Source organism: Phragmites australis, chromosome 17 (genome assembly GCF_958298935.1).
Source record: "Phragmites australis chromosome 17, lpPhrAust1.1, whole genome shotgun sequence".
Classification (NCBI taxonomy): Eukaryota; Viridiplantae; Streptophyta; class Magnoliopsida; order Poales; family Poaceae; genus Phragmites; species Phragmites australis.
Genome location: NC_084937.1, coordinates 11629774 through 11690721, shown reverse-complemented (window position 1 = coordinate 11690721; position 60948 = coordinate 11629774). Strand labels below are relative to the sequence as shown.

Here is a 60948-nt window from a genome sequence, read left to right as displayed (position 1 = left end):
TATGAATACCATGATGCAACTCCATTTGAGAGCTGGATGATGCCAACATCTCATGCAACTCCATGTACCGGTACGAATCCACGATGGCAATGATCGGCCTTTATCACCATATGAAGTGCATAAATGCATATGTATGCATGTGAATTGACGTCAATTCTTAATTTCCTTTTTGAATGACTCGTGATAAAAAACCACAACTGATTCATGAAGACAAAGGTACAATCCAAATCAATAGGAGAAGCATGGATTTAAATAATCAAATGCAACATCATCCATGATTTGAATGAATTAGAAAGAAAACCATATATTTCAATTTTATTTGCAAAAGAAGTAAGACATGAATATAAACATAGCACGGAATCACACCCCCACGTTACTTGCCTTTTACCAAAAGCGACGAAGAAATTTTGATCAAGGACGCCTAGAAGCAGTACCACCTGTACAAGTATATTATTAGCACTACAACACATTTAAAACACATAAAATATGAAGCGTCAACCCTACGTCTGAAAACGTCGTATATACGCATATATTTCGGAAAACTGAATAAAAAAACTGTATCACATGAAATGATACACTATTTTCAGTTCAGAGTCGAATCAAAGTTCTCACTAATCAGACTTTGCTCCAATGAACGAAAAGAATACTTCGACTCGGACTTCGTATCATCGAATCAATAATGATTATCGAAACGAATCAGACTATTGATCACATGAAATGATACGACAGGAACTGATTGATTTGATTTAATTCAACCACAAACGTCCAGGAATTACCGAGAAATCACCTTCGAAGGATTGACGACGAATCCGATGAAATTACGAAATTTCCAACTTTCCCTTTTTTTCTTCTTCTTCTTCTTTTCTTTTTTTTTCCTTCCTTTTTTTCCTTTTCTCCTTTTTTTTCTCCTTTCTTTTCTTTTCTCCTTCTTCCTTTCTCTTTCCTGGCTTCTTCTTCCTGGCTTCTCTCCCGCTCGGCCGGCTCTTGCTGCTGGCTTGCTTCTGTGGTTCCCAGTCTAAACACACAGAGAGAGAGAGCGCGCGGCGGCCGGCGGCGGTGCACGGTAGCCGGCGACGAGCGCACGCAGCAGTGGCGACGGCGGCCGGCGACGTAGCACCCGGCGGCAGCAAGCGGCCGGCGTGGCGGACGGCAGCGCACGACGCGACGGCGGCGCCTGGCTCGCAGGCACACAACGGTGCAGAGGCGACGGGGACGGTGCAGCATGCAGGAGAGAGAGAGAGAGAGAGAGAGAGAGAGAGAGAGAGAGAGAGAGAGAGAGAGAAACACGGGCGCGTGAAGAGTCCGGATGGATCGGGTTGAGGACCGATCCATCCAGTTCTTATCCCTTTTTTTAACAACGAACGGTCTAAATTTATTGGACTTGCTACGGGTCACAAAGTGCCCGGAACGGACATATGAATAGCAAAATGGGTTCGTCTCGACGAGATGAACGCAACTACGGTCTCCGATCGTCCATACGAGCAACGGATCAAAAAGTCAAAATTTTGGTCAAATCTCTCTCTTTTTTTTTCCTCTCCCAAAAATCCGGTATTACAACAGCAGCGATGGAGAGAGAGAAAGAGAGAGAGAGAGAGGCGAATGCGTGAAGAGTCTGGATGGATCGGGTTGAGGACCGATCCATCCAGTACTTATCCCCATTTTTATTTTTTTATTTTTTTTAAACAACGAACGGTCTAAATTTATTGAGCTTGCTACGGGTCACAAAGTACCCGGAACGAACATATGAATAGCAAAATAGGTTCATCTCGACGAGATGAACGCAACCACGGTCTCCGATCGTCCATACGAGCAATGGATCAAAAAAGTCAAATTTTTTGTCAAATCTCTTTTTTTTTTCCTCTCTCAAAAATTTTGTATTACATCTATCCTAACTTAGGCTTTAGACACAAAATGACCACATGACATAATTGCAAACACACACTAAAGAAATTTGTATTGTATGAATGCAAGTGTTACTGTCACATGCTTTGATTTTGATCGTTCCTTCCATCTTCTTCCTAAAACGTCATGCAAATTTATGTAGTATGGTCTACAATGATAAGAGAAAAAAACCATTGAATTTAAAAAGCAAAAACTCTTATGACGTCAGGAAACAGTAATATTACAACTAGGATGCACCGCAAATTTTTGCTAGGTCAAGGTATTGCTACACAAGTATTAAAATATTTTAGGCGTTTGGCAAATTTGTTCAGAATTTATTGTGTTCACAATAAATGAACGATCCATATTACAATGGAACAACGAAATTTAAATATTGAATCTCAACCTCTCAAGCATCAGATTAGGTGCAACTGAGAATTCTACTTGAGATGTAATCTTATATTAGTTAGAATCAGTAGTTGCAGTTTATGAGGGTGTTGTCAATTCATGTTATGCAATCGAATGAATTGTACAAATCATGGATAATGACTATCACTGTTTCATTCAATGTAACCTAAATTGTGTATAGCTTCTTGATGAACATATCTCATGGTTTGACCCTAAGGACATTAACATTATCAATTGTCAACTTTTGACAAAATTGAAATTATTTGCTAATTTAATGTACATTTCAAAATGCCTAATTCACCTTGTAGTCTCAAAAGGTTATGGTTAGCCTTAACACTTAGCCATGTTTGAATATGCGCAATTTACAATGTAATAGTCTTCCTAAAAATCATATGTGTGGTTCAGCTAAAACATTTTCTGAACTATCCATACAATAAATTTGGTAAGGTTTAGACAGCAAATGATAATTCTTTTTGGCTTCCCAAGTCACCTAAATATTACTGTTATAATACAAATTGTAACATATACCAACATTCAAAATTGAATAATTCAAATTCTATGACTCTATTGGATTTGCATGTTTGCAAATAGGACTTGTACATACTGCATTAAGCACTGGCAAAATTTGAAGAAAAATTGAACATAATTACTAATTATTTAGAGGGCGTTTACAAGACTAAATAGTATGAAATAATAAAAATACATATAAATGGAGCATTGCAAAGAACTCACTTTTCATCAAAGTAATCTAGGGCCGGAAATAATTTTAAAAATTATTATGTCACATGAGAAGAATATTAGTGAATTTTCCAACATTTTTGGGAACTTATTTGTGGCCTTAAAAATTGTTAGAAGTTTAAAAGTAACCCTTTTTGGTGTTTTTTATTTTGAAACCTACATGGGGTATTGAGGTAAATTCTGTTAAAATGGACTCATCATGAGTTATAGAACCTACAAAAATCATGAATTTTTGGAGCAGGGCAACTCTACTCTCCAAATAAAGAAAGAGAGAAGAAGAAAAATTAGAATCTACCTGGTACTCTTCATCCAATGGTACGTCGGCTATACGTGTAAAGGCGTCAGGGCAGATGCTAGCGTGATCAAATTGTTCACGCCATATATATTGACATGATGGCGTTGAAGAGTCACGCCAAGGACTTTGATGTGATAAAAGATGCTAGTTTTTGAAAATTTAGTTCCCCGCGTGCTGTTAATAAAATATTAGTTAAAAAGACTAAAATTAAAAAAAAATCCCACAGCACTATTGGTCAGATTCATGCTCCTATAACCAATGGAACCAGCAGCTTGGAAGTAGGAGCACTAATGCTAGAACATGAAGATGGGTTGGGAGTTACATCAAACCCTCAAAAGTCAATGACCATTCACGGCCAAACAAAAAGAATAGGAGAATGGATAGATTGTAAGTTACCGCGACGACATATGTCATGAAGACTTTGGGTTTGTTTACAGTATATAAACTCCAGGTCTACATTAGGAGCAGTACTTTGAGCTGATCATTGCGATAATAAGATCAAAGGATGGCAATAACGTGGAAATAAAGAAAAAGTATTCATATGGAGAGATCAAGTTAAGTGCTGGATCCTGCAAATACTAAGCCAAGAAGAATATGGAAATATTCAAATTAAAATAATTTTTCATCCAAACAAAATCAAAATGACCTCTACTTTAGCTAAAGTTCATTTAGTTCTACAGCTAAATGAAAGTAAATCATTAGCTCCAATAAAAAATAGAATAGAACTGCATACCTTTGGATCAATTCAATCCAACAAGAAAGCCTAATTTCCTCTCAACTGGAGCAGCCTCAAGTGAAGGCGTCAATGAGGATTCAGTCCCAAATGTGCTAGTCTACTGAACTGAACCCCTCTGAAATGAAGGTGTATGCTTACTATTAGTGCTAGGTGTCACATGTATAGTAGTGGGATAAGCATTAGCTAAACGGCGGAGAGATAGGATAATTTTAGTCTAATAAACTATCAGTAAGTTGTGTAGATTAAAATGGAATTAGTTGACCGATTAGGTTTCCAGAATAAATCAGTGGGGGAGTGCAGTTTGATATCTGGACGGACAGATGCTAAAAATATCGAGTAAATTCCTTATTTGCCACTAGAACTTAACCAAGGAATTTACTTAAAAAAAATGTTACTTCAAGTCCAAACCAGGAGACGTCCAGCCAAGGAAGGGCGCAACAGAATCTGCATACCTAAGTTGGGAATCTCGATGGCAGATGATAAAATGGCTCACATCACATGGCTGTGACCTTGCAGCTGAACAGTACGGAATCCAGTACAATTTTGAACCCTAGGCAAGCCTACCTATGGGTCATATATATATATATATATATATATAGGAAAAACTAGTATGTACTCCTGGGTGTATGTACTCCCACCTCTCATATACCACTTTTACACGTGTGTTATACTTTTTTATCACTTTAAATATACTTCATTAGTAATTACAAGATACTACAATACAAATCCCACGAAATTTTTTATGAAATTCCATGATTTTTATCATAATTTGCGTATATACTTCTTTTATATATAAAAAAGAGTATATAGCAAAAATAAAAGGTTAACATTGAATTTTTTTTCATACAACTCATATTAGAGTATCTTAGAATTAGTATTAGAGTATACTAAAAATGATAAAAGAGTATAAAGTGTTTGTTTAGGTGGTATATATATATATATAGTCATGACAGGACATTAGGTACCTCACACTGACTAAACCTTGGCCACTAAAGTTCCAATACCAAACACACACACGAGACTCCAAAGATACCATGTCATTAGGTACAACCACCACGCACCTTCAAAATTTGACATCGGAAAAGCAAGAAACCATGTCATATTTTGAAATAAGTAAACAGTTCCTAAGATACTCAATACTATCTTTATTTTAATTTACTTGTCACCAATTTTTACTGTAGCAATTTTAACCTTAATTTTTTTAAAAAAATTACGAATACTTAAAAATATCTAATACTAATAAAGTATATTTTATGATGAATCTAATGATACGAAAGTTTTAGTTATTTATAAATCTTTTATAAAAAAACGTAAGATCAAAATTACTACAGTAAAAATTAGATATCAAGTAAAAAAACAGAGGTAGTACCAATTTGCTAGACAAGAACACCCAGTCAAAAGCGTCCTACTTTCAAACGGATGCAGAGAAACGAAGAACAATGCCAGAAGTGGCCTCGCCGCTTGTGCCGTCACTATTGCTCGCACAAGCCTGCGCAGCGGACACAGGACCGGACACGCACGCGCGGAGCCAATGCGGCCAAGCACTGCTGGTCTCGACTGGCTAGCTCCTGTTTGGTTGGTATGCTAGGCATTCTCATTCTACTAACCTGTAGATGCCGGAATTATGAGTACAGTATCTCAGAACTCAGCATTGGTTAAAATACAGCACCGTGTCCCAAAAAAATATGATACATGTAAAAATGTTGCGCTTCTGAGAGTATGCCAACTCTATGAGCGCCTTTCAGTCGGCTCCTGTTCCCACTTGAGCGATTACCATATAAATGAAAACTAGAATCTCTGGCATCAATAGATTGATTCCTTGTCAACAGCAGGAAATGTAAAACTAGTCAGCCCACCTCTGCCAAGCATGATACCACGGTTCCGAGCCACACTGAAACATAAACAAAAACAGCGATTGAACCCTTGGATATTATTATGCAGATTTCCATGCCAAACATTGAAGTATGTTCACCAATGCCATTGCCTGTTTAAGCCATAATGGAACATCACTCACGCTTCAATGTGTTGTAAAACTGTAAAAGATATGGATGGTTTGTTGCTGCGCATCTAGTGAAAAAAAGATGAAAAAAGAATTGAACATTTGTGGGCTTGTGATAATATTTTTGGAAAATTGAACTGTGGTCTTTTCAAATATTCACATTTGACATACGCACCACCACCAGACATGAAGGCACCAAAGTTAATATAACTACCTGCAAATTTATTTGACGGCTGTGTCTTGATCTGCTAGAAGGATAAAGAACTGCTACAATTCTATGCTGTTATTGCGACAGTCCATTATATGCAACTGAACAAGCCCAAATATTTACAACATACCCTGGGACCAACATGTCAGCCTCACAACCAGAGTGTCATGTTGTGGATTCTCTTGATTGAATTCATATTAGGCCATGGTAATTGTGATGCATAAATACGGGGCATTTCCTTATATGCCACCGCAAAAACTCACAAATCCCTAATATGCCATCGATGTGTCTATGACGCGTAGGGCCCACCTCAATCACTGACAGTGGCGTGTCATGGATTTAGGTTTTATCCAGTGACATGTGAGGAATTATCCCTAAATACAGCAGCAGCAGTTTAAGGGCCTATACAGGACAGTAATTTTTCACACCAAATAATTAAACACTGCAGTTCATAAGAGGAAAAGGGAGCGCCCAACCTATAGTGATTTATACTCACTCAATGAAAGGAATATAGCAAATTACTATGACAGGCCAATCGACTTACATGTGAATATGAGTGGTCACCAAATCATTTATGCTTGAAACATTCTAATGGATGTTAAAAAATGTCAGTCCATCAAAGTCACCTGTCAGTCTCACATCAAAATTGAAAACTGGTTCCTGATCCATTGGAATCACTTCTTGGCACATGAATATTTTCTTAAAAATAACCTGAATGACAAATGAAGCATAAGATCCCCCACTGCAAAATGACATGATGTAAACTTCTCATATACCTCTTTACTTGTAGCCAACTTCTTTCATTAAATGACGATAGCTTCGCCCACGTATTAGACGTTGCCAAAAGTATGATATTGATTCTTGAAGGTTCAATTGTAATCTCTGTTGAGCAAGCCTAGACGGAACAATGGAAAATAATGACATAAAGGCACAAAACATCTTTTCCATACTACAACATGTAAGGTGTACAAGAACAAACCATCTAGCAAGACAACGCTGAATCCCACGGGTGACTGGTCGCATAAAGGATGGATCTCTTTGTTGATAAAGCAAACCAACCTGGCAAACAGCAACCTTGTAATCATAATATCAATATCATTAAACAAATATTAAATAGTGTTTTATCAAAATACCTCCATCATGGCAACTGCTGCAGGATCATCCAATATTTCCAGGCTGTCATCTGACAGGTAGTTCACCTGTGAAATACACAAAATAGAAGATTCTAAAACTCCAGTTTTCCATAAATAGATTATATAAAATGTGTAATAGATTCTGCAAGGATTTTGAACATATATCATCTTGTCTTTTCTAAGCATGTTTGTAATGAGTGGAAACAAGGGAAGGTTGTCACTTCTCCAGTACTGTTCAATGCTTATTCATTAAACTTTGTGAATGCATGGCTTCTAAAAGAAGATATTATTACCCCAAACTCAGTGTTTACAAAGGATTGGACAAAATCCATTAGCTGAATCTTTGCCCATTTATAGGACAAGTCAGGGTTGCCGTCCCGAGGTGGATGTCTCCAAGGTGCACCAAAAGGTAATCTGTTCTCTGGTACTTTACCCTCACTGACATCAGAGGCAAACTTCTGCAGCATTCCTAATGCTGTCTCCATTGCTGGATTCACAACAGATACCTGGTGAGAAGAAATGAAACAACAGTCATACTTTTGCCTTTCTTATTTCGTCTGAATTCTCCGACTACTGATATTTGAAATAGAAGTACACAATGGTGATCAAAGAACAGGTCTGAAAGGGGAACTGACTAGAGTTTTGAATTTCAGAAGGTGGCATCTCAAATAGCATATATTTCTCAGCTTTCAGCTCTGATTGAAACTTTACTTACTTGCAAGTGTGCCAGGTATGTATCAATAACTTCCTCAATATTTCTGTCATGCAGAACCCTGTAACGCAGTGGAGATTAAATAGCGATAAGAGTGATTGCAGCATGCACAGTAAAGAATTTAAGGAAATGATTTGGTGCCCCTAGCGGAGGCATGTGCACTGGATATCCTGTGCTTCCAACCAGCATGGAGATGCATGCAAGACTTTATTAGGGAAAATATTTTATATGATATACGGTGCCATGAAATTATATGTATATTAGGTTGTTGTGCAGCATATGGGCCCACCACTCCATCATCATCCAATAAAATAATCCCCATTGTCTCCCTGTCTTCTCGTTCTCTCTTTCCTATCTCTATCTCCCTCTCTCTATCTCTCTGTGACAGTTGACGGCTCTGCCGTTCCAACCGAGGACAAACAAGTGGGGCCTTATTCTTATGTTGTTGGCATACGATACAATATGCATCCTTGTGCAAAAATATGTGCATCGTCATGTGTTGAACAATTTTCGAGATATTTTCTTTGCACAAAAATATGGGCACCCTTGTATAGTCGAAATTTTCGTATTTTCTTTTGCTGTTTACAAAAAAATATGCGCACCATCCTGTATTGAACATCTGTGAATATTTTGTGTGCTCAAAAATATGTGCATCCTCATTTATCGAACAATTTCTAGAATTTACTTATGTGCGAAAAAAAATGTGCATATTCATGTTAATTCTTTACCATTGCATCAAATGGCCGCAGCTGCACAGGTCTGTAGGCCTACACTCAAATAGTACCCATACTGTGCATTGACAGGACTGTACCGCATGATGACCCTGCCGATAGTCTGGACACTTCTACTGCTCTCAAGTTGTCACATCGTACAGTTCAAAAAATGTAATGCAAATTTCTATATGCATAAATACAGTATCTGTACCAGCTGGCCCATGAATCTCAGAGTCTTTTGGCCGGCCCAGATATCCGGTGCACATGCTGCTAGGGGCACCAAATCCGCTATCTAACCAAGAGGGATGATATTAACATTTAAGCTTTAAAACCGGGAAATATTATGAAACTGTGCTACCCGAGAGACTTAACAGCAAACCATAAATCCGCTAAAGAATATAGAAAGAATAACAAAGGCTTGAAATAAAGACTTCGAACTTCACAGATAAGGCATAATTAGAAGAGACAAAAAAAAAATCCCTTTGGTAGGTATAATAGAAAAAAGTCACAGAACCTGTTACGATTAAAAATAGTTAAAACTCAAATATCAGAGTATCAGACTGAAACCTTGAACTTATAGAATTTGTTGGAAAGAACAAAAGCATCTAGAATTGATCACTTCATCTTTTTAGTGATTCCAAAAAAACGCATGCAGTCTACAAAGTAAGCACAGAGTATTCCTTCTATTCATTAATAGCAGGAAACCTGAAGAAGACTCTTACCCAAAATACATCAGAGATGATAGTGAAAATATATTTAGGAATAAGATACTGTCAGCCTGGATTAAAACAACCAAAGTTTAATGAGAAACTAAGTGGGCAAGTTACTTACTCTGGGTTATTCACCGTTTGCTTCAGCATATATATCTCAGATAACTGTCGTGGGTTTGGCCCAAGAACCTCGTCTACAACTTTCCACTACAACTTCAATAAAAATCAGAAATAAATTATGCACAGAATTTGCACAAGGGAGAAAACTAAAGAAACAGAATACATTCATATTTTAGAAGAAAAATAAGGCAACATTAGCAGGCCTAAAATCTTACTACCTCTTGTTCACTGAAGAATTCAGAAACCATATGCAGCTTAGCTTCTTGTGGTGTCCAACCAAATGTCTGTCATCCGATTATTACTCTTTAAGTAAAAAAGGCAGATGAAAGAGAGAAGAAAGGCACAGCAGTCCAAATGTAAAATGAGCATACCTCACGAGAAATGAATATGTTAGGAAAACCAAAATCAACAAATGCTTGAGAAGAATAGTAGCTGCAAAGATTTCAAAAGGGAGCAGGAGTTCATCAGTTTCTATGTAGCAACAATGCAGCAAAGTATTTATTTTACAGAAAGAACTCCCTAAGCCCATAACATCACAGGAGGATTGGAGTAACAGATAACCCATAGTATGCCAGGAGGAAACTCCTGGAATTACAGAAAGTAAAAACGGGGACAAAACAACTATATTCAAGTGGTTGTCACTAGCTTACTTTATTCAGGGTGCAACATTTGCTCACGACAAAAAAAAAACAAAAAAAAAACCATGACAATGCAACAGAGTCCAGACTCCAGAGTAAACAAATTCTCTAGAAGACTAGAATGTTATGTGTCGAATTTGAGAAAGGGTGATTCCTTATCCTCATTCCTAGCAAGTATTCAGCAAAAATGGTTATTCACCTAAATCCGTATTTGAATGAACTCACTGTTTCAAGCTAAAATTTTCTACAACAGAAGTTGAATGCAGAAAAAAAAAATCTATTCTTTCCTTGAGTTCTTACAGTTTTTTTCAGAAATCCCTATTTTAACAGTTTGGAGGTAGTGGCACTGGCATCACACATTTCTGCTCCAGCACAGCAGTATGCTCTCGAGCAATTGTCCAATATACAATATTCAATGTGTAAGTTATCACAAAATTCTACAGCAGAACAAACATGGAGGAAGCAGTAAGATATTAATCTATGTACAATCCAATGCACAGGTACAAAATAAGACGTGAACAAAGTACTGAAATGGTTAACACATGGATTGAACAAAGTTGTGCATTGGAATTTAGATCACTTGCATCTGGCACATCTATGCTATATCCACTTTCCAAACGCCTTACTGCTCTTTTAGGCTTTGGCATGCTGCACAAGCCAGATATTGCAGCTTCTGCAGCATACGGTCCCTAACATACAGAGCAAGTATATTTCGGTATCTCGGCTATGAAATCCTTCTGTAACGTCAACCCTGATTTGTTCTTCCAGCATATACACACCTGATTTTGTTCTGATGTAACCAACTTTTCAGCTAATGGCTTGGGTGCTATGGGCATGTGGAAGAAGCACTACACACTGATACTGCAGCCAGTTGTATGACAAGCACCTAAGAGAGCACAACTTGTGTATACTTTTTGCCCCATAATCTCCTTTAACTGCAACCTAACCTAAATGTTCCCCTGCTTCATTAATATAACAGGAAGCTCTAGTGCCAGTTTCACAGCAGTTAAGAAGTGCACAGTGAACCTATCAACAATCGTGTTGCCAGGTCTCTTGGCATTCATCCCAACTTCTATGCTTCAGCGAGGTTAATTATGCAGGCTTCATGTCTTTCTGTTTTTACCCTTTACATGTGAACACAATTATGCCCTGAAGTGCACTAAATTCAGGCTACCCAGGTTATATCACTTAGGCCCTGATTGTTTTTGCTTCTGATTATGGATTCTAGCCCTAAAAGCAAAAGCAAAAACAAACGGTCACAATATAAAAGCTGATTCTTATAATCCACAAGCCAAATTGTACTGCAAAATCTCACAATCCACAATCTGGTGAGAATGAGCTTCTACGGACATGGACGGGCACATATGTACACCTAATTTTTTTTGCAAAAAAAATTTCTATGCATAGTATTATGTATTAGGTATGTATCGGGTGTTCAGCTAACTAGCTAAGCCCATGTTGCTAGATGCAGCTCAGTTGCCCACGACCACACCCCACCCCACCGGCCCACGTCCCATGCGGTCATGCCAACTTCCCACGCCCACTCGACGCACACGGCAGTATGGCACACGCACAAGTCCAGCAGTCAACATCTCAGTTCTACACAAATCGTCAAAACCTAGAAGCAACAATATGGAGGGCAGCGGCACAACCCAGGCGGGGGCGGGCCTGGCAGGGCACGGCGGCGGCGCAGGCGCCAGCAGGGCAGAGCCGGGCCCAGCAGGGGATGACGCGGGAGAGGGCACTACCGGTGTCGAGGCAATTGCGAGTGATCTAGATTTTTCTTTTATTGCTGCAATTGCGAGTTAACACATGGATCTAGGCTTTAATGTTGTAGTTCAACAGCCATTTTATAGATTAGCCAAGTGCGTTGATATGCTACCTTCTCTTGCTAATAGAGTTTATTGAATATGGATGGTGTTTTCGTTGCAACGCATGGACACTTAGCTAGTGTCATGTTTTATATGTGTGTCCGGTGACCGCGGTTCACAACGGCTCAAGCCTATATCGCCACGATATGACCGGCATTGACACGACGATAGATCATGACCCACTACCCACACGACCACGCATAGCGGCCTAGGTGACCTCGAGGCACGAGTGATGACCACGTGTGTGAGTGCCATGTGTGTGACTGCGTGACAACCACGTTCCTGAGATGGAGGGCGGCGGTGGCGCAAGCGCGAACGAGGCAGGGGTTGCGGTGGCGGGGCATGGGCGCGGGCTCGAGCTTGGAGGGATGCGGCAGCAGCACGGGCGCGAGCAAGGTGGGGCACATGTGGCTACACGCGCGGGCACGAGCGCAACAGATATGTACACCCAAGTTGAAAAGCATGGGCCCACCATTGTCTGCGGATTCTACATACTAGATTGGATTCTTACAATCTAAATCTAAAACAAATAGGCCCTTAAGCTCCTTAAAAAACAGAAATGACCAACATAGAGTATGCACTATGCAAGAACAGAATGCACAAACACTCACCCATCTGAGGTTGCCATAATGACAGGCAAGCAATGTTCATTGGCTCCGAGTGCAATCACCCTCCAAATGAAACTATCATGGTACATCGCAGCAGGCACCATTGTCTCATCCTCGCATTTCGCCTTCCTCAGTACATCCACATTGTTAAGCACCAGCTTCGGCTGCACATCAACAACAGAATCACCAACACAATATGTCAAGTTATCAACTCATTTCTAGTAAAATATCACAAAATCGACCAAACCAGCACCAAATCTACCTGGAAGAAATCCTCCTCGACCGCACCGGACAGCACATCAAGCAACAGGCACGGCCAGTCAGTGGCCGAATTGGCCAGTGAGCGCGAGAACCTCCCAGTTCTATTCATCTCCCTCACCGCCTCCTTCCTCCACCCCTCCTGCATCCTGAGCACCTCCTTGGCCACCCGCAGGGCCCCCATAGCCTCCTGCATGTATGCCCTCTCCTCCATGGAGCAGTTGGCCGCCTCCCCCTCACCAATGCGGAACGTGGCGTCGTCCTTGCGGGTCGAGGCGAGTACGGCCCTCCCCCAGAGCGCCGGCACTGAGGTGGTGGAGGAGCGAGCGGCGGGGGCCCCCGCGACGCGAGAGAGCGCGGTGCGGAGGCCGTGGGAACGGGAGAGCGCGGCGAGCACGTCCTTGGATCCCAAGGCACCGCGGAGGACGGCGCCGCGGGCGAGGCCCTCGAGCGCAGACTCGAGGCGGAGCCGGAGGTCGGGCAACGAGGGAGGGGGGTCGGTGGCCAGGAGGGACCACGGCGCGGCGGCGGCGGGAGAACAGGGCGTGGGGTGGAGGAAGTCGACGAAAGCGGCGGAGTGGGGCGGGTCGGACCACCGTGGGAGGAGGCGGAGGAAGAGGAGCGTGGACTTGCCGACGCCGCGGGGCCCATGGAGGAGCAGCGGCTGCGGCACGCGCGGGCGGAGAGCGTGGTTGTGGAGGACGGTCTCGAGGACGGGGCGCGGGATCACGCGCCACGGCCGGCCGCCGGCGGCGGCCATGGCAGAGCGGCGGCAGTCGGAGGTGGTAGGGGTCTGTGGGCTTGGGGGAGACGAGGGAGGGGAGTCGTGAGCAGAGCATGAGTGGAGGTGGGGAAGGCCACACCACATGGGAGTGTGTGGCAGGCCGGACCGTAGTGCGAAGAATTGGGTTGGGCTGAGTCCGGGCCAGGCTAGACCCAATAAATACCTAGGCTTATTCCTTGCTGGGCTTGGCTTGTTGGGCTGCATTCAATTTGTAAGACTGCTGTTTCAGGATTTTTTTTCTATATTTTTAAAAAAGAAAATTACAAATCTATGCAGTCATTTTCGAATTTGATGAAGGGAAGTAAAAATTGCCTGCTGAATGGGTGGGAAGATAAAATTTGTCCTCTAATTTATGAAAACCTGTCATACCCTGATTTTCAGATTTCGCAAATTTCTAAAATTTCAAAAGCTTGGTTGATTTTTTTTCTAAAATTTATAGGCTTGATTTGGTATTTTATTTGGATTTTACTTGCTCTTCGAAATTCCTAAATAATAGAAAAGCCTAACCCTAATCTAACCTAGCCCATCTCCTCACCCCAGCCCAATCATGGCCTGCTCCCTCTATCACCTGCTCTCCCCGAGCCAGCCAATTGTTTTCCTGCCATCGTTCACCAGTCTGGGTCGCCTCGGCCCATCTCATCGGCCTGCCTCCCGAGCGCCAATGCAAGCCAACCTAGCACCTCGGCTGAGCCCGCCGCCTGAATGCACCCACGCCAGCATCCGCCTTCGCCCGCCTCGTCTCCGATCCAATTCGAATGTGCCGTCGCCGCCATGTCCGAAAGGGAAACCGTCGCCTCCTTGAGTCTCAATCCTCCACGAGTCCCTCCTCTTTGCATATATAATTCGGCCGCCCACCCCCCGCCCCCTCAGTTTCCCGACATCCTCAACTCGTTGAAACACAGGCCCTTCTCATCGAGATCGAGCCACCTCGCGCGAATCCCCAGTGCCACCGACGCCATTGACGCCGCCTCGGAGGAGCTCACCGCTGAGCTGCTCCGATCCTATCTAGCCTCATACGAGCCACCCAGCAGATCCACCGCCAGGCCGATGCTTTCCTCGCGGTCGATTTGGTTCCCCGGCCACCGGAACCACCACCCCAACGAGATCTCAAGCTCTTTCGCCGCTTTCGTCATCGCCAAGCCTTTCTAGAGCCACTCCACTCGTGGTAAGCCCCCAAACGGACTCACTCTATTACCCTCTCTTTGCTACGCCACTCATCGTCGCTGTCGGTGAGTCAAAACGTCATCCCCACGCGTCTTCGACGATTGTGCCGCTGTCACCTGGTTTAACGGACAAAACCAGATGCAACTTATGTGTGCCCAAGATGTTCAATACACATAAGGACATCACAGGTGAAGTAACAAAAGCAATAATTTTATTAAATAAACTTTAAACTCTTACATCAATTAACATATATTATCTTCTATAAAGATATCTGCAGCGGAACAAAAAGCATTAGTGCCCAACAACATCACAGGTAACCGACCAGGAGACACGCGCCTAGAACGTCACAACCTCGTCTTGATAATCTTCAATATCTTCACTCACTAAGCAGCACCACACATAGCGCATGGCATAGGAAAAATAACAAGTGTGAGCACATGACGCGCTCAGCAAGTGTGGGAAAGATAATGATATGCAGGCTTATATCAAGAATAGGTTAACACATGGTATATTTGCATAAATGCGAGTTATAAAAACATATTTAGACTCAAAAAATATTAAACAATTATTAAGTAAATGTAACCTATACAGTCCAACACCCAACATACAAGGCTCCTCACCTTACATACCATAACCGTCTAGTACTCCCTATACTATAACCAAAACCACAACCAACTAATTATGTGGGATCCAAGTCTCTCATAACCGTAAGCATGACTGATATATCAGATTTTACACTCTACAGAGGTTGTCCAGCTTTCCCCATAAGTCGTGATTTCCATGTTGTTGTGTTAGCTAGACACTTAACACACGTCAGTGGTGTGTCACCCGGAAAGTCACTTCAAAGCTGTTACAAAGTTTCATCCAATATGTGCATGCCCGCTAGGTTTCACTGCCGTCAAAAGTGGTTTTCGCCACACCCAGAAACCCCCTTTTGTGCCTTGTAGTTTTCAGAATGTTTCCACCCTTCCCTTCTACTACACATCTCATACCATTAACCAAATGATTCTGGCCTTAGCCGTTCCCACACATCCACTCTTCCATTTGGCACGCACAAAAACTGGAATTCACTAATTAATAGGCCAGGCTTGTCCCATACCAGGTCTCGTGGTTGATACGATATTTCTTGGATTGTCGCTCCACGAACTGGTCCTTACTTAGGTTACTTAAGCAAATACTAAGCCAACAACATAACCATGACAACCACCAAAACCACTTTGCTCAAGGCCTAAGATTCAATGTTGCTAGACCATAAACAAGTTAACCATCATTGTTGCATACGTTCATTAGTCAAGATTATGATACTTCCCAACATCCCAAAAGTATGACTAAGAAATCTACCTACCAAAGATACCTAACCATAAACCATCTAGGTTTTAAGGGATGATAAGGGAAAATCTAGGGAAAACCCTAACATAGGTGACTACCCATCATATTGATAGACACTGCATGCAATTTTGTAAAACAAAATAGTTTAAATCATAGGTTCAAGATGATCAAGGATACTTGCCTTTTACACAATACCGCTCAGTGTTGTCGAAATCTTGGTCTTGAAGTCCCTCGAACTGCTTCGGAATGTTATCGACTAATCGCGAGAACTACCGACAAATAACACAAAGGAAAACACTAAGAACAACATATCAAACATTATTAAAACACTTTTAAAACATTATGGTTGGATAGGTAAGATTTTAGAAATATTTAGATACAAGAATCGTGTAAATCGGAGTTAAGATGAAAAGAGAACAGCTTTTGGGGAGATGGATTAGACTGAAAAGGAAATACTGATTTCCCGAAACTATATTTCTGTGGGAAAAGGCTTTATTAAATGATCACTGCATGAGGCTTGAAAATATCATTGCATAAGATTCAATAAGTGTAGGGCAGACTAGACTTCGCTAACTAGGCTAAGGAGAATGATATGGCGCTAACTTGGCATGCTATACAAATACCATCTTGGATTAAAGAAGGGATACGCTGAGGTCTAGTCTCGACCACCTATGATAGATCAAAAAGGCCGAAGGTTGCGCTTCTAGGTTAAGGATACTACAGGTTGCTATATGTAGCGGTGGTGGTTCAAGTTTCGTCGAAGACAGCGATCGGGCGCGTGGCCACTGACATCGATGTCTGGTTTCGATGGTGTTTCAGTGAAACGAGGGAAGCATGGCGTAGAACACGGAAAGACTAACTCAATGGTATGGTTGGTTTTGGAAGGGGTCATCCGAGGTAGCAGCAAAACAGCGATGACTGTTGCTAGATTTGGTGGTGATCACGAACAGACACAACAATGAAGATGCTTGTGTTCCAGGAGATTGGCTATGAAATTTGAGAAATCGTTTGAACATAGATGTTCATATATCCGGGGAACACAATGTTATGGCATGGGTTTTGGTAGATCATCCCCTGAGAGGAAGAATGATCAGTGGAGATGAGATGTGTGAAGGTTGTGACATGCTGTGGTTGGCAATCACGTTCCAGTTGTGTCACTGCACAAACGGGGATGGGCTCCTAGGGTCATGTAGAAGACTCGATGGGACACACCGTGACATGGATGGTGCATCTATACGGCTTTCGGGTTGACGAGGGAATGCGAATGCAAATCCGGTGCGCGCACAAAACGCATTCAGAAACCGGACAGCGGGTATGTCGACCTTGATTCCGATGGTTTTGGCTATTCTACTGGCCGACCTGGTAGGTGAGGGCTATGGGGAACATCATGTTACATACGCTAGTGAAAGAGCATGGCGATCGGTGCATTAGTTGGCCAGGAACGTCGATGCCAATCGGCTACATCATGGCTGTCCGTGACGGTGACGACCGTGGCGGCATAGATCGAGCTTTGGCCAGGGCTAGGGCCTGGCTAAGGACTTAGTATGATACTAAAACAGTACTAAGGGAGGAGAAAAAGGGGTCCTCATCTTGCTTCCATGGTCGAGGAAGGAGGATTCGCAGAGAAGACGACGAGGTAGCGCATCACGGGCGGCGACGGCTTCGGCGAACGGTGGCGCACGGATAGGGCAGCAACGATGTCCAGGGCTTGACGGCGTGGAATAGGGGTAAGAGAGGGCGTGGAACTCATATTTATAGGGCTAGGGGCGGCTGGTTGAGGTGGAGTCTAAGCCAAATACGAATCAGGTTCGAGTTCAAGTCGGTTAGGATTTCTTTTTTCGTATCTCTCTATTCTGAGGACGATATCTCCATCGTTCGGACTCCAAATTGGACGTTTCTTTACTCTAATTTGTACTACTCAAAAAGGTCTACAACTTTGGTATGCATTGGTACTTCTGAAAACACCATCTTGATGTTCAAAAAATGGACCACAAGATAAATTGTTTGAACTCAGACTTATCTGTGCAGCACTAATTTCGGGGGCTATAACTCCTAGCTTCATTATCCAAAAGGGAACTTTCATAGGTTCAAATCAAATCTCTCAACGAGATCTACAACTTTAGTATTGTCAAGATTTGCATTTGAGGCCATTTTGAACTCTGAAACTTCATGGGAAGATGAGACTGTGCAGGACTCCGCGAAAATTTGCAAATTTTGTGGATCCTTTTTTCGGCCATCTAGAAGACTTGGCTAAGGGTTTGGACTTGAGCAAGATTGAGCCTAAATATACTTTAGGTATATCTAGGGTTTAGAAAAGAAACTTTTGCAGACAAATTTGAATAGGGTTTGAATTTGAATTGGGCTTGGAGTGAATTTAAGAGAAACAAAAAATGAGGTTGAATAAGAATAGGAGTAGATAAGAAATTTGAATTTGGATTTGGGTAGAATTTGAGAAAGAGGAGAGATTGACTTTAAACAAGATTTGAATTGAACTAGAAAAGGATCATGTATGATCAAGAATTGAATAGATGATGAATTCTAGGATTTTGAATTCCAACCATTAAGATACTTAACTAGCTTACTACAAAGTTTTGTAAAACCTTTTCAAAATCTTTTTCACTCAAAACACCAAAGAAAAAGAAAAAGAGCTCTAATGCATTTACCTAGCTTCTAACAAAACTCAGCATGCATTGCACATAAAATAATAACCTATATTGATTGATTTATTAAGAAAATAGGTTTTAAATCTATGCTACTGGTGAAGCTATTCAATAATCTTGAAAATTTTAAAAAAGTTATAAATTCTGAAAATCAGGGTGTTACAGCCGCCGTCATCCCCTCGGCGTCATTGTATTCTTCTTCCCCAGTCGCCCAAACCTCTACAAACCGTTAGATCTAAAACAAGATGCCCAGATTAGATCTAGAGAATACCTCTTCAGCGCCCAATTAAAAGTCACCACGTGTCGCCCCTAGACCCAGTCAGTGCCTCAGCCATGTCAGCGAGCCACCTCAGCGCCACATCAGCAATTTAGCCGATGTGTCCTCCTAGTCAGCAGCCCAGTCAATGCTTGCGCAATAAAAGATGTTTTTTAGTATAAAAATAATTTCAGTAATTCCATAACTAATGTAATTTTGTACTTAGGCCCCTTAACTTTTGTTTATTTACCTAAAAGCTTCTATCTTTTTACAGTTTAGTCCCAAACTTTTCTATATTTAAAAAAGTTCACTCTATTTTTTAAAAAGGCTCCTACCTTCCTGTTTTATTTAAAATACATCTTTTCTTTTTTAGTTTTAACCCTAAACTTGTTTCTAGCGTATCTTCTTCGTTTTAGCTCCGATTTGAGTGAGTCTTGCGCTCAAATCTTTCTAAAAACAAGATCTCAAATAGCAATACTCATCTCTTTAGTAGTTTTTCCTTATTAACATCTTGATCCCTACAACATAAAGATATTATTTTTATTAGTAAATTTATGGTTGTCACAGTGACGTATAGGTCCTATTCAAATCTACATGTCATTATATCACAAACATAAGTTTATGATATTAATAATATATTAGTTTGTAGGACACATATGTTAATTCTTCAGTCAATCATTTCATATGATACCTTAGCCCTAGTTCCTGTCTCTTTATCTTTCTTCGAAAGAAGTACAGTCAATTCTATTCTCCTTGTTCAGCCCAACCAAGATCCCAGTCCATCGTTCTACTTCTCTTGTTTTCGTAGTTTAGAGTTTATTTGGTGTTTATTTGATGTTGCTTTTATCAATAGAATTTGCGATTAGTCGATAAAGCTTCAGATTTGTTTGTGGGACTTCAAGACTACGATTTCATCAACACTGAGCAGCATTGGGTAAAAAGTAAGTGTACTTGTTAATCATTTTGAACCTATATTTTTCAATGTTTTGTTTTACAAATTGCATGCAGTGTCAATTTAATGGGTAGTCACCTATGTTAGGGTTTACCTAGTTTTTCCTTTACATTCCTTGAAGCCTAAGTGACACGTATATAAGTCTTTTGGGTAGAATTGCTTAGCCTTGCTATCAGGATGTTGGGAAATGTATTATATATGATTAAAGAACATGTGCAACTTTGATAATCAACATGAGGTAGAAATATGGAACCTTAGGCCTTGAGTATAGTGGTGTTGTGATAGTGATCATGATTATGTTGTTGGTTTAGTATTTGCTCAAGTAATCTATTGTGATAGTGATCATGGTTATGTTGTTAGTTTAGTATTTGCTCAAGTAATCTAAGTAAGGATCGGTTCGTGAAGCGATAATCCAAGAAGTATTGTACCAACCACGAGACTGATATGAGTAAGACGTGACATACTAGTTAGAGTTATATCCGGTGTGTGTCAGGTCAGCACAAAAGGAGGCTTCTAGGTTGGAAGATTCTTCTGTAATCCCTGGTGGTGAAACCTAGTGGACAGATGCATACTGGATTAGGCTCTGGTTAGTGGTAAATATCATACAACGATATCTTGGCAGCACACCATTGGCGTGTGTTAAGTGTCTTACAAACACGGCAACATGAAATTCACTGACTCGTGGGAAAAACTAGACAGCATATGCAGAGTGTAAAATCTGATATATCAGCCGTGCTCACGGCCATGAGAGACTTGGATTCTCACATGATTATATGGTTTGGTGTTGGATATAGTGGTGGAATGGTTATGGTTTACAAGGTGGGTAGCCTCGAGTGATAGTTATTGGGTCATTTGAGTTACACTCACTTAAAAATTGTTTAATATTTTTCAATTACATTATTGTTTACTTTACTCACATTTATGCAAATGTACCATGTGTTAGCTTGTCCTTGTTATATGCCCGCATATCATTATTCTCCTTTACACTTGTTGAATGCTTCATGTTTTCACACTTGCTATTTTCCCTAAACCATGTGACATATGTGGTGCTGCTAAGTGAGTGAAGATGTTGAAGACTATCAAGATGAGCTTGTGACGTTCTAGCCGCGTGTCTCTCAGTCGATTGCCTGCGGTGTTTTTGGGCATCAGTGCTTCTGTTCCGCTGCAGATATCTACATAGAAGACAATATATATCAATTGTTGTAAGAGTTAAATATTCTATAAAAATATTGCTTTTGTTACTTCACCTGTGACATCCTTATGTGTATAAATATTCTGGGCACACATAAATCACATCTGGTTTTGTCTGTTAAAATGTGACAAACTCATTATCGACAAGTACACGGGTCAGATTCTCACTATAATTGGAGTTTATGAAAACAACCAAGTACTACATGTGGCGTTTGCCTTTGTTGAGATTGAGAAAACAAACAGTTGGTATTGATTCTTGGAGCATCTAAGGTTGATCATTGTGAAGGGTCGATCAGATGTATGTCTTATACATGACTGACATACAAGAATTTTGCAGGTAATCCGGCAGAGCACCAAGTGGGAGCAATATGGCCTAACATGAAGAGCGGGTGGTGCATGAGGCATCTGGGTGCTAACTTTTATAATCAGTTTAAGAACAAAAATCTCATGAACATTTTCATGAGGCTGTGTGGTCAAAACCAATAGTGCAAGTTCAACGCTTTGTGGCACAGACTTGATGAGTTGACCACAAAGAAAACTGAAGAGATTGCAAGGATGCAGATGGCGGGAGAGCAGGATGTCCCTGTGGCTCTTGGTGGGATCCTGATAGATCATCCAAACCTAAGGAGGAGGACTAGGTCATCAGTTAGGAACTTCTCCTAATGGATTGAGAATGAGCCAAGAGAGAAGTGGACTATGTTGTTTAACACTGAGGGGGGGGGGGGGGGCAGGTACGATATAATGATGACAAACTTAGCTGAGGTATACAAATGTGTCATGCGTGGTGTGTGAGAACTCTCCCTAGTCGCAACAGTGGAATTTATCCTATATGGGATGTGCAAGTATCTTAAGGACCGGTATGCAGTAGCGTCTTTGGCAATGAATGAAAATCTATTGATATAAGGATATAAGATAACTCAGTACATGGCCGATGCAACGAAGAAGGCACAAGTGCATCGGGGTAAGTCCATGGGCACTGCAGAGCACCAGTATAAAATTCTTCGTATGGACAAAGGTTGCAGAGGGGCAATCATGACAGGATTATCTAGAAGTGTGTCCTTATGAATGATGAATGCATATGTACCTGTAACAAAGCCAAAGTTGCTTCGCAAGGGGTGCACCTATGTGATTGATGCTCTTGCTGAGACTTAGATGGTACCTCGAAGGTATGTGTCCACGTATTTATGAAGGAAGCTGTCATGTCCACATGGAACCATGAGTTCTATGGGTTCGAGATAGTTAGTTCCTTCACAACAAACCCGAACATGAGAGAAGGTTCATCCTAGATGAGGATACGATGAAGCAAAGTGAGGCCGTCGGAAGAGTACACGCATTCAGAATGACATGGACGAGTTTGAAGCCGGGTGTGCGGTGAAATGGTGCAACAAGTGTAATGATACAAGAGACACTTACAAGTATTGTCCCAAATGTCCTTGAGCCGCCAACGATGCCGAAGCTGGTTCTTTAGACGCCCCATCTGATGGGAGATGTCCACTTCCTCATCGTGGACATACTTCTTCCGCGAATGCTAGAGATTTTTTATAAGCAGTTGTGTTGTTGGAATTATTATAAACTAGGTAATTTTTAGTTATAAGCAATGGTGGTTAATAGTATTAGTATCTTAGTGCCTAGATATTATGAACATGTTATTCTACTATGTTAGTAACTTAGTGCCTAGATACTGTGAATATGTTATTCTGCTATGTTATTATTGTGCATGCAGTTCTTTTTCCCAACTTCAGTCCTCCATCAACAATGCGACAAAAGACTCCAAACAGCTGTCCTATCCAAAGAGAAATATAAATGAACGAGGGAGAGAAATCGTGGGCTTGGTTGTTTATTTATTTTGGATGACCTTAAATTAACTCTAATTTTTAATTTAGTACTTTTGTATAATTCTTTAATTAATTTTTTTATTACTTTATTTATTTACTATAAATTACTAATGTCAAAATTTGGCTATTACATCTTACAAGAGTGCCTTAGATTCTGATGCGCGTTTGCCCAATCTTTCGAAGGTAATATGTCGATTGGTGGAGTTTCGACGTTGATGATCTAAAGGCTCCGACTCGAACAGATTAAGTACCCTCGCAACCACTACAACACTACTTTATGGTTATCAACCGTACCAAGATGCAGTTGACCTCGCCATGAAGGCTTTTCCTGCAAGTGATGAGAACACAAGCAAGAACATGTAGATGCAATCTGAATATTGCTAATTACCAATGGAGTACTCGAGTTTGGGGTTCAACAAATCGATAAACGGCGAAACTATCTAAAACAGAATAATCTAAGCTAAACCCGAGCCTAAACTATGACGGCTACTGTGTATTTATAGAGGGACATGAGGGGGTCAACCTAGGGTTGTGTAGCCATGGAAAGAGGCGTGCACAACCTGAACACCGACCTCGACACGATTACAAAACCCAACAGGGTCCAGAACAGTGATGCATCACCTTATTTCTTCGACTCTAACTAAACTATATGGAATATTTGGTCGACCATAGATCCATTAGAAATGGCTCGACATAAGCTTTCGAGCAAGTCCAAGAACGCATAAAACAGACTTCGTATGAGAGAGTTATGCCTGTTTTACTAACGTGCTATCTTGAGACTCGACCACGACCACGACTTCGACTAGAGCTCAGCCTCGAGTCCGAGTAGATTTGGCCTTCGAGGGGTGACATCCGGGTAAGGTTGTAGTACTTTTCCCACGTTTCTAAGCAATAAAATATCACAAAAATTTAGTAGTAATCCATCTAAGAAAACATGAACAACGAGAAACGAGTTCACCTGGTGATCTAATTATCGTGCACGTGCTCTTGTAATTGGACATTGTATGATTTGAGGATTATTGGCGGTATTGATTGTATCTGAAGGAGTCATGGGCTCATCATCCTCCCCCTCTTGAATTGGTGTCGTCCTCGACTCAAGCTCGTCTTTTTCTCCCAAGTAGGGCTTCAAATCTGAAATGTTAAATGTGAGACTAACCCCAAAATCGACAGGTAGGTCCAATTTGTATACATTGTCATTGATTATCTCATTATCTTAAATGATGCATCAGCTCTAGACATCAACTTTGATTTTTTTAGTTCTAGAAACCTATCCTTCCTCAAACGCAACCAAACTAAATCACTCGGTTCAAATTTTATTTTCTTCCTGCATTTATTTCCAGCAATTCTATACTTTTCAGTCATGCTCTCTATATTCTTTTTAGTTGTTTCATGCAACTTAAGAATAAATTCAGCATGTTTCTTAGCATCTAAATTAAGTCTTTCAAAAGTAGGCGAAGATGGTAAATCAATAGGAGCACGGGGATTAAATCCATACACTAATCTAGAATGGACTTACCTTGGTGGTGGAGTGTACCGACCTATTGTAAGCAAATTAAATATGCGGTAAACACTCTTCCCACATCCTCAATTTTTTCTATAAAACAGCCCATAACATGGTCGATAATGTACGGTTGCAACCTCTGTTTGACCGTCTGTTTGGGGATGACACGTAGTAGAAAATAGCAGCTTCGTCCCTAATTTATTCCAAAGTTATCTTCAAAAGTGACTCAAAAACTTTGTGTCATGATCCGAGACGATAGTATTAGGCACTCCATGTAGTTGAACAAGTTACCTGAAAAACAAATCAGCTATGTTTATAGCATCATTGCTCTTGTGACAAGATATAAAATGTGCCATTTTAGAAAATTTATCCACAACTACAAATATGCTATCCCTCCCCCTTATTGTCCTCAGCAGACCTAAAACAAAATCCATAGAAATATTCTCCTATGGTGCACTAGGAACAGGAAGAGACATGTAAAGACCATGTGAATTCAAACGAGACTTAGCTTTATTGCAAGTGGTGCATCGGGATACGTAGCGTTTGATATCTCGTCTCATCTTTGGCAAAAAGAAGTGGACGGCCAGCACATCTTTAGTTTTCTTTGCTCCAAAATGTGCCATCAATCCTCCTCCATGCGCCTCCTGTAACAACAAAAGACGAACGGAGCTAGCTGGAATGCATAGCTTGTTAGCACGATAGAGCAATCCTTCATTCAGCATATATTTATTCCATGTTTTCCTCTCTTTATAATGTTCAAGCACTTTTTAAAATCCAAATCAGCAGCATATAAGTCCTTAATGGTCTCTAAACCAAAAATCCTATGATCAAGTTGAGATAATATAGTATAAAGCCTAGAAAGCATATTAGCAATCACATTGTCCTTTTCTTTCTTATGTTTTATGACATATGCAAAAGACTCAATAAATTCGACCCATTTAGCATGTCATTTATTCAATTTAGCTTGACTCCTAATATGTTTCAGCGATTAATGATCAGAATGTATAACAAATTTTTGGGCCATAGATAATGTTGCCAAGTTTAAAGCACATGCATTAAAGCATACAATTTTTTATCATAGGTAAAATAATTTAGACTTGGTCCACTTAATTTCTAGCTAAAATAAGCAACAGGTTTACCTTCTTGAATTAACACACCTCCAATTTCAATCTTGCTAACATCACATTCTAGTTCAAAGGTCTTACCAAAATCAGCGAGTTGGAGCAATGGAGCATGGGTGAGCCTCTCTTTCAACAACTTGAATGATTATTCTTATGCAGGTCCCCATTTGAAAACCACTCATTTATTCATCAATTCATTCAATGGGGCAGTAATGGTGCTGAAATCCCGCACAAAGCACCGATAGAAACCCGCAAGACCATAGAAGCTTCTCACTTGAGTAACAGTCTCAGGAGTTGGCCAGCTCTTTATGGCCTCAATTTTTGCTTCATCCACCTCTATTCCCTATGGAGTAACAACATAGCCAAGAAAAGAAACTCGATCCATGCAAAAGATGCACTTTTGAGGTTACCAAACAAACGTGCATCTCTCAAAGCATTAAAAACAACACGTAAGTGATCAAAGTGTAGTTCATATGACTTGTTGTAAATCAAGATGTCATCAAAGTAAACCATGACAAATCTTTCAATGAAAGCACGTAAAACTTTGTTCATCAAGTGCATAAAAGTACTAGGTGCATTAGATAACCCAAAATGCATTACTAACCACTCATACAAACCAAACTTAGTTTTAAAAACAGTCTTCCATTTATCTCCAAGTTTATCCTAATTTGGTGGTATCCACTTCGCAAGTCAATTTTAGTAAAAATTATAGAACCACTCAACTCATCAAGCATATCATCTAACCTAGGGATAGGGTGACGATATCATATAGTAATATTATTGATGGCTCTACAATCGATACACATACACCAACTACCAACTTACTTAGGAACCAAAAGAACAAGAATAACACAAGGACTAAAACTTTCTCGTATGTACCAACGATCCAAAAGGTCTTGGACTTGTCGCTGAATTTCCTTAGTCTCTTCCGGGTTGGTCCTATATGCAGCACAATTTGGCAAAGTTGCTCCCGAAATCAAATCAATTTGATGTTCTATCCCTCGAATTCGTGGTAATCCTGAGGGAACTTCAGCCGGAAATACATCCAAAAACTCCTGCAGAAGGTTAGCAACAGCACGAGGCAAAGAGCTAGATATATTCTCTAGTGAAATTAAGGCATCTTTGCATATCAAAGCATAGCATGGCAGCTTATTATCATAAATTTCAGTAAGGTCTGATTTAGTAGTAAGCATAACACACCCTTTTAGTCTAATTCCATCGGACTTAGAAATTGTTGTTGCTTTTTCCTTTTGGGGTGGGAAAACTTTTTTCGCTACTTGTTGATTTTCATATTCATTCTTAAACTCTTTTCTCTTATTTTTAGCTATCTCTTGTTCACATCTCACAATTTCAGCAGGAGTTAAAGGCAGAAAACTTATTTTGGTTTGTATGACCTTAATACTTATGTATGAAGTTTGACTGTGATACTACAACTGTTATATTGTGCGCATCAGATACTTAATCTAGGGACTGATACAGGAGGCACATGAGATCCCGGGATTGAGATCTTACAGGAGTGGTTTCAGAGCTATGCTTAGTTGTAGGACGTAACTTTAGGATAAACTTGCTCGTGTCTACCTATTTTCTGAAAATAATATGTTGTCAAAACATTTTCTGCACTTACCTTCTGTTTCTTTTGCTTTTGAAGCCTTTTTTTGTTGGTTCTAAGCGATTCCTTGTTCCCCGGTAGATGGAAGACGAGGATTGAAACAATGTACGATGTCTGCAAGTGAAGGGCTTTCCCAAGTTACCGTGGGAAGCTTGTTGCCACCTAGGGTACACCCGACGCCTGTAATACACTGGGCGTGAGTACGACGAGAATGGATCTTAGAAGTGCCAGATTTGGTTGCAGATTTTCCACTGTCCAAGGCACCCCAGTTGGCGGTTGAGGAACGTCAACACCATTAGAGTACGATACTCTGACACGTACCAGTTGGTGGCCTATGAAGCACTTCAGACCCTGTGCGGGAGGCGTGTCAGAGAGGTGGCACACACTCCCATGAGGCATTTTTCGGCTGCCACTGGCCAGCGGGCCGCTTGGTGTGAGCATCTAACTGCCATGGAGGATGCATGATAGGAGGAGGACGACGACGACACCACTGTAGCTGCCACGGCACAATACCTCCATGCCTTGGAGCACATGCACGATGTGAACTACCAGCTGTTCCAGGCTAGTCGCCAGAGGGCAGAGGAGTCAGAAACACGGGAGAGATCTCTTTGGGTGATGCTAGACCAGGTCAGGATCCAAGCCACGTCTATTGAGGACGCTGCAGTGAGGAACCGTCGTGGATGGCAGAGAGCAGTACAGGTGCATCTCAGGGATCTTAACAGAGAGAATGCCATGAATGGCTCCCGAGTCAGAATGACTACCAGGAAGAACACCTTCAGGTTACCCGCAAGTCAGACCCGCCACCTAGTCATCTCGGGTGTTCCTCTCCTCCCAGTGCGTATTGCAACAGCCATAGCAGATGGTAGGATTGGCCCCTCGCCAATTTCAGCCGCCAGAGGAGGTTTAGTGCCTGCCGAGTCTATCGAGGATGTAGATATGGTGACACCCACTGACGACTCGGAGGAGGAGGATGACCCTAGCGAGCGTGAGCTCGTTAATGACCACGATGACGATGACAACAACACCAACAGGATCATCGACCCTGCTTCTACCCCGACACCAGTAGGGACTCTCTCACATGTTGAGTCAGCGACCGACAACGCCGCGGATATGCCCATAGATGACGCTTGAGACGGCACGTCGTGGCTAGTTGGTACTAGGAGTAGGTCTCTTAGTGGCTTTTGTTGTAAATAACCATGTGGTCTGATGCTCTACGAGCATGCTTTTATCGTTATTAGATCACAAACTTTAGTATTAGCAACTTAGTTGAGATAGTCCTAGGTTTGTTTAATACACGTTGCTTGTATCCTTGTGTGGTGTTTCTTCTTGTTTGCATCTGTGTTTGCGTGTATGGCAAGGCTGTCCTTGCTCTTATCTTGCTTGTCCTAATCTTGCAAGCTTATTCTCAGCTATTGTATTCTCTCTTATCTTCAGAAAATGGATGGAATCATCAAGGCAATCCTCTCGCCTTCATCAACAACACCAGCTTGTACCTATCAATGTAGCCCCCAAATGTGGATCTGAAACAGGGAGTGAAATAGGATCCTGAGGAAGGGTCGCTATGGGCCAAGGTAGAGGCAGAGGAAGAGATAGGGTCGTCGACTCTCAACCCATCCAGGAAGTCTACCAAAACCACCGCAGCAGTCAAGGAACCCCACTACCCCCACCACTAGAGAATGATCTAGTGGCAGTGATGGCCAATCAAACCCGCCTACTGGAGGCCCTAGCACAAGCAGGAATCAACAGCCGAGGTTACGGACCTCGGAACAAAATGGCACAATTTATGAGAATCAAACCTCCAACCTTCGACAGTACCGACGACCCCTTAGAAGCTGATGACTGGCTTAGGGCAATCACCAGGAAGCTCAAGGTCATCAACTGTGAGGGCCAAGAAAGGGTGAATCTAGCAGCCCATCAGCTCACTGGATCCGCAGCGGAATGGTGGGAGAACTATTGCGAGGCATCAGTGGATGCATATGCCATCACTTGGGAGGAATTATGTGAAGAATTCCGGAAGTACCGTGTACCGGAGGGAACCATGGAGATGAAGGCTGATGAATTCCGTGACCTAAAGCAAGGATCAATGACAGTGAACCAGTACATTTAGAAGTTCATCCGCCTGTTCCACTATGCCCCAGAAGATGTGTCAACTCACAAGAAGAAGCAAGATCGCCTCAAGAAGGGTTTGATTCGTAGCTTATATGTCCAGCTCGTGCCTGTCATCTACCCTGACTTTAATACTATGATGAATAGGACCCTCCTTCTAGAAGAGGCCCATGCACCTATAGAGGCAGAAAGGAAGAGAAAGTTCTCTGACCAGAAGCAGTAGGGTAGTAGGTTCCAAGGGACAAGATGCAACCAGCGCCAATGAAAGTGCATCTAGCCCTTATGTGTGGTTTTGGTAATTAATAACAATACTTATGGACTAACAATGGAGTTAAGTTTGTTAGTAGGTTGTTCCATAGGCAATGCATTGAGAGATATATATGAGCCATAAGTGAATGAGGAGATTAAAAATGCATCAAGATAAATGAGCTCTAGGTTATTCCATAGGAAATGCATAAGTGATGAATCATGGATTTACTGAGAAATACCATGAGAACAAAAGAAATGTATCTTTATCAATGAGCTCTTAGTGATGCTCATAAGGAGAAAGAAAAGCTCAAAAATATTGGCAATAAACTTGAAGACTTGTGGAGATCATGTAACTAAAGGTATGATATTATCAATAGAGTTTTATGGACTAACCCGTATGCTATGTGCTTAAGAATGAGTAGGGTTAGGTTCTATATGAAGATTGACAATATGCACGAAGGATAATAAGTTACGTGTGGAGATCAAGTAACTTAAGGTACAAAAGTTGTCAATTAGGTTTTATGGACTAACCCACGTGTTTTGTGTTTGAGAGTGAGTTGGGGTTAGGATCCATATGAATGTATAAGTTGAATTGAAATCATATATGCCAAGAATAAAGAACAAGAATAGACTCCATATTTGATAAAGTTAATTCCTTGAAGATGTCAAATACAAAGTGATTTTCTATGGCAAGACGGTGAAGGACAAGCAAGACATAGCTGCGATGGACCATCCGGTGGTGAAGGGCAAGCAAATGGCTTGGCGTCGAAGGACCAAGGTGGTGGTGAAGAGTGAGTGAAGGCTTTGCGTCAATGGACCGTGTGAGGCCATGGGAAGCTATGAGTGATTCACATCAATCATATGGAGAATCAAAAAAAGATGGAGTGAAGAATATATGGAAGTTGGCAACCCTCAAGGTTTGAATGAAAGAAGTGGTACTTGAAAGTTATTCAAAAGCTCAAAGTGGTTTAAACGAGTTTTATCTTTGAATTTGAGTATAGGTATGCTGCACTATTAAGAGAGATGCAATGTAGAGCTAATTGTCGTGTCTCACTGCTCAAGAGTTTCTAACCAAACCTAAGTGAGAGTTGCTTTTAGAAATCCCGGTGTGGAAAGTGTGGAAGTGTTTGAATTGGGTTTCAGAGTGTTCCTAATTTGATCTAATATGTTTGAGATCATGAATTCAGTTGGGATGTGTAGCCCTCTGAATAAACTTTCCATGAGTCCAAAATCATCGAAATCGGACTTCAAGATCAAAAGTTATCGCCGTTTTTTGAAGGTCTCCTGTGCTGAATCCGGATATTCCAGGTTAACCCGGATTATCCGGGTTGTCCGGTGTCTCCGGGTGAGGTTCCGGGGTGAGGTCTCGGTTTGAGCTTTTTTAGTTAACCCGGATACTCCGGGTGAGGTTCCGAGTCTGGGTGCTCGGTTTTGCCTTTTTTTAGCTTACCCGGATACTCTGGGTTGACCCGGAGACTCCGGGTCAGTACAAAAAATGCTATAACATCTAGTTTTTTGGGGGTTGGGTATTTATACCCCCTCACCCCCATATTTTTGGGCTGCTGCAAGGGCATGAAAGAGAACATTTTTAGAGCCAAAAGAACTCATTCCCACTCCATTTTAGTGAGAGATTTGAGAAGAAAAGTGATTTTAGTTGAGAGATTGGAAGATTGAATGAAATTGAGCCAAAATCCATTGTTTAGCTCTCGAGTTCATCAGCAATAAGTTCATCGTCGCATCTGTTACTCTTGGAGGTTTGAGCTCCTAGGCGGCTAGGTGTTACCGGAGAGCACCCAAGGTTGTGATGTGCCGCGGGAAGTGTGCGAAGGCTTTAATTCCACCTCCGCAAGGGAAGAAATCAAGAGTGGAAGCCAAGCTCAAGTGTGATCGAGCTTGGAGAGGAAAAGGGCTGAGAGAGAGACCTGGTTCAATTGTGACCGAGCCCCTCAACAGAGATGTAGGAACCTCTAAAGGAGGTGTTCGAACTTTGGAAAACAAACATTGTGTCTCCTCTTTTGTTTCCTTGTTCTTGTGTTCTTTCTCAATATTTATACATATTCCTCGATCTATTTGCTCGTGTGAATTTGATTGTAGGTTCTCTGTGGATCTACATGGAATCATCACTTGGAACACACGACTTCATTTGGTCTGAGCTAGAACTCTTTACCCGCTGTTTAATTTCAGTTTCTGGCAAGTTTCTGTACAAACCCCGGTGATTCCGGAACTATATAACCCGAAATATCCAGATCAACCCGAATACTCCGGTGAACAGTATTTTTTGGATTTCTCAATTAATATTTTCTTGCATATCTTTTGTTAGAATTGAATAATTTTTGTCACATTAGGATTGTAACTTTCACACTTATTTAGGGTGATTGTGCACTAGTTGAGCCTAGCATATTTAGGTTTTTCGCTTGTGAAAAATCCGTTAGTTTATATTCCGCTGCAAGTTTAGGCCAACAGCAAAAGGGGACGATTTTTTAGTAAAAACATCTATTCACCCCCACTAGGTGACATCATTGTCCTGTCAGCCAAAAAGCCCAATACCGGTAGCAACAGACTATGCAGTATCAGACTCCAAGATCCACATCTCGCACCGCAGTACCAGCTCCCAGTAGTTCCAACTTCGGACAGTCCCAACAGAGCAGCGCCCAACTCCAACAAATACCTAGAGGGCATGTTTCATCTGCCATCAGACGGGCCATTTCATGAGAAACTGCCCCAATGCCAACTGGAACAATGCTCCAGCTAATTCAACCCAGCAACAGGAACAGGGCGAGGAGGGAACCAGTCCACAGGTCAGCAAAAGAACTATGGACGTGAAAGAGAAATGCATACATCTCAATGCTCAAGCCACTAATGTTTTATTTAATACTTTGAGTATAGATGTGGTTGAATCTATCTCGCCGCTTGAAGACACTCATCTTATTTGGGCAACTCTTAAAGAAAGATATAATAATCCCAAATGTGGTGAATAAGAACTTTCGGAGACGCTATTTGATGATTGCTCTACTTCATTATCACATCATAAAGAACATGAAATGAATGTCTGATTTGTCCAAGAGGATGTCACTCCATCATCCACTTCACCAACATTTAACAACGAGCAAGGTAACGAAATGGTGAGTGTGATAAGTGAGTGTCTAATCCCTCTTTTGGACTTTAATGACACTTGCAATGAGATTTCTATTTCTAGTAGTGTTGTTAACCCTTCCATATCATCTAGTGCAAGAATACCTATTTATCATGATGATATAGTTAATTATCCTCATTGTAATGAATCTATTTCCATTAGTAATTGTAAGACTAACTTTTTGAAGGAAATAGAAGTCTATGAGAGACAAAGCCTAGGTGGAGAAGTATCCACCTCTCCAAGATGCTCATCTCCTCACACCGATTCTCCATTATACCTTATGGTAAAAGGTAAAAAGAGAGCGGTAAGTGAGGTTAATAATGCTAATGCTAGTTCTAGTGCTAGTGATAGTGATGAGCTCGGGTTTGATCTTTTGAGCAAAAAGGATATGTCTAAAATAATCAAGCTCTTGCGTATAATAGAAGGCCATGAGGAAAGCCTCGAGAGGCAAGAGGAATTCCTCATTGAGAAAATAGAAGAGCTTAAGGCCTTAAATGTGAAATATGAAAAACTTCAAGAATCTTATAATTCTTTATCTAATCTTTATGAGAATCTTAAAGTTAAGCATATTTCTTTGATTGATAAATTAGATACTATGCCTCTAGTGGATTTAGAAAAATCATGTTCTAATTGTAATATTTTATCTAAGGACAAATCCACTATTTCTCCTATTGATAATGCTTGTGCTACTAACTCTAATTCTTATGTAGCGTCTTTGGAGAAAGAAAATATTGAGCTAAAGTCTCAACTTGAAGAGCTCACGAGCAAGCATGTGGTTTTGCAAAAAAATCATGATGAGCTTGTGTGCTCTCATAAAAATCTTGTGGACTCACATGTCATGCTAGAAATAGCTAATGAGGTTGTGGTAACAACGGTAAAATCCTACCGACCTTATATGCACAAATGCACATGTTCACTAGTTCATATTGAATTGTCACGTGCTAACCATTGTTGCTCTCAAGCAAATGTTTTCCCAAGCACTACATGTGACTTGGATCATGTAGGTAAAAATAAGAAGCACAAGGATCATGGATTTGAAGCAAAATCTAACAAGAAGAACAAGTTCAAGAATGCCAAGATCAAGGGGCAAGAACAAAAGAAGAACAAGGCACTCATCACTTGCTTCAAGTGCAAGAAGGAGAGTCACAATGTGAGAGATTGCTCATTAAAGAAAGAAGAAAAGGACATGAGCAAGAGCCAAAATAAGAAGATGGCTCATATCAAGTGCTTCAAGTGATCAAGCATGGGACACTATGCCTCTATGTGTTCCAACAAGGTTGATGACAAAACCACACTTCCAAAGAAGAAGTAAGAGGAAGTGCTATGGATGCAATGAGAAGAGACATGAAATTGCATCATGCCCCTACATGTAGAATGAAGGCCTTATGTCATCAAGTAAGAGGTTCACCGGCAAGGAAGCAAACAAGAAGCAAGATGAGAAGGCATCTTGCAAGGACATGCACCGTATTTGCTACATTTGCCAGACCAAGGGATATATTGGTAAGAACTGTCCTATTGGTAACATTCCTAAGCCTAACTCTTCAATTGACAATGATCTATCGCTTAGGAAGGCCAAAAGTGGAACTTGTGCTACTAAAGTGATTAGTTCATCATTTGCTAGCACAAAGGCTATTTATGTGCCTAAGTCTCTCGTGACTAACCTTAAAGGATCCAACATAGTTTGGGTACCATAAAGTGCTTAATGCGATAAGTAGGTATTTGAGATGCATTGAAGACTTGGGTGACTTGAGAAAATTTTTATTGCAAATATCTTGTCAAGTCTTCTTTTAAGCTATATTTCTCATCTTTTGTGGAAAGGGCACCAAGTATGAAGATTATTGATTAATTTCAATCTTCAATGACATCTCGGTAACAAGTATCTAACTTGAGCTATCTAGCTACTTAGCTTAGCATATGTGCTAATGCTCACAATTTTTTTGTTGTGAGCACTTGAAGGTGGCTAGGTAAAATTTGAGCAAAATTTATACTTAGTATAATGTGATGCTTTTAACGGCTCTCTAGTAGAGAAAGATTTTGTTAATAATATAGGTGATGGATACTTGGTGATGGCTATGGAAAATGTACTCAATCACATCACAAGAAATAAAGTGTGAAGAATCAAGCTCAAGTCAAATAAAGACACACTTCATTCAAATACAAGAGCTTATACCCAATAAAGCTTCGCACATAATAGATTGCCAAGCAAATTCACATCTTGTGGTAATCTATATTATCTCATGGTTGTAAGTTCATTTTTGGCACAAGTATTTCCATTGTAAATTCCTTTTATGTCTTAACTCAAAATATAGGGTAAACTCCTATAGATTTTTGAATGAAATAAGTGCATGTTACAAGTAATTCAAGTACTTGAATGCACATATATATGGGGAGCTCATCCCATGTTTTGTGATATGAGACTAATATTATTTCAAGTGAAGTTTGTGTTTAGTCTTTTGGTGAAATGAACATCCTCAAGGATGTCAATGAGAGTCGGTATTGGAGACTTGGCTAAATTTTTGAAGAGTTATCTAATTGATTAAAGAGCCAAGTTTTGTTGAATTATACATATTATTATTCATTGACACTCTATGAAGGTAACTCTCTATCACAATATCTTTAAATTCATAGTTTACATCCTTGGGATAGATTCTTTGTTCTACACTTTTTCTGGAATGCTCCAGAACCCGGATGTTCCGGGTCAAGCCGGAATGTCCGAGTGCTCCAGAACCCGGAGTATCCAGGTCAGTTCGGAATATCTGGGTTTGATAGAAACCGGAAGCTCCGGGTTGTATCAATAAGTTCTAGATTCTGAAGTTTCTAGCTCTTTGCGTGTGTAGGTTATGTATCTATGCTTGTTTAGAGTTTATGCTTATCCTAGCATGTGTAGACTGTGTTGCAATCTTGTCATGTCTATTTTATATATCCATACATGTCTTGATTGTTTGCTAAGTGTGTTATGAATTTTTTCTAGTACATCTAGTTTTTTTCTTGTCAACTAGTATGTGTAAGTCATATAACTAGTATGTGTAGGATGCATTGCACTTTCATGTGTTGATTATGGTTTTGAGCCTTATTTGAGCTTATTCGTTCATTGAATTTTATTAGGCTCTTTTGGAGATATTAATGGATTATCACATTATGGGGGAGTATTATGCTTTTTGCATCATAAACACCCATAAATTGTGAACATTTGAGCAATACCATTTAGAATTGATATTATTACTTATCTAGTATCTATGTGGTATGTCAATCTCATATAAAGCTTAATTTTGCAACAATCCATTAATTAATCTGCTTTTGGTTTAAATTGAATCTTGAGATTCTTGGTACTTCTATAGTGATCTTCTAATCTCAAGATTTTAATTTGAATCATTTCTCATTCGGATCAAATTAACTATAATTTTTATGCGTTTATTTGCGTTAGTTGATTTTGTAAAGAATGTTTTTGAAGTATGATGTTTAATTTCTAAATTTTTTCTTCTCATACTTCTTGAAAGAAAGTTGATCTATGTCTTGCTGCAATTATCGACGTGTGAAATCTCCGTATACCATTGTTCTTTTATAATTGGTAGTAATACAAGTGGTAATTATTGTTGATCATCTCTGTTTCAACTTTTGCTTCCAAGTGATTTCTTTCTTTGCAAAAGACCTTATTTAGCTACTATGATTAGGAATATTGGTTTCTTCAAGGAAACTTTCTTTTTTGAACTTTTTGGAAGCTTGATATCTCAATACTTGTATCATGTTCAATATACTTGTTTGAGATAAGTTTTTGAGCATGTCTCTATATGCTTAATCTTCACTTAGTTCATTTGTTGAACTCTGTGAATGATCATTTGTTGATATTTTAGTCTTAGATGTAATTTCGACATCATTATTGGTATTTTGTCTCTCATTTGGTATCTTCAAGTCTTATATGCTATTTTTGAACAAATTATATCTTTTCGGATCATGTAAGTGACGAGCATGCTTGTTTGACTTAAATATTAAAATCTATAGCATATTTACTTTATTTGATCCTACATTTAGAGTAAGCCTCTCTCAAATATTTTTATTATCTAAAAGGTGCATAAAGCTTTGTTTTGATTTCAATTGGTATATACCTTCATTCGGTATATATTTTCAATTGGTATCTATCTATTAGTATGAACTTGAATTGTTATCGTTGTCATATCAATATGCACAAGTTTATGAGAGAGTTTACTCTATGTGGTGAGTTTTGCTAACCTCTTCGGACCTAATAAGTTTGGGGACCAAATTGTACTTGAATGAGTTTAGGTACAATGAAGATGCATTGGATGCTTAGATTAATCATATTGAAGGTCCGTTCAAGTAGAACCTTATTTAAATTGGAATTCATGAAGATGATCTTTACCTTTAAATTGGTATCTATAAAGAAGATCATCTCCTTCAAATTCAATTGGAATCAAAAGGAAGGATCATATCAAAATAATGCTAAACAAAGATGAACAAATTAACAAGGTGAACAAGCTATCGAGATCAAGTAATTTTTTCTTAATTCGTGGATTTAATTTTAAAGATTCAATCTTGTGTAGATTGCATCGTAGTATGAAAATTACTTACAAAAATTTGTTTTTCATGCAAGTGCTTAAAATCTCTTTATTGCAAATATGAGCAATTTGAAGTAGCATATTTTTCTAGGAACTCTATAATCATGTTTATGATTCATCCAATCCTAAATATGCAAAAGATTTCATATCAAATGCTTGAGTTACTCCTATATGCAGTATTGATGAAAATTGCAAAACCTTTTGCTTGAGGTTTGTAGTCCGTTTTAAATGGCTTCATTGAACATGCAAGCTTATGAGATGTTGACACTTTGTGATAAACGCGAAATACGTTATAATGTCAACTATTTTGCTATGTTCATCTTTGATCCTAATCAATTGCATTTGCGCTTTGGATATTTATTTTGGACTCCTGCTTGATTTGCCTTCAATTGAATTTATTTCAATTGATATCTATTTCAACTGCAATTGGTATCTCTTTTAATTATAATGCTTTGTATCTTCAATTGGTATTCTTTTTGAAATCTAATTTGGCATCTCTTTGAATTCTTTTGATCTATTGTATAGCTTACTCTCCTCATATAGTTCATAATTGGATAAGTGTATTTGGTTTAACTCAAATTATGAGAAATACACATATCATGAGGAGTTTATATTATACATGGTCTTGCACTAGCTTTCGATGATTCCTTTTGTGGGATAGAGCTAGCATGCTTTGGAGAAAATTTCTCTTTTAGCAAGTCCTCCTTAATCCTTACCAATTTGACGTTAATTGGGGGAGAATTTTGTTTCGATGATTTCATTTTGGCATTGATGTCAACTGGGGGAGAATTTGGACTAGATGTTATATTTTGTAAGAGGGTTTTGCTTGTAGGGAGAATTATTTGCTTATGGAGGAGAATTTGTAATCCTTTATGTGTGTAATGTGGATGCCAATTGGGGGAGTTTCAAAAGCAAATCCATGAAACCTCTTTGTTGAAAATTTTTTGTTTTGAATGAGCATATTCATTTTCATCTTGATATATACTTTGTCATGCTTGATTCATATGTATAAAGGAAACTCCGTCTAAAATTTGAGATAAACAATATATACAATGATATTCAAGATTCATTCACACATGTATAGATTGTGGAGGAGTTTGCTTTATACATATTTAGTTCTACTAACATCAAAACCTTTGTGGTGTTTGATGCTAGTTAAACTAGTTTTGGTAACCTCAAATATCTTTATGATGTTTGATGTTTCTAGAACTTTTTCTTTGTATATATTCATCTTCGGATTATATGTATACTTAGAACTTTATTTTTTAAAATATAATCATCTAGTGAGACTATCATTAATTACTAAAATGGGGGAGATTAAAAATGCATCTAGCCCTTATGTGTGGTTTCGGTAATTAATGACAATACCTATGGACTAACAATGGTGTTAAGTTTGTTAGTAGATTGTTTCATAGGTAATGTATTGATAGATATGCATGAGCTATAAATGAATTGGGAGATTGAAAATGCATCAAGATAAATGAGCTCTAGGTTATTTCATAGGAGATGCATAAGTGATGAATCATGTATTTACTGAGAAATGCTATGAGAATAAAAAATACATCTTTGTCAATGAGCTCTTAGTGATGCTCATAAGGAGAAAGAAAAGCTCAAAAAGATTGGCAATAAACTTTAAGACTAAGTTACTTGTGGAGATCAAGTAACTAAATGTATGATATTGTCAATAGAGTTTTACAGACTAACCCGTATGCTATGTGCTTAAGAATGAGTGGGGTTAGGTTCTATATGAAGATTGACAATATGTATGAAGGATAATAAGTTACGTGTGGAGATCAAGTAACTTAAGGTACAAAAGTTGTCAATTAGGTTTTATGGACTAACCCATGTGTTTTGTGCTTGAGAGTAAGTTGGGGTTAGGATCCATATGAATGCATAAGTTGAATTGAAATCATATATGCCAAGAGTAAAGAACAAGAATAGACTCCATATTTGATAAAGTTAATTCCTTGAATATTTTGAATACAAAGTGGTTTTCTATGGCAAGACGATTAAGGACAAGCAAGACACGGCTGCGATGGACCATCCGGTGGTGAAGAGCAAGCAAATGGCTTGGCGTCGAATGACCAAGGTGGTGGTGAAGAACGAGTGAAGGCTTTGCGCCAATGGACCGTGTGAGGCCATAGGAAGCTATGAGTAATTCGCATCAATCATATGAAGAATAAAGAAAAGATGGAGTGAAGAATATATAAAAGTTAGCAATCCTCAAGGTTTGAATGAAAGAAGCGGTACTTGAAAGTTATTCAAAGGATCAAAGTGGTTTAAACAAGTTTTATCTTTAAATTTGAGTATAGGTATGCCGCACTATTAAGAGGGATGCAGTGTAGAGCTAATTGTCGTATCTCAGTGCTCAAGAGTTTCTAACCAAACCCAAGTGAGAGTTGCTTTTAGAAATCCCGGTGTGGAAAGTGTGGAAGTGTCTGAATTGGGTTTTAGAGTGTTCCTAATTTGATCCAATGTGTTTGAGGTCATGAATTTAGTTGGTATGTATAGCCCTCTGAATAAACTTTCCATATAGCCCAAAATCTTCAAAATTGGACTTCGGGATCAAAAGTTATCGTCGTTTTTCGAAGGTTAGCTGTGCTGAATCTGGATATTTCGGGTTAACCCAGATTATACGGGTTGTCCGGAGTCTCTGGGTGAGGTTCCGGGGAGAGGTCTTGGTTTGGACCTTTTTAGTCGACCCGGATACTCCAGGTTGATCCGGATACTCCGGGTGAGGTTCTGGAGACTCTGGGTCAGTACAAAAAATGCTATAACGGCTAGTTTTTTGGGGGTTGGGTATTTATACTCCCTCACCCCCATACTTTGGGACTGCTGTAAGGGCACGAAAGAGAACATTTTTACAGCTAAAAGAACTCCTTCTCACTCCATTTTAGTGAGATATTTGAGAAGAAAAGTGAGTTGGGTTGAGAGATTGGAAGATTGAGTACAAGTGAGCTAAAATCCATTCTTAATCACTCAAGTTCATCAACAATAAACTCATCATCGCGTTTTTTACTCTTGGAGCTTTTAGCTTCTAGGCGGCTAGGCGTCGCTGGAGAGCACCCAAGGTTGTGGTGTGCTGCGGGAAGTTTGTGAAGGCTTTGATTCCGCCTCCGCAAGGGAAGAAATCAAGAGTGAAAGCCAAGCTCAAGTGTGATCGAGCTTGGAGAGGAAAAGGGTTGAGAGAGACTCGGCTCAAGTGTGACCGAGCCCCTCAGCGGAGATGTAGGAACCTCTAGAGGAGGTGTACAAACTTCGAGAAACAAATATTGTGTCTCCTCTTTTGTTTCCTCGTTCTTGTGTTCTTGCTCAATATTTATACATATTGCTCGATCTACTTGCTCATGTGAATTTGATTGTAGGTTCTCTGTGGATCTACTTGGAACCATCACTTGGAACACACGACTTCATTTGGTTTGAGCTAGAACTTTTTACCTGCTGTTTAATTTCAGTTTCGGGCAAGTTTCTGTACAGACCCAGAAGATTCCGGAACTGTACAACCCGGAGTATCCGGATCAACCTGGATACTCTGGTGAATAGTGCTTTCAGGATTTTTCAATTAATATTTTTTGCATATTTTTTGCTAGAATTGAATAATTTTTGTCACCTTAGAATTGTAACTTTCACACTTATTTAGGGTGATTGTGTACTAGTTGAGCCTAGCATATTTTGGTTTTTTGCTTGTGAAAAATCCGTTAGTTTATATTTCGCTGCAAGTTTAGACCAACCGAAAAAGGGGACGATTTTTTAGTAAAAATAACTATTCACCCCCCTCTATGCGACATTATTGTCGTTTCAGCCAAAAAGCCCAATACCGGTAGCAACAGACTATGCAGTATCAAACTCAGGGATCCACATCTCGCATTGCAGTACCAGCTCCTAGCAGTTCCAACGCAGGACAGTCCCAGCAGAGCAGCACCCAAACTCCAACAAATACCTAGAGGGCATGTTTCATCTGCTATCAGACGGGCCATTTCATAAGAAACTACCCCAATGCCAACCAGAGTAATGCTCCAGCTAATTCAGCCCCAGCAATAGGAATAGGGCGAGGAGGGAACTAGTCCACAGGTCAGCAAAAGAACTATAGACGAGGACGCATCAACCACATTGACGCTCGAGAAGCCCAGTAAGCACGGGAAGTCCTGCTTGGTGAGTTTCCTATGGTATGCAACTTATCTGCCCAATTGATAGAGGATGCGCCAGTAATATGTGAATACCCAGATGTATTCCAGAGGAGTACCTGGTATGCCACCAGATCATGACATCAAGTTTGTTTTTGATCTCTTACCCGGAATAGCCTCGATTGGCAAGCAACCTTATAGAATGGCAGTTAATGAACTAGAGTTATTAAAGGAATAGATCAGGGAATTACAAGCAAGTGGTTTCATCAGACTTAGTTCTTTACCCTTGGGATCACCTGTTCTGTTTGTAGAGAAAAAAGATGAGAGTCAAAGGATGTGTGTCGATTACCGTTCCTTAAATGAGATGACCATCAAGAACAAATACCCATTACCCAGGATTGATGATCTGTTCAATCAGCTAAGAGGAGCTAAGTACTTCTCCAAGATAGATTTGAGATCAGGATGCTACCAGTTAAAAATTAGGAAAAGTGACATCCAAAAGACCACCTTTGTGACAAGGTATGAGTTATATGAGTTTACAATCATGTCATTTGGACTGACAAATGCCCCAACCTACTTCATGAATCTGATGAATAAGGTGTTTATGGAGGAACTGGATAGATTTGTGATAGTGTTCATTGATGATATTCTCATCTACTCGATGAGTGCTGAAGAGCACGAACAACATCTGAGGGTAGTCATGGAAAGGCTAAGAGCACATCAGCTTTACGCCAAATTTAGCAAGTGTGAATTTGGCTTCAAGAAGTGGCATTTCTTAGACATGTTCTGACAGCTGAAGGAGTATCAATGGACCCTTTAAAAGTTGAAGTTTCTCAGAAATCAGAAGCTTCCTTGGATGGCGGGTTATTACCGCAAGTTTATTGAGGGATTTTTAAAGATTGCAAAGCCAATGACTAAGCTTCTCTAGAAGGACGCCAAGTTTGAATGGGATGAAGCCTGTGAAGAGAGTTTCCAAGAACTCAAGAAGATGTTGACTACTGCCCTAGTGTTGAAATTGCTAGATATCTAGAAGGACTTCGTGGTCTATTGCGATGCGTCATGCTAAGGTTTGGGCTATGTGCTGATGCAAGAAGGCAAGATTGTGGCTTATGCATACAGACAACTGAAGAACCATGAACAGAATTACCCAACTCATGATCTGGAGTTAGCGGTAGTGGTACATGCACTTAATATATGGAGACACTTCCTTCTTAGAAATAAATGCAAGATCTATAGAGATCACAAGAGCCTGAAGTATATTTTCACCCAGTCAGAATTGAATCTGAGGCAACGAAGATGGTTAGAATTGATAAAGGATTACAATCTGAGTATCCAATATCACTCAGTTAAGGCCAATGTTGTGGCAGATACCCTTAGCAGGAAAGTTTACTACAATAATCAACAAGTCCAAGAGTTAATACCAGAACTATTCATAAAAATAAAACATTTGAATTTACACCTAATCCAAGGGCAAGTTCACACTCTAGTGGTACATCCAACACTGGAGGATAAAATCCATGAGGCCCAATCAGAAGATGAGGAAATACTAGAGGTCAAGAATAATCTTGGGTTAAATAAGGCACCCGAGTTTAGGGTAGATCTGCAAGGAATTGTATGGTACAAGGATTGGTTATGTGTACCAGACCAGAAAGATCTTAGGGAGTTCATTATGGATGAAGCTCACAACTCTCTCGATTCCATTAATCCTAGATGTACCAAGATGTTCACATATCTGAGGGTCAAATACTGGTGGACATGAATGAAGGTTGACATAGCAGGATTTGTCGCTCGATGTAACACCTGTCAAAGGGTCAAGGCAGAGCACCAAAGGCCAGTAGGATTACTGCAGCCACTGCAGGTTCCAATTTGGAAGTGGGACAAAATTGGTATGGATTTTATAGTCGGGTTGCCCAGAACTCAGAAGAGTAACGACTCCATATGGGTTATAGTGGATCGTCTGACTAAAGTGCTCACTTCATACCGATCAAGACAAACTATAGAGGGGCCAAATTAGCAGACTTGTATATCGACAATATCTTGAGACTGCACAGAATTCATAGCAGGATCGTCTCTAATCGAGGACCACAGTTCACATCAAGGTTTTGGAAAAGCCTACACACTGCCTTGGGACTAAACTAGACTTTAGTTCTGCTTACCACCCGCAGACAGATGGTCAGACCGAAAGAGTAAACCAGATTCTGGAAGATCTTCTAAGAGCTTGCGTGATCACCTATGGGAAAGACTGGGAGAGGAGTCTATCATTTGCAGAGTTCTCCTACAATAACAATTTTCAAGCTAGTTTGAAAATGTCACCCTTTGAGGCCTTATATGAACGGAAATGCAGAACACCGCTACTATGGACAGAAGTAGGAGAGCAGATGCTCTTCGGACTAGCATTAATCAAGGAGGTTGAAGAATAAGTTGCCAAGATAAGAGAGAAATTGAGAGCAGCTCAAAGCAAACAAAAAGGTTATGCGGATAACTGAAGGAGAGACTTGACCTTCCAAATTGGAGACTACGTCTACCTCAAGATATCCCCAATAAGAGGCATCCGAAGATTTCATGTTCGTGGGAAGCTAGGACCTAGATATGTGGGACCTTACAAGATACTTGACAAGATTGGAACAGTGGCGTACAAGTTAGAACTCCCGGAAGAGATGTCCGATGTACACGATGTGTTCCATGTCTCGCAGCTAAAGAAATGTTTGAAAGTTTCGGAAGAACAGGCTCCCCCAGAAATCATGGACCTCCAGCAAGAACCTTGGATATGGCTACTCGTCAAACCAGAAGAACTGCAATCAGGTTTTGCCAAGTACAGTGGAGTAACCACACCGAAGCCGAAGCTACATGGGAACGTGAGGATGATCTGATGAAGGAGTTTCCAAACCTCTTCGATGAGCTTTCCGAATCTCGAGGTCAAGATTCCGTTTAAGTGTGATAGGTCTGTAACATCCTGAGTTTTAGTATATTAATTAATAGCAAAATTAATTGCAAATTTATTTATTTTTAAATACTAGTATATGAATTCATATATATTAATTGGTTAAGTACTCCAAAATGCACCAAATATATTTTAAAGTAATCCCTACCTTAAGTTGATTCATGCACAATTGGTTTATGGCTTTTATGCTTCCTTGAGTGGAGATTTGAATTGTACGTCTCTCGCTTCAAATCTTTTCTTAGTTTCTATGCAGCCTAAATCCAAATTAAATTCGAATTCTTCCTCAAGAATCAAGATCCTAGTCCAAACCACAATTCAAATATGTTTATTTGAATTGATATGAATCCAAGGTCAAATCCAAATTCAAATATTTTAATTTGAATTTAAGCATAATTTCTTATTCCCTTTTTCTTTTTTTTCTCTTCTCGGGCCGAGCTTTTTCCTTTCTCTCTCGTGCGGTTCGCGACATCCGACCCGGCCCTTCTTGCCGCCCCACAACCTTTCCCGCGCTGGGCCGCAACCATGCCGATCGGCCCATTTGGCCTGCGCGCCCTCGCGATGGATAGCCCACTCGCGCGCATGTCTGTGCGAGCATGGCTGTCCGCACGTCGCGCATCGGTCGGCTGTCCGCGCCCCCCTCCTCCTTCTTCCTCCAGTGCGACGCTGCGTCGCGCTGTGCTGTCCAACACCGCAACCGCGTTGACCACCTCCGAAAAATATTGCCGCGACCACTCTCCGCGCCCTCGCTCTCTCTCCTCTCTCTTCCCTCATAGCATGCCGCCCGAGCACCTGATGTCGTGCGACTTCTGTGCCCGCGCTCGTGCATGGCGGCGCAGAGCCGCCTCTGCCACTACATGATTCCCAATGGCGAGCGCCGCCATCATGCCATGCCGCACCTTCGCGCCCTTGCCACCTCTCTGCAACTCCCTCCCTCGCTATAAATAGCGCAGCCCTGGCTTTCCTTTTTCGCCTTTTTCCCCACTCGCCCACCGTCGTTGCCATTGCACTTGTCTTCTCCTCATCTTCATTCGCCATCCAGACCTGGTGGTACCCCGAGTATGCATCTAGGAAGCTTAACATATCGCAACCAGCTGCGGAGTCTACCAGCTGATCAATTCTAGGTAATGGGAAGTCATCCTTCGGACAAGCACTGTTCAAGTCTGTGAAGTCGACGCACATTCTCCATTTTCCGTTGCTTTTCTTGACTAACACTGGGTTAGGTAGCCACTTTGAGTGCAATACTTCATGTATCACTCCAGCATTGAGCAGCTTTTTCACTTCAGCATTTGCTGCTTCTTCTCTTTCGCTTGAAGCTTTTCTAAGCTTTTGCTTCCTTGGCTTCGCTGTGGGATCCACATTTAAGTTGTGCTGAATGATTTCCCTACTTACTCCTTGCAGGTCCTTCGGAGACCAAGCGAAGACATCGTCATTACTGCGGAGGAACATTATGAGTTGTTATTGGTCCTCCGCCAGGGCCTCCGCTCCTATGGTGACTTTTTTATCTGGTTTTTCTTGATGTAACGGCACTATTCTGGTTGCTCCTTCTGGTGTAGCCTTCGCTGCTTTGTTTATCTTGGGATGGATGTCACTTTCCTCGAGATTTGCCGAAGGTTCTATCACCATGTGGACATTTCGCCTTCCTGGAGTGATTCCCACTTCGATTCGTCTAGCCACTCGCTGGTCTCCCAATATTGTTATGACGCCTTCGGGATCAGGCATCTTCATGCACAAGTACGCGTAGTGCGGTATTGCTCCAAATGTATTCAGGACTCCCCTACCAAATATCGCATTGTATGGGCAATCAATGTCGACCACATCGAAGGTAATATCTTCTGTCCAGAAACTCGTCCTTTCTCCAAACGACACTGGGATTGTTATCTTTCTCACAGCGTTGATTGTATTTCCGCCTTAGCCTAGCAATGGTGATCCATCTTGATTCAAGTCGCTTCGATGTAGGACCATTTTGTCGAAAGCATCAGCGAAGATGATATCCACTGAGCTCCCTCCATCTATTAAGATCCTATGCACTTCGTTTCCCAAGATGTTTGCTGTGATAACGAAGGCATCTGTGTGTGGGTAGTCTAAGACCCTCATGTCCTCTTGTGAGAATGTAATGGGAATGTTTGACCACCTTGAATGAATGTACGTTGGTACCACTCCGACGTGGTTGACCCTTCGCACGTATTCTTTCCGCTGTCTCTTAGATTCTGTCTGCTAATTAGATCCCCCTGAGATAGTCAACACCACGTTGTATCCATGATTTACCGTGTTCACGGACTTACTCCTCTCTAGAGGTGCTTTGATCGCAGGCCTTGGTGGTGGCAGAGGTAGCTCCCCATGGAGAGTCATTTGCCTCGTTTGATCCAACTAAGCCGAGGCTGCAGGTGCATATTGTGGTGCCGGCATCGGTCACCACTGGTTTGCAAACGCCATGTTCTGATTGTGGTTTTCCCACTCTTCGCTTCTCCCGAAACTTGTTGCATGGTGTATGGTTCTTGCGTGGTCGAGAGATTGCTTCGCCAAGCTCTCTTTCATAGCCACAACCTGCGGGCACTGCTTGGTCCTGTGGTCGGCTCCTTCACCATGCAGCTCGCAGTAAAACGTTGTTGGGTCCTGCGGAACCTGTCCTCCTCAGCCTCTGTGGCCCCTTTCTCTACCGGTTCGGCCTCCTCGATTAGCCGCACTGTGAGCTTCGCTTGCCGCTTGAGCGACTTCAAATGGGTTGGAGTTAATCTGATTGACTTCTTTTTGCCTTGTGTATTCAGAAACTTCGTGTTTCCTTGGATGGTGCAATCTTTCTCTAGGATTGCTATTGTCTGCCTCTCTGGCCGATGTATGTGGTTTTAATTTGGAGGCTACCATTTCATTTTTCCTTCAAAGATGATCGAGCTCAGATCTCGAATATTCTTCCATCTTGTTAAGCAGCTCTTGTACGCTCCCGGGTCTTTTTCTTGTGAGCTTTCCTGCTAATAGCCCTCCTCTGATGCCCTGTATCACCACATCGATGATTGTATCTTCGCTCAGCCCCTTCACTTGACAACGTATGTGCACGAAGCGGCGCATATAGCTCTGCAAAGTTTCTGTTGGCTGCTGCTTCAGTGCGAAGAGGTCACTCGCAGTGATTTTATCTGCTCAATTTCCCTAGAAATTACTGTATAGGGCATTATGCAATTGCTCCCATGAGTATATGGATCCCGGGGGCAACGCGGAGTACCAGGATCTTGCTATCCCTTTTACAGCCAATACGAAGGCTTTCGCCAGCGTTGTACCATCCCCTCCTGCAAACTTCACAGCCGCTTCGAAGCTCATTACAAATTCCCTTGGGTCTAACTCTCCGTCAAACATTACCACTCTGGGCATCTTGAAGCCTGGTGGCCACGGCTGGTTCTGCAGATCCATGGCCAGCAGAGATTCCGAGTCTCCCGTAGACGACCGCCGCCGAAGATCCTCCTAAGTTCATGCCATGTCTCCTGGCGGCATCACCTGGCGAGACATTCCTTCTTCCTAGTGTAGCATAACGATTTCCTCTTGGATTTTTCCAATGTTTTCCTAGCTTCATTCGCCTGTCTGCGATATTTTGCAGCTTTTCGGCTTGCTGCCAGGCTATATAACATGCGCTTCTTCTGTGCTATCTGCCTTTCCAGCTCTTCGGCTTCTTGCCTAGCTGTTTTTTCTTCCTATGTTTCATCTTCGTTTTCATATTATGCGAAGTCATCAAGGTCTTCCCATTCTTCGTCTCGCACCCAATCGCCTTCTTTTGCTGGAGGCTCGAAGTGTGTGTGATCAATTGGTTCCATGACCCGCACCAGCTCCGCATTAATCCGAACTGCTTCGCCATGGCGGTCATCATTGGCTCCTGGTGGCGCTACTTCAACTCCGCAGCATTGCTCTCGTCCGCCCGAAGCTCCATCGGTCGAAGCATTACTTGATCCTGGCAGCGCCGAAGGGGGTCTTTCGGCCGAAGGCCCGGCTGCAGCTGAAGGTTCGAGCAATGCTTCCACTGTTCCGGCTAGCTTCGATTTCTTCTTGGGTGGCATGGCGTCGAAGTGTTCGATCCCCACGGACGGCGCCAACTGTTGGGACCGAAATCCCAGACAATATGGACCTTCGGTTACGGGAAAGTCGAAGGGTCCTCGGGGTGACACATGTTTGGGGTGAAACAGTTTTTCGATTGCTCTTCCAGGTACAGTATGGCCCTATTTATAGCCCGTACTCGACCACCCCAGGCGTGGTTTACAAATCCTACCTCTTTACCTGATACATTCTCAGAATATCCGGGGGTATTATGGTACAAATGAGCATAATTACATAATTACAACTCTGCCCCGAACAACCAAAACGGGCCATATTGTCCCGCAGTGATCTTCATCTCCGAAGATTTGCCAAAGTCTTCTCCACTCTATCGTCTATCAGATGGCCTTCGGCCCCCGAGCGAAGGTCTGCTTCTACCTTCGCCCGCCGCGATCACTCAGGACCGCAGGCACGGACTTCGTCCTTCAGTCGAAGGCTCGCCTACGTCTTCACCGGCACAAGAAATTGAGGATGCGGGCGCGTCTACACCCTTCGACCGATGGAGCTTCGTAATCTTCACCACCTTCATATGAAGTCCCTGAAACGAAATTGTAATGACAAGCATGCGATCTTTCCAGTAGACTTCGAGCTACCCTCCGAAGAGGTGGGGAGATCATCCCCAACAGATGGCGCGTGGGCTTGCTGTTATTGGGTGGCTACATGTGGGGCTTGGGCCGGCTATGTTGGTCCAGGTATATAATAGTTATTCAACATTATATATATACTGTATGTATATTCTGTATGTATGCTCACTGCCGTTCATATCTGCGTACACCCTATAAGTTATAACTCATAGTTTTCGGGTTGTAACTCACAGTATTTCGGGTTGTAAATAGGGATGTGCGCAGTGCGAATAACAAGTTGTAACTCACAGTGTTAGCTTCTCGTGTTGCAATTATGCATTTATAGACGTGAAGCTGTAACTGGTCTACCTAATAAGTTGTAACTCACAGTGTTTTGAGTTGTAACTGGGGGATGTGCGCAGTGCGAATAACAAGTTGTAACTCACAGCGTTAGCTTCTCGTGTTGCAATTATGTATTTTTGGACGTGAAGTTGTAACTGGTCTACCTAACAAGTTGTAACTAGGGATGTACGCAGTGCGAATAGCAACTGCGCATAGGCGCGGAATAGCCTCACCGTATATATATATATATATATATATATATATATATATATATATATATATATATATATATATATATATATATATTCTCATCCAATCAATCAATAATCTTGCCTCTGGTCTGGAGTGAGCACGCATGCAATCTTGCACGTGTATGTGTCTTGCCAGAGCATGCAGGATCTGTATTGCAGGCCCCGTGCTATCTTGGCATCCAAAACGCAGCCACACGAATCCAAAACGCCCTACAGTTCGCTGAAGAGGCGGATCCGCGATTATAGCAAGGTAAACGCCATTAGCTATGACAGTGATCGACACTAGTTTATTAGTATTTTTCCATACATAAATGTACGGCATATTTTGTTTTAAAACTTTATAAAATTTAATCAATAATTAATCAAATTACATGTTTAATATATAAACGTTGTTTCAATAGATTTGTATTTTGAAATATTTTTAAAATGATATTGATTTTATAGCAACTGATGACATATTATAAGAGAAATTAACTATTAAAGTTTATTTTTAATAATTTTTTTCAAACAAAAATGCACTTTACGTTTATGGATGGAAATAGATGGAGGGACTATATAGTAAGAAAATGAAGAGACTGATTATAGGGAATGCTTGACATAGTTTCACTCTAGACTTTATAGCTTTGCTCTAAAAATCTATAGTGAAGTAGATCTGTCCTAAGTACTATTTAGCTGTTCCACCAAAATAAACTATAAGAGATGCTACTTTATAAAATTAGCTGACTCACAAATTGATGAAACTGAAATGTTTAAAATAGCTTCACCTATATTTATAAGGAAGTTTTGTAACACCCTACTTTACAACTAAGCCTAATTATTTGAAAATAGGAAATTTTGACAGCATTTCCTCTATAGAGAGGTATAACTGACTAAAAGAAAGATCACAGGCAGGCAGAAACAGATATAACCAGCATATATATATATATATATATAGGAACCGCCATGACACTACCCGCGTCTACCACAACATAAACAAAAAAACAAATAACAGTCCACCACAAGCACATCTTCTAAACACCGGTTGAACTATCAACATGGTGATGAGGTAGTGTGTGCAGCTACCAAGATCCATCTCTAAATGCACGTCAACATCTAAACATACCTGTAAAGATTTAACAGGGGGTGAGACGAGCTCAGCAAGTAACAGCTATGAATATAAACACATCTCACTTAGCTCAAAAGTATTTGGGAATAAAACATTCTTCTCACATCAACAAGAAAAGCACATGGTTTTAAAGAGAACAACCTTTCAGATAATTTGTCGAGAAAGTAACGACAAATTTCAACCCAGTCTCCCACAAAATATGGCATTTAACTCCCAGAATTCTGTATTCTCCAGATATCATATATAAAAAAAATGTATGAATGCCGTAATGCAACTCCATTTGAGAGCTGGACGATGCCAACATCTCATACAACTCCATGTACCGATACGAATCACGCGCGATGGCAGTGATCGGCCTTTATCACCATATGAAGTGCATAAATGCATATGTATGCATGTGAATTGACGTCAATTCTTTATTCCTTTTTGAATAGCTCATGATAAAAACCACAACTGATTCATGAAGACAAAGGTACAATCCAAATCAATAAGAAAAGCATTGATTTAAATAATCGAATGCAACGACATCCATAATTTAAATGGATCAGAAAAGGAAAACCATATACTTCAATTTTATTTGTAAAAGAAGTAAGACATGAATATAAACATAGCACAGAATCACACCCCCACGTTACTTGCCTTTTACCAAAAGTGACGAAGAAAAATTCGATCAAGAACGCCCAGAAGTAGTACCACCTGTACAGGTATATGATTAGCGCTACAACACATTTAAACACACATGAAATATGAAGCGTCAACCCTATGTCAGAAAACGTCGCGTCTACGCCTGTATTTCGGAAAACCGAACAGAAACTGTATCACATAAAATGATACACTATTTCCAATTCAGAGTCAAACTAAAACTCTCATTAATTAGACTTTGCTCCGATGAGCGAATTAAATACTTCAACTCGGATGTCGTATCTTTAAATCAACAACGATTATCAAAACGAATCAAACTATTGACCACATGAAATCATACGACACGAATTGCTTGATTTGATTTAATCCAACCACAAACGTCCAGAAATTACCGAGAAATCGCCTTCGAAAGATTGATGATGAATCCGACGAAATTCCGAAATTTCCAACTTTTCCCTTTTTCTCTTTTTTTTTCTTCCCTTTTTTTCCTTCTTTTTTCTTTTTCTTTTTCTTTTCTTTTTCTTTCTTCCTTTCTCTTTTTTTTCCTCTCTCTCTTTTTTCCTTTTCTTCTTCCTGGCTTCTTCTTCCTAGCTCTTCTTCGACCGGCTGTTGGCTTGCTCCTTTGGTCAAGACACAGAGAGAGAGGGAGACCACGGCGGCAGCGCGCGGGGCACGGTAGTCGGCCCGGCGCGACGGCGGCGCAGGCGCTCGGTGCAGCGGCGAGGCGCGGCCGGTCAGGTGGCGCGGCGAGGCGCACGGCACGCGGGAGCTGGGTTCGACCGGCAAACGGCACGGGGCAGCAGCGCTCGTCAGCGGCGCGCACAGCAGCGGCGCGACGGCCGGCGAGCGGCGGTGAGGCAGGAGACACGCGGCGCAGGGAGAGAGAGAGAGGGGGATAGACAGAGAGAGAGAAAACAGCGGCAGTGGGAGTGAGAAGCAACTGGATGGATCCGGTTGAAGGCCGATCCATCCGGAGCTTTATCCATTTTTTTATTTTTTTTAAAACAACGAACGGTCTAAATTTATTGGACTTGCTACGGGTCACAAAGTGCTCGGAACGGACATATGAATAGCAAAATGGGTTCGTCTCGATGAGATGAACGCAACCATGATCTCCGATCGTCCATACGAGCAACGGATCAAAAAGTCAACTTTTGGTCAAAATCTTCTCTCTTTTTTTTTTTCAAAAATTCGGTATTACATTCTCCCCCCCCTTAAAGGAATTCATCCCCGAATTTGCCACTTCCAAAGCAACTATGGAGCAGAGGTAAAATATTTCAAAACTTAGGACTCACCAATCTCAAAGAGCTCAGGATACTCCTTGCGCATTTGTTCTTCAAGTTCCCAAGTTACTTCTCGTTCTATTTGATTTGTCCAAAGGACTCTCACAAACTTGATAATTCTCCTTCTCATAACTCGCTCTGAGGAATCCAGAATACGTACCAGGTGGCACTTTACGGTCAGATCTTTCTCTATCGTGATTGATTCAACATCAATTTTATGCTCAGGGTCTCTCAGATATTTTCTTAGCATAGAAACATGGAAGACATTATGTACTCTACTCATTGAGTCTGGTAATTCAAGACGATACGCCAAACTGCCTACTCGGGCTGTGATTAGAAATGGACCAATGTATCTCGGGTTAAGCTTCCCAGAGATACCAAAACGTACAACACCTTTGGTTGGCGACACTCTGAGAAGAACATAGTCACCAACTGAAAATTCCAGGTCTCATCTCCGAATATCTGCATAGCTCTTCTGTCGACTTTGAGCAGCCAACAAGTTCTGACGTATTTGGTGCACCTTTTCTGATGTTTGCTGAACCAAATCTGGACCAAGTAGTGACCTCTCTCAAACAGAATCCCAACACAAAGGAGAAACACACCTTCAGCCATACAAAACCTCATAAGGAGCCATCCGAATACTTACTTGATAGCTATTATTATAAGCAAACTCTGCTAAAACTGGGATACAAATTTAGAATCTCCATCTGAAATGATCGATTTTTGGCACACCATGCAACCTCACTATTTCCCTGATATACAAGGGAGCCAAATCATGTGCCGAACGGGTTGTCTTTATTGGAATGAAATGTGCAGATTTTGTAAGCTTATCCATGACAACCCAAATAGCATCTCTGCCTCGAGGTGAACGAGGCAACCCAATAACAAAGTCCATAGTGATATGTTCCCATTTCCATTCTGGAATTTCTAGGGATTGTATTAATCCTGCAGGTCTTTTATGCTCAGCCTTTACTTGTTGGCAGACACCACAAGCTGCAACATACTTAGCAATATTCACTTTCATCCTTTTCCACCAAAATTTTTTTTTAGGTCTCAATACATTTTGGTTCCACTTGGATGAATTGTATAACGAGTCTGGTGAGCTTCTCTCAATATATCCATTTTCACATCTGCCTTCTGTGGTACACAGAGACGTCCTCTGAAACGTATCGCGCCATTCTCATCAATGGTAAATTCGTTTGAATTTTTTTTCATCGAAGTCCTCTTTCGAACTTCTAAAAGAAGACGATCATATTGTTGAGCTTCATGAATACACTCAGGTATAGCAAACTAAATAAACATTTGAGTCTCCTTCTGTATCGTACTAGTAAAATAAAAAGAAATCTTCATCCGGCTCAAATCCAACAATATAGACATTACTGTTTTAGGAACACCTGTTCTGCTAAGGACGTTAGCTACCACATTTGCCTTTGCGGGATGATACTGTATTGTCAGATCATAGTCTTTTATTAATTCTAACCATCTTCGTTGTCTCAAATTCAGATCTCTTTGAGTGAAAATGTACTTGAGACTCTTATGATCAGTGAAAATATCACATGACTCGTCATACAGGTAATACCTCCAACTCTTTAAGGCAAAAACCACTGCAGCCAATTCTGAGTCATGAGTGGGGTAATTATGTTTATGAGTTTTCAATTGTCTGAAAGCATATGCAATTACCCGACCTTCTTGCATAAGCACACAGCCAAGTCCAATTCGAGAAGCATTAGTGTAAACTGTGAAACGCTTACCACTTTCGGGAAAAGCTAAAATAGGAGCGTTCACCAACTTATTCTTTAATGTTTAAAAACTGACCTCACATTCATCAATCCATACAAATGGAACACACTTCTCGGTAAGTCTAATCATAGGCTTTGCCATAAAATAAAAACTTTGTATAAAATGTCGGTAACGGCCAGCGAATCCAAGAAAACTCCGAATCTCGGTTACATTGGATGGACTTTACCATTTCGTTGCCTTCTCATTCTTAGAAGGGAAAATGAATCCAAGAACACACAACATTTCTGTTAATACTGTACAAGCCAATTATGAGACACTCTCTTTGACTAGTTCTAAAACCAAGGCATTAGTTACCCAAAAACATCCTTTTTGGTGGATGCAATCACACCAAAAATATTGTTTGGCTAACTCCACAAACTCGGGTCGAAACCCCCAATAAGAATATAAAACTTCTTCACTTCAACTTCAACTCCTTCACAGGGAAGATCAATTTTAAACCTTTATGGTTCAAGATTAAAGAAACATCAACACTTCACCTCTTCTACCAACATCACTAACTCCAAAAAATACGAGTGTGGGTAGATCTACACAAGGGACAGTCACAACGTTAAGATATAACTTCCAGTTGATCATTCTCATCTCGATGTATCACCAAGTCTAGAAGGGGTGATCAGGAGATTACAACCACTTGACTAATTCGATCCTTCCAAACATCTAACGACTCGTCCTTTATGGTACAAGTGTAGACTTGCACTTTCCAACTTGAATACCAGAACACTTCCATCCAGAGGTAGTTGGACCAATAGGTAAACTGTGTTGACTGGTACATTCAGAAACATATCAAACTGGCATACTAAAGAACTTCACATCTTGCTCACATCCCCAGGACAGCCATATTATCGGTAACCACGCCACAACTTCTTCAAAGTAAAATTGCATACAAACATACTTGTGCAGGGTGGGGTTGGTTATCCGTATAACCTATATATACAGGTTAAGTGGAAACATATTTATTAAAAAGAAGAGTGTTTAGTTGGTTATATTTGTATGGATAAGCTGAGTTGAGTTTCTGTTTGATTGATCGAATCTGAGGCCGCATGAGTGGATGTAAGAGTTAAACTATTATTAGGTGGTCGTATAAAAATAATTTTGTAACATTGATAGGTGAGTTCGTCTGTATGAGCAGATGCATGAGCTTATATCTATCAAATCAGGTTGTAAGCGTATATTTGTATCCACCGAGTTAAACTAATGACTTATATTTATATTCATCGGATCAAATTAGAATAGTGTATACGGATACTTATAGCAAGCGCCGCTTTAGCTTAGAAAGTACAATATTAATTCTTAGCCGGAGAATAAACAAAGATTTGACGTGACTATACAAACTACATGAACTTTAAGCATAACTCTGAAATCATAGATTGAAACCCAAATACATTAGACTTAGTATAACTTTGAGCGAGAGGCTTAAATTAATTCGGAGCAACACCTCTTGCAAACAGGATTGTTTAGAAGAATTGATAATATCCACTTCCCATTGTGTCGGAATCACATCCCACTTGAGCCGATCGAGCCGGCCGGCTGAGCTCAGCGCTACTGTTGGGTATTGACTCGCTGCAGCTGCAGGGCAACTGGAAAAGCACTGGAGAACGGATTCGCGGCCACCAGGGGCCGTCTCCTCCGCTGTCGTCGTTTTCACCAACAGACACCGTGATCATGCCCGTTTTGGACCGTCTCGCTTTCACGGTCACAATCACGAAATGGCGCTGCGGCCGTTCGCCTCGCCGCACGGTCACACAGCACCCAACTCAAATATTTTTGCTTTGCTTTGTTTACGGTCACACAGCACCAAGAGAAAACCCTGCCAGCTACAAAGTTTAAAAAAAAATTAATGGCTGTCAGATGTCCATATTCAAGACTTGAAGACAAAACTCTCTGAACTTGCCAAAAAGCAGCTCAGAAAAAGGCCAGAAACTTGCCAAAAAGATAACAACTATTAATAGCAACTAGAGAGATGTTAATGTATGGTAAGAAAAATATAAATATTGAATACAGTAACATTAAATATAAACTCAACGAATGAATTGTGGATATGCTATCGGAGTATTGCCGAACGAATACGTCGGGAGCTATACTTAATTTAATTTCAAATGAGATGAAAAAAAAGATTATATGCTAAATTTTCTTCTAATTTATTTAATTATTTTTATATTAGTACAACATGTTAGTAATTAATAGGGAAAAACCAGAATGAATATAAAAATAAATAAATTTGTTTTAAAATTATTAGATATGAGAAAAATAAAAGGAAAAAGTGATGCAAGAACAACTCTATTTTACAGAGAGAAAAGAGATTTGCTTCGACAATGTGAGCAGCATGGGGTTAAAGCGGGGGGGGGGGGGGGGGGTTGGCGTCTAGCCGTTCTGTTGCCTTGCGCTCTGTCTCTCTCCCGCGAGTCCCTCTTGGCTCTCGCTGCGCCGCCGTGAGATGCGGGGCCTCGCCGTCGCAAGTCCCCTCCCTCCCGCCGCTGGCGCTCGCCGGCGCATCCCCTCCTCCTCTTCCGGCAGGTACGGGCACTCACCCCATTTGCCTCATCCGCTCGCGATCGCATTGCGCGTGGGCGACGCCGGTTTCCCTGTCGTGGTGGCGGCCCCTTTTCTCGTCGCACACGGCCGTCGGGCGCCGGAGGATATGGCATCAGCGGTGACCTGAGGCTCCGCAGGTGGCACTCATCATGGATGCAATTGGTTTGGGTTTCGTGGGGCGCGGATGTTGTTTAGATGCCAAGGCGGGGCTTGAAGTGTTGGGAATTCGATGGATGCAGGCATACGGCCTCTTGGCGTAGGATGTGTTGGCCGAGGTTACTCTCTTATCTGTTTTGATACGATTGATAAATAAATTGGCTCCCGAAGAGCCGGAGAACATACCGAGTTGCAATTTCTGGGTATCGTCTCTCTGAAGTCTGAACCCAACCACGAGTCCTATGCTGGTTCTGTTTTGTGTGCTATCAATCTACCATAATGATATTCAGTTAGAGTTGGTCTTGGCCAGGCCATGAAGTTTGTATCAACGTCCACATGGAAATGGCCAAGACTACAAATGGGCGGTCCATCTGTTTGGATTTACGCAACAAAAATTGCAAGTCAGGAACCGTGGGAGCTATGGATTAAGAAATAGGCCAAACTGTTCAGGGCCTGACACAAATATGGGGAGCATGGATGCACAAACTTGAAACTTGTGCATCATATACCGGTCTTGAAGCTCCAAAATAAGTAGATGAAAAGAGGTGTATTTCTGAATTTATTACATATTTGTGAGCTTTACTGAAGACCGATTTTTGTTTCCATGCTATATCTTGTAGGATGGATTGGACACTCTGCATTTTTGTTACTCTTTGTTCCTTCCAACATTTTACAGGACTTTGTGCCATCTAATATCTGATATCTGTGTTCTCAAAAAAAAAAAAAAAAAGGAAAGAAAGAAAGAAAGAGAGTCTGGTATCTAATTATTGTACATGCCATTCTTTCAATCTTTCTACTCATTGCGTTAATTTTATGCTGGTTGACAGGGAAGCAGTTTCACAATGCTGGAAGTACGAATTAAATCAAGACCGATCTTTGGGAGGCTCCTTTAGGTAGTGTTCTGTGCTGAGAATTCTGTTGTGCATTAATAAATTATCTTTTCAGCTAGATGGCTTATATTTATTATGGCCAAATTTCAAACACATATTTACCATTCAATTGGCCTTGCAAGCTTCAATCGCATATTTAGTGTTTAATGTCTGATGTTCTCAGAGCTATCATATAATTGTCCTAAAACACATTTCTAATCTTATCCAGAGTAAATAGCTTCTAAAGTCCTGTTATGCTGTCTCCATTGGGTTCTATTGGATCATGTACTCCTTTACCAGTTCTACTCCAGTCAGTTACACATTGCAAAAAAATGAAGTTAATATTTCTGTTTGTTCTGTTGCTATCTTGTTCAGGATAGGTCAGTCTCAAGGAAGTTTGCAGAGACATCATTTGACAAATTTGCTCAGACCAGCCGCTGGTAGTTCTGCCTTCCATCATGCATTGCCAATGTTTAACTTCATATCCTTAGCACAACCATTTTAACCTCGTCTCACCCTGAAAATGTTACCATCTAAGATTTTATGCTTTTCTTTACATATATGTTTTTTGCTTGCAGCAGCTATTTCAGTTGAACAAGATGAAGCTAATACTTATCTTCCAAAAGGTAATATGTGGTCTGTGCACAAGTTTGGCGGAACCTGTATGGGAACACCTCAAAGAATTCAGAGTGTTGCTGACATAGTTCTTGGTGATTCTTCTGAGAGAAAACTGATCATTGTTTCCGCAATGTCCAAAGTCACTGACATGATGTACAACCTTGTACATAAGGCTCAATCAAGGGATGATTCGTATACCATAGCACTAGAAGAAGTTTTTGAGAAGCATATGGCTGCAGCAAAGAATCTTCTTGATGGAGAAGACCTTGCAAGATTCTTGTCTCAATTGCACTCAGACATCAGCAACTTGCGAGCAATGCTCCATGCTATTTATATAGGTTTGAGCTGTTAATTCTCCACATTTCATATTCTTCTATTCTTGAGTGACAAGTCTTGTTTGTCAGGTCTGGAAGTATATTCTCTGATTGCTGAATCCTATCTTGTCTGTTTTTGTTGCTGTCATGGAGAGTTTGCTCCACTGTTTCAAAAGGCAGACGGCTAGTTCGCCTAGGTACTAGGTACCCTCCTGCACTCTCCCACCTAGTGCCTAATTGCTGCCTAGCCTGCTTAAGAGGCCATGTAGGTGCTAGACGCCACACCACTGCCCACCTAGTGCCTAGCATTTTTTAGGACACTAGACTTTGTTGATGTCTGCACTCTGCCAAATGCTGAGTTGATCCTGCTTTAATTTGTACATCAGAATCACCATCATCTTGTAAGAGTTTGTCTTATGGAGGATTATATTTGTTTTGGGGTTCTGTATTTTTTTGAGCAATCATATTTATCTACTGGTGCTGTTTATTTTGACTATTTTCTTGCCTTGTTACGCAAGGGTACCAAATATGCCCAAAATTAGTGGTAACTTCAAATTTGTAATCTCTGAGATTTATAATACTTTTTTTATGTGTGCAGCTGGGCATGCGACAGAATCTTTCTCTGACTTTGTTGTTGGGCATGGAGAGTTGTGGTCTGCTCATATGTTATCTTATGCAATAAAGAAGGTACAATTGAAAAGTGCTTGATAACTTGTACAATGTATCTATAATTTTAACAACTTATTAATGCTGCAGCAAATTTATGTGTTGTAATATCCTAGAATCGGAATGTCAGCAACGTTTCGTGCTACATGGAGTTGCCTTTTCCAGTGTTAATGTCCAACTAAACAACAATGAGGCATGCATTTTTTTACAGGAACACTTAATAGCATCTGCACTTATAATGATTTTTTTACCTTGCTGACTGACTGAACAATTTGTGCAAGAAATGAAAAACTATTATTCATGGGAACACATGAGCTTACTTTAACTTTTGCAGTGCGCCTTTCTAATTTGCTTCAGCCTTTAGCGCTCTTTAGTATTCTTGAAAACTCAAAGACTACCTTACAAAGCCATCGTTGTATGAAGTGGCCACCATATATGCTGTTCTAGTTTAGTTCTTGTATGAAGTTTCATGCGTAACAAGTGCTGCTATAGTTCAGTACTGAGATGATGCAAATTCATCATCGCTGAATTCATTGACAGGAGCAGTGGACTCATTGCTGCTGCTCTCCAAGTGCCAAAATTTACATATAGTGGGGGAGGAATTTAATAATTGCAAGTAAATGCATCCTTTTTAAACAACGATATATCTTCCAGAAAAAGATACAACTAGGAAATCTTACTTCCTTTTCTAATTTAATCTACCGTTACCTTTCTGAACAAACTGACCTATACTACAGTATCTAATTCATGCAGTCTGGGACACCCTGCAGTTGGATGGATACAAGAGAAGTTCTAGTTGTAAAACCCAGTGGATCTAATCAGGTTGATCCTGATTACTTAGAATCTGAGAAGCGACTTCAGAAATGGTTTTCTCGACAACCAGCTGAAATAATAGTTGCTACGGGCTTTATTGCGAGTACAGCAGAAAACATTCCTACGACTCTAAAAAGGGATGGAAGTGATTTCTCAGCAGCCATAATTGGTTCTCTTGTCAGGGCACGCCAGGTCACTATCTGGACTGATGTTGATGGGGTATTTAGTGCAGATCCTAGAAAAGGTTTGTCCTACATGCGTCTTCATTTGCTTCATGACAAAAAATTGTCCTTTGTTTAGGGGACATATATAGTGCAAACATATATTTGGGTGCTAACTCTTTGCATCAGCTGTTGGGATGAAATTTTGATA

General features: G+C 40.8%; 2 protein-coding genes across 8 annotated transcripts in view; one reads left to right on the top strand and one right to left on the bottom strand.

The window, feature by feature from the left end:
- Positions 1-5446: 5446 nt before the first annotated feature.
- LOC133897471 (uncharacterized) lies at positions 5447-13868 on the bottom strand. Of its 4 annotated transcripts, none has more exons than XR_009905910.1 (12): positions 13033-13868; positions 12774-12934; positions 10025-10085; positions 9872-9937; positions 9655-9740; positions 8114-8171; positions 7692-7904; positions 7399-7464; positions 7245-7324; positions 7042-7160; positions 6810-6976; positions 5447-5949 (listed from the first exon to the last, which is right to left on the bottom strand). XR_009905910.1 is itself a non-coding variant. In XM_062338203.1 (11 exons), exons 1-10 carry the CDS (start codon positions 13786-13788, stop codon positions 7046-7048), a joined length of 1662 nt encoding a protein of 553 aa, XP_062194187.1. In that variant the 5' UTR covers positions 13789-13868; the 3' UTR covers positions 5447-5949; positions 7042-7045. The 4 variants fall into 4 exon arrangements, 1 of the variants encoding a protein (XP_062194187.1); XR_009905911.1 differs by having other exon boundaries at positions 6892-6976; XR_009905912.1 differs by lacking the exon at positions 5447-5949 and adding an exon at positions 5956-6639.
- A 43105-nt stretch (positions 13869-56973) lies between these two features.
- Positions 56974-60948, top strand: part of LOC133897199 (bifunctional aspartokinase/homoserine dehydrogenase 2, chloroplastic) — a 20486-nt gene continuing 16511 nt past the window's right edge. The window contains exons 1-6 of one of the 4 annotated variants that reach the window (XM_062337839.1): positions 56974-57122; positions 58124-58189; positions 58541-58605; positions 58747-59121; positions 59696-59784; positions 60517-60820. In XM_062337839.1, coding sequence (XP_062193823.1) covers positions 57043-57122; positions 58124-58189; positions 58541-58605; positions 58747-59121; positions 59696-59784; positions 60517-60820 — 979 coding nt within the window. In that variant the 5' untranslated portion in view covers positions 56974-57042. Of the gene's footprint in view, positions 57123-57178; positions 57842-58123; positions 58190-58540; positions 58606-58743; positions 59122-59273; positions 59295-59695; positions 59785-60516; positions 60821-60948 lie in introns of those variants that run through there. The other 3 variants (XM_062337838.1, XM_062337840.1, XM_062337841.1) reach the window with 3 other exon arrangements.

Excerpts from the sequence above, each read along its gene's own strand:
- LOC133897471 (XM_062338203.1), bottom strand. The coding sequence starts at position 13,788 with ATGGCCGCCGCCGGCGGCCGGCCGTGGCGCGTGATCCCGCGCCCCGTC. Across the intron at positions 10,086-12,773 it reads ATTATGGCAACCTCAGATGG|CTACTATTCTTCTCAAGCAT; the intron begins GTGAGTGTTTGT and ends AAATCTTTGCAG. Across the intron at positions 7,905-8,113 it reads CATACCTGGCACACTTGCAA|GTATCTGTTGTGAATCCAGC; the intron begins GTAAGTAAAGTT and ends TCTTCTCACCAG.